The following is a 68,534-nucleotide window of genomic DNA, read 5'->3' as shown; positions in this document are numbered from 1 at the left end:
TTGCTAGTGCTGGGGTGTTTTTTCCTGAAGGAGATGGGAATCTTTAAGCAGGAGAGAGGTGTCAGTTTTGTGGCTTACAAAGATCACTGGCCACAGTGTGAAAGATGATTGAGGGGAAGGAATAAGACCGATACTTTAGGGGAATGTTGCTACTGCAAGCATACAAAAAATAAGAGCAGAGGCAAATGTGGAAAGAAGGACCACCTTGGATAGACAGATGGAAGATGGAATTGATGAATCTATGTGACAGGATGTGGGGCTGGGGGGAGGGAGAGAAGCTGAAGAAGATTTTCAGGTTTGGGGGTAACAGGTAGATACATGATGGAATTCTTTACTGAAATATGGGTTGTAGAAAGAAGATCTGTTTCCAGGGAAAAGATGTCAGTTTTGGACCTAAGGAGTTTGGATACTTGTGAGACATCTGACTGGAAATGAGAATGGAATGTTGGATACCTGAGTCTGGAGCTTAAGAGAGGAAGGACGGAGAGAGAGATCCAGGCTAATTCTGGATTTGTGAGCAGGTAGATAGCATGACCTGAGAGGTGATGGAAGAGGCAGGTGAGTGCCCAGGGTGGAAGCCCAAGAGAACAGACATATGGGAATGAGGCTCGGGGTGAAGTCCGGCCTCTGTCACGCCCTCAGGGGCTCAGGGTTCCCCACACAAATCTGGTCTGAGAGAAGACTCCACAGTCTTTAGTGGGAAGTCATCAGGTTCTGTCTGCTTCCAAAGCACTGCTTTTAGGATCTTAGTCCAGATCAGGAGTGAGCAGACTTTTCTGAAAAAGGGTAGATAGCAAATATTTTAGGCTGTGCCTGTCTCTGTCTTAACTACTTAACTCGGCCCTTACAGGGGGAAAATGATCATAGACAATCCTTAAAAGAATGGGTGTGATTGTGTTCCACAAAACTTTATTTGCAAAAATAGGAGAGGGCTGGATTTGGCTCTGGGTCATAGTTTGCTGACCCCTGGCCCAGCTTTTGCCCCATTATGTTAGAGTAGGTTGCATGGAGGTCTGTCTCGCCTATTAGTTTGTAAACTTCTTTGATGGGAAAAGCCTTGTCTTGTCTTATATTTTCTTAGGTTCCTTGGTTGATGAGCACAGTGCAGACTGTTCAAAAAGCATCTGCTTGTTAGTTAGGGTGGCAGTGTTAAAGTTGAAGAGGGTTTGGGATCACTCAGTCCATCCTCACTTGGTCATCAGCAGGTGAAGAAGCCTGCTTTGCCCTTAGATTGAGTGACAGGCCTGAGGTTGCTTCCACATAGAATTGGGACTGGAGTCCAGCTAGAAGTGCCGATGCAAGGCGAGTTAGCGACGTTTACTTTCTAATGGTAAGTGATGGCTCACGCTTTCAAGAATCAGGTTGTTGCTCTTCAGTGGCATGTATGAAATAAGAATAGTGAAAACAATAATAATAATAGTTGACTATCTATTGCACTGTTACTAAATGTCAGGGGTTATGCTGGGCTCTTCCAAAAATTAGCTCATGGAATCCTCACAACAGCCAAATGGGAATAGGCGTTACTATTATCTTCACTTAACAGAGGAGGAAACGGACGCTCAGAGAGGTTGGGTAACTTGTGTGAGCATGGAACACGGTTTGCCAGGGAGGAGTTGTACGCACCCACTCAGTGTGATCCTGGATCCCATTTTCCTAGCCGCTCACTACCTGCCCAGCCCATTTCATGAAATTGTCATGAAAGTCAAATGAAATAATGTGTGTAGAATACTTTCAAAATGGGCAGCATTATATGATTTAAGGTGAGATTAGGGTATTTATATTAATGAAAAAAAATCCTGGCTCCTGGCATTTACCAACAGCAGGAGGATGATTCTGGAGAAGGAGAGGATGATGCAGAGGTTCAGCAAGAATGCCTGCATAAATTTTCCACCCGGGATTATATCATGGAGCCCTCCATCTTTAACACTCTGAAGAGGTATGTGAGAAAGGTGTTTGTATTGGGAGGAGGCTGGGGATAATTTAGAGAAAGTTTTGTAATACACCCAGAAGGTGCTATGTAAAGCAGGAGTACTGTGAACTGAACTAAAGGCTTCAAGGGGCGGCCGCTCTGCCACTTTTTTTTTTTTTTTAAAGACAGGGTCTTGCCCTGTTGCAGTGGCACAATCACCGCTCACTGCAGCTTCAGCCTCCTGGAATCAGGCAGTTCTCCCACCTCAGCCTCACAAGGTGGCCACTGCAGACGTGTGCCATCGTGCCTGGCTTTTTTTTTTTTTTTTGGAGAGACAGGGCTCTTTATGTTGCCCAGGCTGGTCTTGAACTCCTAGGCTCAAGTGATTCTCCCACCTCTGCCTCCCAAAGTGCTGGGATTACAGGTGTGCACCACCGCACCCAGCCCCCTCTGCTGCTTTAAAAATTTTGAAACCTGATTCTCTTCCTCCTTCCTTACCTTCCTGTTGTCCATCATTCCATTCATTCTGGTGTAATTGCCGCTTTGTTACTTTCCCTAGGTATTTTCAGGCAGGAGGGTCTCCAGAGAATGTTATCCAGCTCTTATCTGAAAACTACACCGCTGTGGCCCAAACTGTGAACCTGCTGGCTGAGTGGCTCATTCAGACAGGTGCTTTGTGGGTGGCCCCTGTCCTGGCTAGTCACCCCCACGTTTTTAAAAATAGACTTTTGTGTCCTTATACCACTGATACATTGCCTTGTTTTCCTGGTTTCTGAGACTTGTGTAAGAAAGAGCTGAACTTCTTACTTATTTTTATGTTTATCTTACTCATTTGTATCTGCTTGCCTCTTATCTTTGATTCAGTAATTGAGGTTTACTGGTAGCCTGCAAACGTGATTCTCATTGAGCTGTTTTCCCTACCATGTTGTAGAATTATAGGATTATACAGTGTATGTTCAGTGTGTCATTTTCAAGACGTCTATTACAGCAAGCAGTCAATGACGGATAATTTAGGACTGGCTATGATTATGGCTTTTAGCTAATATGATCAAAGTAGAGCCTTACTGTAAATCCACGGAGCCGGGTGCAGATGACATCACTGAAGTCGTGCTGTCCGGAAGCTTGTGGACGCGCTGCTGGCCCGGTGATTAGACACCGGCGTGTCTCTTTTGGCTGCCATCTGCTCCCTCCTCACCGGGCAGGGATGTTTTCCCATCCCCCTGCCTGTCTGCTGTGGCCATTTGTCTTCATCCGTAGTGAGGCTCCGCAGAAGGTGCCGTCCTTTCCATGAAGTCAGGGGTGGACCAGACTTGTGTGTTCTGTTCTGTGCTGCTTTTTGGGTCTTATCATTGAATATCATTGATAACTACTTTTAAGAGTTCCAAAATCTTATATTTATAAGTGGTCAGAAGCAATTCTTTGATACTTGATTCACATAGAGACTTTTGACCGTTTGCTTTCTAAAGCCACACAGTGAATGGAGAGCTTGCCATTGTCTAGTTGCTTTCATTTTCTTTCAGGTGTTGAGCCAGTGCAGGTTCAGGAAACTGTGGAAAATCACTTGAAGAGTTTGCTGATCAAACATTTTGACCCCCGCAAAGCAGATTCTATTTTTACTGAAGAAGGAGAGGTGAGAAATTCTTTGTCTAGTACCAGGCCCTAGGGTCTTTTGCAAATTTCTTGTGTACAGTGGAGTGTGGCATATCATGTAAGTAATGGCAGAGTTGGGGACTAAAATCAAAGTGTGAGACAGAAGTTGCATCTAGTCAGAATTGCCCTTTAAACTCTGTACCCAGGGTCGTGACATGCTTGCACACGAGAGGCACACGGGTGCTGAGACCAAGAGAAGGAACGGCAAGTTCCCACACTTCCCCTCTCAGGCTGACTCCCGGGCACAGCCCTTGGAGTGTTGTGGTGGATTTCGTTTGATTCCTCCAAGGAGCAGTTGCCAAGACAGGGCTAGGCCTGCAGGAGATTATGGGGGAAGCAACTATGAGGGAAGGTGGGGATAGTGCTGGAGGAGGCTGGGGTAGCTGTGATGCAGTCTGACCCTTGAGGGCAAGAGAGAAGGAATGAGGGTTAGTAGGAAGAATGTTAGGCTGCAGTGTGGTTTCCGGAAAGTTCCAGCCATATCAGTGGGGAATCTTTAAGCCACAGGTGCCCATTCTGGGAGCCCAGGTCTCCTGGACAGACCTGCTTTTGAGGCCCTGCTGCATTCCATCTGTGGCTGGGAGCAGCCTTGGGGAGCTGGCCTTGGCACAAACAGGATGGCAGGTTCCGAGCACAGCCCTTGAAGCCATCCGTCACATAGGAGAGCTGAGAGAAACGTTTTTCTGGCTACTCCATGTGGTGATGGGCCAGACCACCTGTGCCATTTAAATGGCCTCTTTCTGTTTTGCTGAGGGCATACAGCTGGGGCAGCATGCGCTGCCTGGGCGTGCAAGGCAGCTCTGTGCGGGCCTTGGTGTCTCCTAGAAAGCGACTTTCAGTACCCTCTTGTGTTGAGTCCAGTCTTCTGAAAGCTGAGTGGGCATCCAGGGACCTTCCTGTCACTCAGCCAGCTGTGTGGCCGTGGCCAGCTCTGGGTCTGCCTCCCCCAGAACTAGATGCCCATGGGGACTCCATCAGCACCAATCTCCTGCAATTGTTTATACAACAGAATCTCCACTCAAGTAAAAGTGGGGCCTCCTCCTGTTTTGCTGTTTGTGTGTTTGTTGGCAGACCCCAGCATGGCTGGAACAGATGATTGCACACACCACGTGGCGGGATCTTTTTTACAAACTGGCTGAAGCCCATCCAGACTGTTTGATGCTGAACTTTACCGTTAAGGTAGGAAGAGTTCTGGAGTTAAAGAGAAAGGTGTTTGTGAATGAGGGTTATTTTTGGTTGTTGGTCTGTTTCCTTTGACAGTTCATATTTGCTTTTTTTCATAAAGGTCTTTATTGTTTTATTTTCATAAGCCTTACACTGAGAAAGAAAAGTGTAAAATTTGTATCTGTGTTTTTGGGTCAGCATTGACTGTGTTTTAGGATTTAGCAGGGACACATAGAGTTCTCTATGCTTTGAGAATAGCTTTAGGTGTGCCTGCTTGATCTTCCTCTTGCCTATGAAGAAACGATGGAGAGGTGGTCAGCCCAGGGCACACACCTAGGTGATAGCAGGGTGGGGGCGGAGTGAAGGCCTGAGACCCATGACCAGCACACACTTACTCCACCTCACCACGAACACTGATGAGCCAGCTTCCCGTGGAGGTGCGGTCACTGCATGCCACCCCTTTGACTTCTTGTTTTGTGTCCTAGCTTATTTCTGACGCAGGGTACCAGGGGGAGATCACCAGCGTGTCCACAGCATGCCAGCAGCTAGAAGTGTTCTCGAGAGTGCTCCGGACCTCTCTAGCTACAATTTTAGATGGAGGAGAAGAAAACCTTGAAAAAAATCTCCCTGAGTTTGCCGTAAGTTCTTTCTGTATGAGCCTCAGATTAGAAGGAGGCTACTTTGGGTCTTGGTTTTCAAGCATGAGCTGCTCCTTCCCGGGAGAGAATCTCCATTTCTGAGGGCACCTTCCAGGATGCTCACTCCCGGGCCTGAGCACGGTGGAGGCTTGGCTCTAGTCCGCTGTCCGTGCTGGAGGAGTGAACCCCACACCCTCTCTCCCTGCAATCTTTCAGAAGATGGTGTGCCACGGGGAGCACACGTACCTGTTTGCCCAGGCCATGATGTCCGTGCTGGCCCAGGAGGAGCAGGGGGGCTCTGCTGTGCGCAGGATCGCCCAGGAAGTGCAGCGCTTTGCCCAGGAGAAGTGAGAGGCCCTGTTTCTGCCCAACCCCTCCCTCCCTAGTGCTCCCCACGAAACCCTTCCCATGGCCCTCATTCCACAGCCAAAGCTGCTAGCTCCTTCTGTTCAACATATAGGTAGACTTCCTTTTGGCTGGGCATGATGGATCACCTAAGGTCAGGAGTTCAAGACCAGCCTGACAAACATGGAGAAACCCCGTCCCTACTAAACAAAAATACAAAATTAGCTGGGCGTGGTGGCACATGCCTGTAACCCCAGCTATTTGGGAGGCTGAGGCAGGAGAATCGCTTGAACCTGGGAGGTGGAGGTTGTGGTCAGCCAAGATTGCACCATTGCACTCCAACCTGGGCAACAAGAGCAAAACTCTGTCTCAAAAAAAACAAAAAAAAAACAAAAAAAAAAACTTCCTTTTATCCAGCAGAGCTGGAAAAGTTAGAGTTGTTTTTGGTATACTGAGAGAGCTGGCATTCTAAAGTGCTGCTCTGAGGACTGTTTTGTAAAGCACTTGATTCTTTTTCACTTTGCTAGATTTATGGACCTGGGTTTTATACTGGGATTCATAAGTAACAAATAACATCAGTCCTGAAATAGTTGTGCAGAATCTCATTGTTACAGTGTCGTCCACATCTTACTGTACAAAATGAGCTCGTATTAACTTTATTTTCTGCTACCAATAGAGTGTTCATAAGTATTTAAAGTGCATGACTCCTTTATTATAGAGCCAGCAAGCTGTATTTGAATCACTTTCCCAGTGTTGTAAATGTTATGAGTCAGTACACTCGTGAATGACAGAAAAACAGAGATCCCAACAATGTAAAGTATTCTATGTGGAAAGAAGAACAGAAAAAAGAAGCTGCCTCGTTACTAACGGTCTCTCTGGTTTTTCTCATCAAGAGGTCACGACGCCAGTCAGATCACACTAGCGTTGGGCACAGCTGCCTCCTACCCCAGGGCCTGCCAGGCTCTTGGGGCCATGCTGTCCAAAGGAGCCCTGAACCCTGCCGACATCACTGTCCTGTTCAAGATGTTCACAAGCATGGACCCTCCTCCGGTTGAACTCGTAAGTTGCTTCTCAAGAACCCCCAGTGCCAACTGGTAGGGTTACTTTGGAAAGTCTGTGCTTGTCTGATTCTCTGAAGGCTGTGAATGCAAATCCATCATTGTCCTGGTCCTTCCTCAGTCACGCTCTCAGCCTGGAGCCTGTTAGGCCCCTGCTGTGTAGGGAGCCCTGAGGGGAGGTGGGTGAGCAGTGCTCTCAGGCCTGCAGTCCCGAACTGGGCCTGTGCTTCTCCTCAGATCCGCGTTCCAGCCTTCCTGGACCTGTTCATGCAGTCACTCTTTAAACCAGGGGCTCGGATCAACCAGGACCACAAGCACAAATACATCCACATCTTGGCGTACGCGGCAAGCGTGGTTGAGACCTGGAAGAAGGTACCATCGGTTCTGGGAATTTGTGGATTTTTTAGGAGACAAATCTCCTCCTCTGCTTTCATATTATTTTGGAATTTTGGCTACAAGAAATCTTGAGCCTCTCTAGTATCAAGCATGTCTTTTCTTCTGTTTCTGCATAGAGAAAGTGCTAAACGTCTCAAGAAAATGTGTGTAACGTCTCTTAATACTCTGCAAACTGTAATTTGAAATGTGACTAAAGAAATGAAACTGATTTCCATAAGACATGGACAAACACTAGTCTCAATGCTTTTCAGTTTCTGTACACTGTGTGACTTTGAAGTTTGACAATTAAATTGACTCCCAACTTAAGGAGAAATAGGGAAAGTGATTTGCAAGGAGAGGTGGCCAATACCAGAACACCCCGACAGCAGGGATACCTGCCCCGTCAGGCTCACTAGCTTGTGTGTGTGTTTTCAGAACAAGCGAGTGAGTATCAATAAAGATGAGCTGAAGTCAACGTCGAAAGCTGTTGAAACTGTTCACAATTTGTGTTGCAACGAGAACAAAGGGGCCTCTGAACTAGTGGCAGAATTGAGCACACTTTATCAGTGTATTAGGTAAGTAAAACGAAACTTAGTTCTTCAATCAGTCCTTTGGTGAGGAGGTGGTTTGAGTTTTCATATTGAAAGCTCAAATAACAAAGGCTTCAGCGATACTTACTCATTTTATGTATTTTTTCATTTTTAAACAGTACGTAGGGAACTTTGGACAGCTTTAGCAGTGTGAGGAATTTTCAGGTGTTTATTTGCCAGAAGTCTGTTGAGCACATCCTCACAAATTAGACGAAGTAAAAGATAGCCAGAGTTACAAAAACTGATTTGAAGGGTCTATTTATAGGTCAAGTTATACCCACAAACTATTGCTTAGATAGAAATGATTTGTGATTATGCCAATTATATAAATACACGCGTCCTAGAAATAGTATGTCCTCTTAGGCATGTCTTTCCCCTAATAATTTATACTAGGGATGAAGAAAGAGTTTGCTACATAAAGGTAAACTTCAACCCAGTTCACCAAACTCACTGAGGGTTGCTCATTAATGATGTTTTCCTTTAAATAAGTGGTTTAAAGTGAGCAGAGAATTGAACTCTGCTTCTCGCACCACATGTTGAGTGGCTGCCGATCCATTCACGCTATTTACTAATAAGCAGAGCTTAGGCCGGGCACGGTGGCTCCCGCCTGGAATCCCAGCACTCTGGGAGGCCAAGGCAAGAAAATCGCTTGAACCCAGGAGTGCAAGACCAGCCCGAGCAACATGGTGGACCCTCTTTCTACAAAAAGTTAGCTACACATGGTGGCACGCACCTGTAGTCCCAGGTACTCGGGAGGCCGCAGTGAGCCATGATTGTGCCATTGCACTCCAGCCTGGGTGACAGAGTCTCAAAAAAAAAGGTTGGGGGACGTATTGAAGGGTGAATGATGGAGTCGTTTGAGTTTGTTTGTAACCATCCTTTAATGCTTTTCTAGCATATTTTGTGTTTTCAATTGTTTTTTAAAGGAAGCATTCTGCCTTAACTGTAGGTTTCCAGTGGTAGCAATGGGTGTGCTGAAGTGGGTGGATTGGACTGTATCAGAACCAAGGTACTTTCAGCTGCAGACCGACCATACCCCTGTCCACCTGGCATTGCTGGATGAGGTAAGAGGGCGGAGGGCTGTTCACAGTGTACACAGTGTCTGTCTCATGCTGTTTACGTTGGTATTAACATTGCATCTATTTAGTAAGTTTAGAGGATACTCTTTTCAAAAATAGTTATTTCAGTCCTAAGTGAGGATTTTCCTCTTAAGGACCTAGCTTCATTGACTGCAGAAATTTCTTAATCTCAGTCAAGTGTTACTGGAAGCTGATGGCCCTGGCTTAGGTGTCAGGACCTTCCTCCTCAGTGATAAGCTCTTTGGTGACTGTGACAGTGCCCGGTTTCTCTGTGTGCCGAGTGTGACCACATTGCTCAGCGAAGCTCCCTCTGGCCTGTTTGTAGATCAGCACCTGCCACCAACTCCTGCACCCCCAGGTCCTGCAGCTGCTTGTTAAGCTTTTTGAGACTGAGCACTCCCAGCTGGACGTGATGGAGCAGGTGAGCAGTGCCCGTGGGGCTCGCCAGGGGGCTGGGGAGGACCCCCTCTAACCAGCTCCCTGTCCCCCTTCTGTAGCTTGAGTTGAAGAAGACACTGCTGGACAGGATGGTTCACCTGCTGAGTCGAGGTTATGTACTTCCTGTTGTCAGTTACATCCGAAAGTGTCTGGAGAAGCTGGACACTGACATTTCACTCATTCGCTATTTTGTCACTGAGGTCAGCAATGCACCGTTGGTTTCATGTTTCATACTGTTTACACTAGCACTGCCCTTTTTGGCTTAATGTAGTTCATTTTGTACCTAACTGAGAACTGTGCTTTCTGATGTAGTGATGACAATGACAGATACTCATTTACCAAAAAGCACTTCCTGCCTGCAGCAGCTGTATTACACACTTTGCCTCCATTACCACCCTGGGCATCTTAATGTTGGAGACGGGTGGTGTCACCAGGGAAGCTGGTGGGGGCGGGGAGGGATTTTTTCCAAACTGATTGCCATTTCACCCCAATGTCGGTGGATGCCCCGCACTAGTGTGCGGAAGAAGTCACCCTGTGCTCCCCCACACAGGTGCTGGACGTCATTGCTCCTCCTTATACCTCTGACTTCGTGCAACTTTTCCTCCCCATCCTGGAGAATGACAGCATCGCAGGTACCATCAAAACGGAAGGCGAGCATGACCCTGTGACGGAGTTTATAGGTGAGGCCCAGTGCCTAGCCCTTTGTTACAATAGAAAATGTCAGCTGGGCGCAGTGGCTCATGCCTGTAATCCCAGCACTTTGGGAGGCCGAGGTGGGTGGATCACCTGAGGTTGGGAGTTCAAGACCAGCCTGACCAACATGGAGAAACCCCATCTCTACTAAACATACAAAATTAGCCAGGTGTGGTGGCACACGCCTGTAATCCCAGCTACTTGGGAGGCTGAGGCAGGAGAATTGCTTACCCTGGGAGGCGGAGGTTGCATGAGGCAAGATCGCGCCATTGCACTCTTTCCTGGGCAACAAGAGCAAAACTCCATCTCAAAAAAAAAAAGAAAAAAGAGAATGTCATGTTCTACTTCCTGTTTCTAACGCAGTCACTGTTTTCCTTGTTAAAGCTCACTGCAAATCTAACTTCATCATGGTGAACTAATTTAGAGCATCCTCCAGAGCTGAAGCAGAACATTCCAGAACCAGTTGTGGAGAAACCCTTTCAAGAAGCTGTTTTAAGAGGCTCGGGCAGTTTCTTCAAAATGGGCACCATTGGGAGGAGGTGGATGACTTCTTTACAAAGGAAAATGGTAGCAGCTTCAGTGAGAAACTGCTCTTACGAACAGTCCCTTCTCTGCTGTCAATCCAGTACTGCTCTCCAATCCTGTTTTCGGTGTTCATTTCCTTCAAGGCAGGCACTGGGCTCGCATGACGCCTCAGGACAGATCCGGCCGTCAGCCGTGGGCCGCTGGGAACTCAGACACTCGGGGAACTCCTTTCAAAGCTGACCTCAGTTTTCTCACAAGAACCCAGTTAGTTGATGTTTTATTATAATTGTCTTAATTTGCTAAGGACAAGTAATAAATTTTTAAAAAGCCTTTCTGCTGGGTTGGATTGGGTCCTGATGTGACATTGTTTTTGTGTGTGAATAAGGCACGGTCAGCCTCAGTCTTGTGTGGAGCCAGATACTTTATTCATCACTTGGGCGATTTGAAATTGCCATCTCCCTCCCTCCCTCCCCAGCCCTTGATTCCAAAGTGACATAAGAAGCGGTGATGCGTCTGAACTGTTTCACCTCTCACATGCCGTATGATTGCCCACAGTGGCCAAATACAAAAGATCAAGCCCTCTACTGAAGAAAACAGGTCCCATGGTTTGCTGGGTCACAGATCACTTCTTCACCAGGTGGTTGACTGCAATCATTGTGAGGCAGAGCCATCCTGTGTGCTGTGCAAGTGTTTTAAGTCATCCCATTTTCAACCCTCAAGAACCCCCTCAGCCAGTGCTCCGTTGTCCTTGCTGTCCGATATTGATAGCCAACCCCATGCCCACCAGCCAGCCTGGCACACAGAACCATAGGATCCCCTCTGATCATGCCTCACCATGCCTTTTCTTAAACGGCTCTTCTAGTGACATAGCCTTAAACGATGGGGTCCCCAAACGTACAGAGCTCCTCGATGGCAAGGTTGTATCTGGCGCCCTTCCCATCCTTATAGGTGCTGGTCACGATCCTCAGCCAGCCTCTCTCGCCCTGTGAGAAGTGGGATCGCGCGTCAGCCCATCTGCAGCCATCCCCAGCTCCCTCTGCTGCTCTCAGCACCCTGCCCCCTGCTTTCTGCCTCCATCCCTCAGGCCAACCTTGGAGGATCCAGACAACCCGCTCAGCTGCCCCTCAGCTTTCCCATGACCCCTGTTCTGAAATACCTTTTGTGAAATATTTCACTTGGTTAACGTTTAACATGAGGGCCTCTATGCCAAAAGTGAATTCATGTAACGAAACATGTCGACTCTAGACCGGCGACGACGCCACCTACTGCTACCCCCATTAGTAGTCACCTAGTAAAAAACACATTTCATCACCTGCACGTGAACCGCCTTTCCCCCATTTCCTAATAATGAATTTCTGTGTCTTACATTATTAATGGCTAAGACTAGGCCTGGCAGTTGATTTCTCTCTCCTGGACTTTTGGCCCAACTCGAGTATTTTTGAAAAACCTACACAGTATTTTAGGGGAGCCCAAAAACCGTGATAGGAAAAAGAATGAGCTGGTTGTAAAGGAAGAAGGTGGCAGAGCTCCTCTCCAGCAGTGCTCACAGGGACTTCCCCAGGGCACCAGGCACCATCTGGAAACAGTTTTGGTCACACTAGGATTGCGGGGAGTCACCTAGTGGGTGGAGGGGCCAGGGATGCTGCTGAACAGCCAAAGTGCACAGGATGGCGGCAGCCGTGCACGACAGAGAAGGGTCTGGCCCCAAAAGCCACTGGCGAGATGGCTGAGACAGCTGGAGCAAGGAACCCTCCGTCAAGGCCCCGGTTTTCAGCTAAAAGTCAACAGAACCATTCAAGCGAGAGGAGTACCAGGATGCTTTTTTCTAGGAATGACCTTAAGAAAATGCAAACCTCTTACCCATGGTTCACCCCATGAATTCCGGACAATCCAGTACTCAGTCCCATTGCTGATGCCCCACCCAGCCACGGAAATGACATGGTTTATGTAGGTGACATCCTGGTATTCGGCATAGATGCCTCCGGTGTAGTTAGCCAGTCTTTCTGTTGCCATTATTCCACAGCTGAGAGCAAGCAGTTAAGGAATTACCACTTTAAGTTGAGAGAATTTACCATCATTAGAAATAATCTGCTATGGCCGGGCACAGTGGCTCACACCTGTAATCCCAGCAACTTGGGAGGCCGAGGCAGGTGGATCGCTTGAGTCCAGGAGTTCAAGACCAGCCTGGGCAAGATGGCAAAACCCCCACCTCTACAAAAAATACAAAAAATACAAAAATTAGCTGGGTGTGGTGGTGTGCGCCAGTAATCCCAGCTATTCGGTGGAGGGGGCTAAGGCAGGAGGATCGCTTGAGCCTGGACGGTCAAGGCTACAGTGAGCCAAGATCACACCACTGCACTCCAGCCTGGGTGACAGAGTGAGACTTTGTTTAAAAAAATAATAATAATAAAAATTAAAAATAAAAAAAAAAAACAAACTCTGATATGACGAAAAAGTTATGTAAACCCAACTCAGATAATGTATATCCGACGGTTCTGGAGAAACTTCTGTTATTCACATAGTGAATGAAACTATGTGAAACTGCCCCCAACACACTGCCCTCAGTACAGCTTGGGGGAGCGCCCCACCCGCATTCTGCACAGCCGTCCACAGGGCAGACTTGCCATCAGCTCAGCTTTACCTCTGAGAAAACGGAAGCTCTTAGAGGGGAAATGATGTGGCTGTCTCGAGCCTACTGAATACAACCGGCCAGAAGGAAAGCGGCAAAGGACGGAAACACGTGCACCTGCATGAGCCCACACTGGCGCTGTCACCCGCGGATCTCTCCTCACCCGTGGACCTCTCCTCACCTGCAAACCTCTCCTCACCCGCAAACCTCTCCTCACCCGCGGACCTCTCCTCACCCGCGGACCTCTCCTCACCCACGGACCTCTCCTCACCCGCGGACCTCTCCTCACCCGCGGACCTCTCCTCACCCACGGACCTCTCCTCACCCGCGGACCTCTCCTCACCCGCGGACCTCTCCTCACCTGATGGGACCATTTGCATAGATTTCTGCCATCATCTTCTCCCTCCCAGAGAGGGAGCCGTAGTCTCCCACTCTCCAGAGGGTGTAGTTCCGGATGGCGTGGCAGTCTTTGAATTCATTGCATGTCCCACATTGGTTGAACTTGTCACACTCTGGGGGAGAGCAAGAAAAGTCAGCATGAGGCCGTCTCCTCATTAACCCACCGACAAAGAAGCCCGCCAAGCCCACTCTCCACGCTCCTCATGCAGCCTACCACTGAGCAGCTAAGAACAGAAATCGTCTTGCCATTGGGTGCTGCTTAATGACGCTCTTCTTTCAGCTGCTGGGGAGTTATGAAAAGCCCTTCCCCAGGCCTTGGCAGAGAATGAAAGAGCCAGGCATTAATTAGCACATAGTAGGCACCCAGGAGTTCGCCTTTTTCTGTCTAATGGCTGGAGAAGAAGGACCTTTCCACAATACTTTCTGGCTGAAAATGGAGCATAATCAAATGATTGGCACTTAATAAAATGTCTCTATTGCTGGCTGGTGAATAAAGAGGCCAATACGTTGAGTAACAACAGAAAAGCATTTTCTTCTGTGCCCACGCTGAGGATACCGAAAAAAAAAAAATTCTAGTTATTTCGACCTAAGAGGTTATCAAGAATTAGGCTTTAAAAAAATAAAATAAAATAAAGAGGGCCAGGCACCTGCAATCCCAGCACTTTGGGAGGCCAAGGCAGGAGGATGGCTTGAGGCCAGGAGTCTGAGACCAGCCTGGACAACAGAGCGAGACCCTATCTCTACAGAAAAAAAAAATTTTAATTAATTAAAAAAAAAAAGAAGAAAATAAAAAGTACAGCTCTTGGTTTGCAAGCTCAGAGTCGCTGTGTTCCCACTTTTCACTCCATCCACACAGCGGCCGTCGGCCTGCCATTCGCTGCTTTGGTGTGACCTGTCATAGTTACCAGTCTGTCCGATTCTTCCCCCAGGAACATGAGCACCTTGAGGCTCGGACACTGGTTCAATTTGTCCCTTGCACACCAAGGGCCCAGTGCCCAGTACTACGGGAAAATGGTGGATTTGTGGCCACATTTTGCTAACACTACAAAGACAAGACCATTTATCGCAATCAGTTTTTTTTTTTTTTTTTTTTTTTTTTTTTTTTTTTTTTTTTGAGACTGAGTCTCACTCTGTCACCCAGGCTGGAGTTCAGTGGTATGATCCTGGCTTACTGCAAGCTCCACCTCCTGGGTTCAAGTGATCCTCCTGCCTCAGCCTCCTAAGTAGCTGGGATTACAAGCACACGCCACCACGCTCGGCTAATTTTTGTATTTTTAGTAGGGACAGGATTTCACCAGGTTGGCCAGGCTGGTCTCGAACTCCCAGTCTCAAGTGATCCGCCCACCTCAGCCTCCCAAAGCGCTGGGATTACAGGTGTGAGCCACCGCGGTCACCAGTCACACAATCACGTTTCTGATGAGCTCCATCTGCTCCTGTCAGGCTGGGTGGGGTCGAGGGGCCTGGCCTCGGCTGGGTGAGAGCAGTTGGGGGTGGAGTGGGGTGGGCGTGGCCCTGGAGACCACCTGATACCCGCTTCCTGCTTCCAGAGCCGTCTGACCGCCCTTCCCTCTGTGCCTTCATCTGTCCCCCTTCTCAAAGGACTCAGTCAGTCCAGGAGAATTCTTTCTGGCTGAACAATAAGGCCTGAGAGGCAAGGCAAGGGAGCCCCGTTGGCAGAGGGTGGTGCCCAGAGGACCTTGTGCCACGTCAGAGTGCGCAGGGCGCTGGGGCCAGCCTATATAGCCTGGGGCAGGGGGGAAACAGCAAAGCAAGCAGCAGCCGTTGGCCTTTCCCAGCTCTCTGCTCTGACTGTGAGGGAGATCTGAGTCAGGTGGCTTAAAACTACCAATTATGGCTGGGCGCGGTGGCTCATGCCTATAATCCCAGCACTTTGGGAGGCCGAGGTGGGCGGATCACCTGAGGTCGGGAGTTTGAGACCAGCCTGACCAACATGGAGAAACCCCGTCTCTACTAAAAAATACAAAATTAGCCAGGTGTGGTGGCACATGCCTGTAATCCCAGCTACTCGGGAGGCTGAGGCAGGAGAATCACTCAAACCCGGGAGGCTGAGTTTGCAGTGAGCAGAGACCGTGCCATTGCACTCCAGCCTGGGCAACAAGAGCGAAACTCCATCTCAAAAACAAACAAAACCTACCAATTACGGGATTAGGGTCTGGGCTTTCCTTTCCTTCTGTTTCCAACGGGAGCAGCCTGAAAGGAATGCCAGCTACAGGGATTCCAGGCTAGCTTGGATCTGCTCATCCACATAGCACCCCCTTGGCCGCAGACACACCTGAATGTGGGGGACCTGGGCCCTGGGTCGCCAGAACAGGAACCAAGCCAATGCCTGCTTCCAGCTTGGGGCAGCACCTCCCCACCTGCTCTCCACCAAAGCTCCTGGAAAATGAACTCTCCCTCCACAAAGCCCCCTACACCTCTCCCCTACAAAGGCCCAAAAAGCCACCAACATGCCAGCATGTCAGAACCCAAACACCATATCCAGGCCCAGCCAAAGGGGCACAGGAGCAAGACACTTCCACAAGGCTGGAGACATGGAGACAGGAATTTTTTTTGAGACGTAGTCGTGCTCTGTCACCCAGGCTAGAGTGCAGTGGCGTGATCTTGGCTCACTGCAACCGCTGCCTCCCGGGTCAAGCGATGCTCCTGCCTCAGCTGCCTGAATAGCTGGGATTACAGGCGTGCACCACCATACCCGGCTAATTTTTGTGTTTTTAGTAGGGAAAGGATTGGCCGTGTTGGCCAGGCTGGTCTTGAACTTCTGACCTCAAGTGATCTGCCTGTCTTGGCTTCCCAAAGTGCTGAGATTACAGGTGTGAGCCACCGCGCATGGCCAAGGATGCTCTTCAGCCCACTCCTGCATCAGGCTTTTTCGCTGACCTTCTCAGCAGGGACTACGGGGTCCAGTTTTCTGGTCCCCAGCCCAAGCAGGTGCACGGTAGCAGAGGGGCTTCTGCAGGGAGAGGCTGGAGCAGGTGCTGTGAACACTGCCCCTCACGGTCAAGAGCATCAGTGCCCCTGGGGGCTGCAACCCTGCCCTCCCGCAGCTCCCCAGCCACCAGCCAATGTGAGGAGCGCGGGATTGGGCTGGGCCCCCAGCCACGAGTCCCCGTGGAAGATGGCGTAGAGGGCGGGAGGGTGAGGTGGGGGCGTGGGCAGCAGCCTACCCTGGTCCTTGGCCTGGTAGTTGTTGCAGGTCTCGTCGGGGATGCCGTGTCGGTGGGCATAGTCCCACACGGGCAGGTCATTGCCCCCTTCACAGGAGCCAGCATTAGCACAGTCGAGGACGTGCTGCACGGACAGGAGGGTGGAGGGCCACGCTCCCTTCCTCTTGATGTTGATCCGATCTGCAACAGTCAGCACCTGCCAGTCAGCACTCAGCCGCCCTCCACCCACTTCCCCAAATGGGCCTGGATGCCTGGGGTGGGATGCAGGCTCTGCCCAGCCTGGCCTGCCTTCGGCTCTGCCCAGCTGCCTGTGTCTCCCTCTCCCTGCTGACCTCTTCACGGAGGTCTCTGCTCAGACGTCGCTCTGCAGAGAGTGCCCTGGCCTTCTTTGGGCACTGTCCTGTCTGCCACACCTCCTACTACAAATGCCACGACAGCAGGGCCAGGGCCAGGCAGTCACCAGCCTCTGGCCCTGCAGACACCAGAGAAGTGCCTGCTGAATGTAGGGCTGAATGGACAGAGACTCTGCCACCCATGCCAAGTGGGCCACGCCCCAAAGCCAGCCAGGAGAAACCGTCCCTGCCCTCGTGGACAGGGGGCCAAAGCGTCAGCTCTGTAAACGAGTATAGCCCAGGGAGCTGCATGAGCCCCAGTGAGGGGCCAGATGCAGTACCAAGGGCTGGGGAAGGCCAGCAGGGACCCAGCTCTGAAGGCACGGGGGGATGCAGAGGGCTCCCAGTGGCTGGCTGACCATGCCCTCACTGCCCAGGTGCCTGGGCTCTGAATCTCAAGGTGCAGCCAAGGACAGGAGAGGTTGGTCACCAAGGGACCTGCTTCCCTTCTCATGCACAAATGCAATAAAACAGATCCTACAAAGAAACCCAGGCCCTCATTCAGGGTCATCTCACTCTCTGCCCTCCCAGGACAATGACTTCACAGCCACACACCCCTGCACCTGCCTCAGGCCTCATCTCCTGACCCTACCTCCAAGTCAGAACCCTTCTGGCAGCCTCACCTGTCCCTCCCCCAGGGCACAGTGAGCAGGGGGTTCCTCTGCCCATTGGCAGCCCCCTCTGGGCCTGCACATCCCCTCCATCTCCTGTTACCTTCCAGACTTTCCCACACTGCCCCACAGTCTGCTCTTCCACCTGGCCTCCTCCCGGTCGCCCAGCCAGGGGCCTTCTGGAACTGACCCCGCTCTGGTGACTTTGCTTCACACATCACTGAAAAGTCCCAAAGCGGACCTCCATCCTGCCGCCACCCAGCCTGCCCATGCTCTGCACCCCAAACGCTCTTCCTGGAGCAGCCAGTGGCTGGTTTGTCCCCTCCCACCCGACCAAGCCACCTTAGGTTCCATCCTGTTTCCTCCCGAGGACTTGGCTCCCTCCAGCTCTCCTCCTCCCCTCCCCCTTGTCAGCCACGCCCCCTCTAAGCAGATCTGCACACCTCAGACCTGCCTTTCTCACAACACCAGCGTGAGCCCCCGGCCCCTCCCACTCACTGTCATGGTTTTCTGCTTTACTCAATGGTTTGAGACAGTGCCCTGACCTCTACTGCCCCGCTCCTCTTCAGCCCTTTCTCTCTTGCTAATGGCCACTTCTCCATCATCCGAGCCGACCACTCTCCGGCAACAGTCAGCACAGTGGTCGCTCCATCCTTCAGGAAGTACCTCCTGCCTGGGCTTCTGGGGTTCCACTTGGCAGTGCAGGGTATCCCATGGCCTGCCCGGAGCCCTTCCCTTCTCTGCCCAACCCAACCTGGCGACAGCAGTCCTGGCCGAGGCAGAGCTCGGATGGATGAGCAGTTTCAGTTCTCGCCTCTCCGTCCACGCCTGCCTGAAGCATCTGGACCCAGCCTAACCACCTCATGAGGTGTGCACAAGCTTTTCCCATGGCCAGACTCAATCCTTCATCCCACCAGCCCCATCCGGCAATGGGCTTATTACTCACACCCAACTGTGAGCTGACACAAGTGTCCTGAATACGTTTAACGCAGACCAGGCCAAGCTAGGGTGTGCAGGAAGTTGGGTGTGTCAAATGCATTCTCCACTTACGGCGTTTTCAACTTACGATGGGGTTGTCGGGACATGACCCCACTGTTAAGTCAAGGAGCATCTGTGACCGTGCAAAGCACACAGTGCCAAGAAGAAGAATCAAATGGGGAGATAATTCAGGAAGTGGGGTGTCATATGCGTACGGTGGCTGAGGAAGACCCCGCTGAGGTGACATCCATAGGAGGGAGGGACCTCAGGGAGAGAGGAGGTGCCTGGCGGGAGAAGCTACCACCCCGCTCCACCCTCGGTAGGAGCAGGGGAGCAAGAGGGGTCCTGGGAGGGAGCCCGATGGTGAAGGCTCTTGAAGACCAGAGGGTTCTGTCTTTTATCTGAGTGCCATCCTGAGAGGGTTTCAAGCCAAAGAACATGATCTGATGGGTTTTCACAGGCTCACTGTGGCCAGAGGGGCAGAGGCCAGGAGACCAGTGAGGGCAGTTGGCAGCGGGGCGGTGTGGTTACACCTGGAGGAGGAGGTGGGCGGTGCGTGATTTCTGCATCTGCTTCAAAGGTAGAACCGACAAGACTTGTGGGTGGATTATATGAGGGACAGAAAACAGAGGAGTCGTGTGCCAGTCCAGGCTTTTGCCTGCATAGCCGGAAGGACAGCCAGGGAGGACTGGGGAAGAAATGGGCTCTCGGGTCACAGCGGTGGAAGGAGCCATCCAGACCTCAAGGTCTGAGGCTGGAGGCGTCAGGTGCCTGGGCCAGCGGGCAAGTGGGCAGGCAGAAGAAAAAGTGAGTTCAGGTGAAGAGTTGGTCCTAGGGTAGCTGACACTCAGAACTCTGAGGAGACAGCTGTGGAGAGGGGAAGGATGGGCCAGGGAGGTGCAGGCAGGGAGTGTGGTGCAGGAGAGGGAAGCATCTTGGGGAGACGTGATCAGGAGAATGCTTCACAGTGGGCCCCAGGTAGCTGTGGCAAGAACAGTGCTGGTGGAGTGGCAGAGGTGGGACTGAGGCTGGAGTGGGTTCAAGGGTAGAGAAGAGGAAGTAGAGGGACTCCAGATTTCCCCAGGGAGCCAGCAATTGGGGCGGGGTGGGACCGGGGGCTTTGTGTTCCTTTGTTCCAGGTGGGAGAGCTTATCTGAGTGGGAAGGGATGGGCTCAGCGAGGGGTCAAGCCATTTGATCCTAGGGGAGAGGAGGGAAGACAAATGGAGGACCTGCCGCCTTGGCTGGCAGATGGCCAGGGCCCCGTGGAAGTCCCCTTCTGGTGGCTTCTATTCCTCAGTGAGAGGACGCAAGGGCCTGGGTCTGGGTGCACTGAGAAGGAGGTTTCAGGAGAAAGTGGGGTGAAGCAGTCATCCGCCCAGAGAGAGAGTCCCCTGGGGAAATGCAGCAGGGCTGACCCCTGGCCAGGGTCCCACACCCACCTGAAAGCCATCTCCTTCCTACCTGCAGTCCTTCGCAGACGCACATCTTGTCACCTGACTCCCTCTCAAAGAGTTCAAGGCTTCCCACAGGCCCCTGGTGATCTTTCTATCCTCCCCTCACCCTCACCCCACCCTCAAAGCCTCTTTCACTTCCTCAGCAGGTGCCAGGCCTGGGCACTTCCCCTGGACTCTGCCTAGTCCTCTGCCTCTAGCCCTCTAGCTGGGCTGCCTGTAGCCCCACCCACACCCTGCAGCCCGCCCAAGGTCTCCCAGACCTTCCAGCTCCATCCACATCAAAGGGGACTTTGAGCGGTCAGAAGTGTGTTCCAGCCCCCGGGGGAGGTGCCACAGATGCCGCAGCTTCAGTTTGCTGGCTTCGGGGTCCAGACCCTACCCCCAGAGCGAGAACCCCTCATTCACAAGAGAGAGCCCATCAGACATCCTGGCACAAAGCCCAGGCTTCCGGGCTCAAATCTCAGCTGTCACTCACACTACGCTCAAGCCTCCCAATCTCTCTGCAAAAAGCTTGTTTCCTCATCTGCAAACTGAAAGCAATCATGGCATTGAGGAGGCGTCAGTGAGATGGAGCACACACAAGCGCGTGTCCCCCAGCTTTGGCCCACAGCGGCAGCCACACTGGAGTCGATCTTTTTCACATGGGTGTACAGCAGGCCTGGCCCATGAGGACCAACGCCAGCGAGGAGGCAGCAGCACTACAGCGCTCATGGGCCAAACTCCCAGCCCACGCAAGTCCCATCTCCAGGGGAAATCCAGGCTCCTGGACCCTGTGCTGTGACTGGAGAGGGGATAGCAGAGTCCCTCCCAAATGCTGTGGGGTGGGCCTGGGGCTGGTTTGCAGCTGTCTCTTCTCCTGCCTTCTCTCCCAAAGCAGGGCACAGCAGCCTCGTTGATAGGGTGGGCCTCAGCCTCCGCTTCCTCTTTGCTGAGAGCCTTCCTACCCCACTGCAGCCAAAAGCCTAAGATAGAAACCCACCAGGCTGGGGGTAGTGACCAGGTTAGGCCATGGGCTGTAGCCAACAAGCCTCACCCAATATTCCAAGCCCAGGACAGGTTTTCATCTGTGCTGAGAAGTAGTTTACTTCTGTGTCCTCAAATACAGCCTGGGGACTCTGATTTTGCATTTCTGTTTCTATCCCAATGGCTGAGGTCACAAGCTTTGGGGGAAGAGAGGGCACCTGGCAGTCACTTGTCACTGGGCTTCAGTCCTAGTCCTGCCTATCGCCCAAAGGCCCCAGAACGACCCAGCTTGGGTCACCTCAGCAGAGGGCAAAGGCCTGCGCCCCTCGGCCTTAGCCCCCCAGCCCAGGCTGACCTGGCCTTGAATCACAGGCCCCTGGAATCGCGGGCTGAGCTGCCTGGGCTGATAAAGAGGCAGCCGGAATGGGCTTTCCTGGCCCACAGTCAAAGGGCGGCCACTCACCCGCCATAGCGCTGGTGCTGGCGTGAGCCCAGCAGGAGCCGCAGTACTGGGGGATGTGCTGGTTCCGGGTGATGCTGGCATAGTTGACACCATTCACGTTGCGCCAGTCCCAGCTCTTGGGCAGATCCGCTGGGGACAGGTACTCATGAGGCCGGGGGTATGTGCTGAGAAGAGACCATTCCTACCCAGATCAGTGCTGGGGCCCCGGGGGGCCATGAGCCCAGGAAGCCCTGGGTAGGGCCCTCCCGCCCTTCCCAACACCTGAGGGCATGGAAGTGAGGCTACAGTCACCAGAGGTGAGCCAGGTGTGGGCCCACCTCACACTAGGAGGCCCCAGCGCTCTCAGAATGTGAAGGAGGCAGGGCACCCCCGAAAGGAGGGAATCGGGGTGCTCCCCCAGCCATGCCACGCCATGAGGGCTACCCCCAGAGGCCGAGGAGGTGGGGCTGGCCTGACTTTCTGGCCAGGTGGGGCTTGTCCAACCCCACAAACATCAGGGCTCACCCTGGATGTGGAAGAGAAGGAGCGACCCCCAAAATGAAGCGGCTGGATCTGACCTTCCAAGGCCTGGTGGCGAGGCCCCCAGGAGGCAGAGCGCGCATCTGGCCCGGGAGATGGGCCTCCCGTCCCGCCAAGGCTGCCTCCCCGCCGGCGCCCACCTGCGCCCCAGCGGAGCCAACCAGTCCCCCCGCAGAGGCCGGTAGCAGGTCTGTCCCGGGCGGAAGTAGAGGCCGCCCTGCGCCGCGCCTGTCAGCAGCACGAGCAGCAGCAGCGGTCGCCACCCTGGCCCGCGCCTCGCCATGGCCCCACGCCGGCTCCTGGGTCCTGCTCCGGATCCTGCTCCGAGTCCCAGATCCCTCGCCGGCTCCCGCTCTGGATCCCGTCCCGACCTCGGCCTCGGCCCCGCACCCGGCCGACCCCGCACTTTGGGCCCCTGCCCCGCCCGGCCCTTAAGGCTGCGGCGGCCGGGCCGGGACACTCCCCCGGGGCGGGGCTGTCCCATCGCGGCTCCTGCCCCGCCCGGTGACCCCTGTCCGCCCCGCCCGGCGCCGCGCCCCGCTCCCTCCCTGGCTCCGGGGTGCCTGAACTCGCGGGCCAGGCGCGAGGTCACCGGGCAGACCCCAGGCCGGACCCCGCCGCCGGCCGCCGCGGGCTAGTGACTGCCCTGAGCGCGGGACTGTCCAACTGGACCTCTTTGCCGGGGTTCCTGGCTTCGGGGTGGGGGGCCGCAGGCTCATGGGACCCCTTGACCCTGCGTTCCTGGGGCCCTGAGCCCTGGAGAGAGGCCCCAGCTTCACATCTGGGCTCAGGCCTCCCCTAGGAAGGCACCCGGGGATGCGGCCACCGCCCCCACAGAAGGGTGCCAGCGCCTGGCTTTCTAAACCCCTTTTCCCAAAGGCCCAGGCCCTTTCGGAGGGACGGTTCCCTTTTGCAGAGAAAGAAGGAGGGATCTTTCTAGAAGATGCCCCAAAGGAAAATTCCACTTGGCGCATGCATCAGGAGTTCTACAATGTGACTTCCAAAGATGTCTGAAAAGGTTTTCTGCTAACAAAACTCTTCTTAGTCAAATGAGGAACCAAAAGCAGAAGTGGCCCCCCAGGACGTGGTTTTGTAACTAGAGGAGGGCTCTCGCTCCCTGCGGCCCCTCTGAGTGCTTGTCATGGCCTTCGGGCCCACACCATGGCCTCCTTCTCTGGTAAGAACAGGGCCCGGCATTGTGGGCTTGGGCCTGACAGGCCCTTGCTGGGGGCCCTTGGCACAGGGCCCTCAGATGAGCTTGCCCAACTCTCTTCATACTCAGTGGCACTCACCACATTCCGAGGGTGCCACGTGGGCAAGGGGAAGTCACAGCAGCTGCCGCCTGACTTCCAGCAGCTTCCATGACCATTCCCGGAAGCACTGAGGTGGCCATGGAATCCCCCTATGACTGTCTGAGCGGAGAGCAAGGCTTGGAGAGCTGCTTCGTCAGCCCAGAAGTTTCGGTCCTTGTTCTCCAAAAAGTGGTCACTGAGGCAAAATGTGGACCCGGGGCTCTATCTACTGACATGCTTCTTATTTGTTTGGCAAGTTGCTCATGGAAACCATTAGTGTCCATCAGTCATCAGAAGGTGGGGTGGGGTGGCCATCCTGAGAGAAGCCCCCCAAGGCTGAGCTGGCGGTGGGGGTGGAAGCCAGGCCTCCCAACCTCTGGGCATAAAAGGAGTGGAAAGAGAATTGCCAATAGGGGGCTTTCTTCCCCTCATGTCAACTCTCTGGCCTCCCTGACTACAGGAGCTGGGTCCTTGTGAGGAAGAAATCCAGACACAGCTGCCCCTGCCGGGTCATCAGGTGGCATCTACCAAAGTGGCCGGTTTTTGGCCTCTTCTAAAGAAAAAGCTAAGAACTCACAAAATTTTGCGGGAAGAGACCTTGTGCCCCTCCCTCCAAGTACCCATAGACTGTTATGATCCAGGTGCTATGAAGTCCAATAGCACATTCTACAGCCTAAGGAACAAGCCTGGAGACGGGAGGGCCCCTTGTGCTTGGCCTCTGATGCCTGAGCTGTGATGTCCTGGGCCCTCATCCCTGAATCTGGGTGAAAAGGCACCCAAGGTGTAAGCTTCTCTTTCCTGTAGCATGGGGAGAGCTGGGGTGCTCTGAAGATGCTCCGAGACTCTCCCAGCAGGTCCAGCGCATGTACAAGGTATCAAGACAGGCAGGTCCAGCAAGGCAGGCACACGGACCCCTGCAGTCACATGGGGCCCCAAGTCCTGAAGTGTAATGCACAGCTGAACAAGGGCCTCTCCAGGTTCACTGTGCCCTGGGCCCCGCAAATTATGTAGCTGGGTCTGATGACAGCAGCCTCACCTGCTCCATCACAAGTCCTGTACATCACCTGCTTTCAGCCCAGAGCCTCTGGCAAATCAAACTCACAAACAAGGGGTAGGAGGAGGGGTGAGACAGTCAGGGAGGGAATAAACATTCACAGTTCTGCTCCCGACTATGCTGGCACAAGGCTTAGTTTATCTGGGGAGTTCCAAAGAGGAGACTCTCCGGATTTACCCTATTGAAAGTTGGTTAAAGGGAAGGATATTTTTAGGCTGGTAACAAAAAGGACGTCCAAATTTGACAAGTTGTGGCCCCTGGGTTTCCCTAACATAGAAGCAATTCAAGATCAGAATCCGATGGAAGAACAGGGCAGGAAGAGAGGGAGGGAGTCCATTCATTTGAAATCATCACCTCCCCTCCCCTCCCCCCGCTTCCCCTTTTTTTCTTTTTCTTTTTCTTTTTCTTTTTGTTACAGTCTCGCTCTGTTGCCTGGGTGAGTGCAATGGAGCAATCTCGGCTCACTGCAACCTCCGCCTCCTGGGTTCACGCGATTCTCCTGCCTCAGCCTCCCAAGTAGCTGGGATTACAGGCGCACACCACCACACCTGGCTAACTTTTTGTATTTTTAGTAGAGACAGGGTTTCACTATGTTGACCAGACTGGTCTTGAGCTCCTGACCTCGAGATCCTCCCGCCTCGGCCTCCCAAAGTGCTGGGATTACAGGTGTGAGCCACCGCGCCTGGCCTAAAATCATTTTCAACCCAAGAAGGAAGGAAGGGGCCTGATGAGACTTACCTCTTCAGCGCCTTCTGATGGGTCCAACACAGCAAACCAAGCAGAGACAGGGCTCCTCATCTCTGAACCTGGTCCTGGTCGAGTGGATGAATGCATGGCTGCCACACTGCTCCGAGAAGCTGGTGGGCTGTGTCACTTTGGCGGTTACTAAAATTGTGCAGCAGAGGATCCTAAATAGGTTGGGTTTTTTTGGTTTTGGGGTTTTTGTTTGTTGTTTTTGTTTTCCCCTTAACTTGATGCAAGATCTTAAACATGTTCCTTGTGGGGGCGGGGCTGGCGATGGCCACAAACCCCCCAAACTCAAATTCCAGTGCTGCTATTAGTGAAGGATGTTTAGCCGGAGGAGTTCTCTGAAGGGCACGCAGATAAAGCCGGGAGGTGTCTGGGACTGGAAAAAGAGGAGGAGCACATTGGGAACCTGATAGACAGGCCACCCCAGCCGTTTCTTGCTGGGGACTGCTTGCTGGGGGTTGAGTTTAGCCCCAGAGCTGTGTCTCTCTCTCTTCAAAGCAGACTCACCTGCAGAGCAGTCTGGGGACTCTTGGAAACTGGAAAGGTGTGTTTCCTCCTGAGTTGGCTGCAGGTGCCTGCAAGGTGGTTTTGTGGATACTGACTCATCTTCTCATCTGGGCCGGGATCCGAGGAGGCTTGGGGCAGGGCACTTGGACCTTCCTACCTCTGAGGCCCTACTTGCCTAAGCATTGCTTCTAGCAGCCCTTTATAAGCAGTTGTGTGCCACCACCTTCCAGCTTGGGGGCAGAATTGAGTAGGTAGTTAGAGCGAGGCATCTCCCCTGAAACCACTTTGCCTGGAAAGCTGGGCACCTGTCCTGGGTTTTCCTCCCTGGAGGTAACGGAGTCATTCCTGCTCCCAGTGGTGCCTGAGGACAGAGGGCTGAGCCAACGACATTCTAGAGGACTCTGCAGCCCCATTTGATCCTTTGCACAACGCTGTGGGTGGGGGTGGGGGTGGGGAGGCAGATGCTATTACTCCATTCTACTGGTGAAAAGACTGAGCCTCTGGAGATGTCAGGAAACCTACGCTCAGCATGAGGCTCCTGGGTGGCAGGTTCGAATCCAGTCCCTTTTTTTTTTTTTTTTTTTTTAACCCTATGAATTCTCCTGGAAAACACATGATCCAAGGCCACAGACACAAAAGCCTATTCATTTCTAAAAATAAGGCTGAGTTTTCTCCTCATTATGATAAAGATCAGCACTCAGGCCAGGGCTGGCCCACCTTCCCAACCTGGCGGAGGAGAACACGGATGAGTTTTAACTGACTGTGGAATGGCCTCGAAATCCTTTTTCTCCTTCTCCCTTTGTGCCATATTGTCTGGCTCCCACCCCGGCAAGCTGCAGATATTTCCTATTATTCCACATTCCTGAGTTTAGCCACATCCTGGATACCGGCATTTGTTTGGGTGGATGCCGACAATGCTCGCTAGGCTAGGCTGGTTTTGCAGGGCACAACGGTTCCCTCACTGGCTACAGGAGTTGCTCTTGATCCACTTGGTCAACGGGTCAGAGGCACTCGCTAACAGCCAGATATCTCTGCAGTGAGGGTCTTCAGATAGGGTGGGTCAGGTTTGCAATCTACCATGCCACTGTCCCCAGGCACCACCATGCGTCACATCCTGGCCTGGTTGTGTTATGGGAAAGGGGATCCCAACCCAGACCCCAAGAGAGGGTTCTTGGACCTCATGCAAGAAGGAATTCGGGGAAAGTCCATAAAGTGAAAGCAAGTTTATTAAGAAAGCAAAGGAATGAAAGAATGGCTACTTCACAGGCAGAGCAGCAGCATGGGAAGCTCAGCTTTTTATACTTACTGTTACTTCTTGAGTATACACTAAACAAGGGGTGGACTATTCATGAGTTTTTTGGAAAGGGGTGGGCAATTCCAGGAACTGAGGTTCCTCCCCTTTTTAGACCATACAGGGTAACTTCCTGACGCTGCCATGGCGTCTGTAAACTGTCATGGTGCTGGTAGGAGTTTCTCTTAGCATGCTAATGCATTATAATTAGCATATAATGAGCAGTGAGGACAACCAGAGGCCACTTTCATCGCCATCTTGGATTTGGTGGGTTTTGGCTGGCTTCTGTATCACATCCTTTTATCACAAGGTCTTTTTTTTTTTTGTCTTGTTGTTTTGTTTTGAGACAGAGTTTCGCTGTTGTTACCCAGGCTGGAGGGCAATGGCGCAATTTTGGCTCACTGCAACTTCTGCCTCCTGGGGTCAAGTGATTCTCCTGCCTTAGCCTCCCGAGTAGCTGGGATTGATTACAGGCGCCTGCTACCATGCGTGGCTCATTTTTTGGCTTTTTTTTAGTAGAGATGGGGTTTCACCATGTTGGCCAGGCTGGTCTCGAACTCCTGACCTCAGGTGTTCCACCTGCCTCAGCCTCCCAAAGTGCTGGGATTACAGGCCTGAGCCACGGCACCTGGCCTTTCAGCAAGGTCCTGGTGACCTGTACCTTGTGCCGACCTCCTATCTCTTCCTGTGACGTAGAATGCCTAATCCAGGGAATGCAGTCCAGTAGGTCTCAGCCTTATTTTACCCAGTCTATATTCAAGATGGAGTCGCTCTGGTTCAAACGCCTCTAACAGTTGCACAGTGACTGGTGGCGCACACTTGCTTAAGTGTGGATGTGGCTCGTTGGGCTGACATTGATGAGGGCAGCCTCATCAGCATCACCTTTGGGGCACGCCCTGTGCAGCACAGCATGTAACAGACACAGCCCACCCATGAACTCACCAGGAAGTCTTTCAAAGGGGCACTCAGTGACTATTTACCCGATTGAATTTGTTTGCCCTCTAAAGTTAGGCTGTCAGCAAATACTTGTTGAGCACCTAGTATGTGCAGGCTTCTGTTTTCTTCCCCGGGGATTCCGCAGTGAACAAAGTCCCTGTCTGCAAGGACTTACGTGTTCTGCATAAGGGAACATGTGGAAAAGTAAAATGCTCAGGAGGTAGGAAGTGCTTGGAAACAGTTAAAATGGGGAACAGGAGAGACTGGGGGCGGTCTCTGGAGAAGTCTGGTCTGGGACCATTCTTTTAGGTATCCAGTGAGTTGGGATTGAATAATGAGACAGCCATGGAAGGTGCTGGAAGGAGACTCAGCAGAAGACTGTCTGCAGAGGCCTGAGAATGTGAGTGCATTGGGTAAGTGTGTGATGCACTGGGGAAAGCCTGTGGGGAGGCCATGGACAGGTGGGCTCAGCCTCCAAGCTGCAGGGACCATGCGGACACTCAGGCCAGCTTCACACGGCCAGCCCACCTCTCCCCTTCCCTCCCGCTTCTGCCATCTGACAGAGGTTCTGCTGGCTTCCTTCTTCCTTCATCCCCCACCTAATTTCCCTGTCTAGCGGGTTTCCCATCCCTGCCTCATGGGGCGTGTGCATTTTGGAAGATGTGAAGGCACATATCAACCTTCCTTTTGTAAGAGGTTTGGGTTTTCTCCCGGTTGCCACTGGCTTTCCAGGAGGGCAGTGGCTGAGAGCTGATTTCTGTTTGTAAGATCCCTCTGGTGGCTGTGGGAAGGATGCTGTGAGTGGAGACAGCCGTGGGACAGGAAGGGCCCTGGAGGGGAGAGCCACAGGTGATGGATGAGGAATGCTGCTGGAGAGAAGGGGAGAGTAGATGCATCAGGACACCCACCTGGGAGCAGGGCTTGCAGGAAGCAGTTACAGAGTGAGGAGCAGGGGACGTGAGCACCCCGGGCTCCTGGAGCCTGCCTCTTGACCCCTTGAATTGTACCCCTGGATGTAGGTGTCTGAAGACCTGCAATCTATTTCTGGTTCTGCCACATTATCCTGAGACTTGAACATGTCAATTCCTCTCTGAGCCTTAGTTTCTTCTACAATGTGGTGAGAACCATCACTCAGCTCGAAGGTGGTGGTGTCATGCAGGCTACACGAGGGAGCACGTGGGAGACGGCGGCGGCAGAGAAACTGGTTAAGACCGGCAGAGTGGGAGGCTAGTGCTGCTTTCACCCTCTAAGTCCCTGGAGGGCAGGGCCCATATTTTCTACTTTTCTGAGGTCCCTCAAAACTCATACATCAGAGATTTCTTGGACAAACATTGGGCTTGAAGAAGTATATATTTTTGTTCGATTTCAGCTCCGGGTGCTGACCCATTTTATGCTTATCTCTGTTCATGCCACAGAACATCGCCTATCACTAGCTGCAACTTCAGGAGACAGGAAAGATCCAAGTGAGAAGGTTCGTGTGTCCATGTCTTCGATCTCTGCAGCAGTTCAGGGGAAGTGATGGTGGGGTGTGTGTGTGTGCACGCGCGCGTGTGTGTTTGCAGTTCAGGGGAAGTGGTGGGGTGTGTGTGTGTGCGCGCGCGTGTGTGTTTGCAGTTCAGGGGAAGTGGTGTGTGTGTGTGTGCGCGCGCGCGTGTGTTTGCAGTTCAGGGGAAGTGATGGTGGTGTGTCTGTGTGTGTGCACGCACGTGTGTGTTTGCAGTTCAGGTGTGTGTGTGTGTGCGCGCGCGCGTGTGTTTGCAGTTCAGGGGAAGTGATGGTGCGTGTGCGCGCGTGCGTGTTTTCTCTTGTACATCAGAGGCGCCGCAGCCTGCACGCGGTTCACCAGTGCACCCAGAGAGACAGCAAGGTGTTTCCAGCCTCTGGGCTTGGGGGCTGGACAGGCATGAGGAGCAGCCAGAGTCTGCCTGGTACAGGAACCATGAGCATCTCAGCTGTGGGGGAAGAAGGTTAACACTCCTGGCTCAGCGAACACCAGCAATGTCCTCCTAGTCCCTCTCCTCTTGTAGTTAGTGATTCATCCTCCTAGAACTTTCTTTTCCAGTAAGAGAACACACACCGAGGCAGGGTACAAGAAAGTGGAGCTCAGCTCCTCTGGCGGCCTGCCCACACCCGCTGAGTCACTCATAATGGCCCCTCAGATGTCATTTTCTTGCTAAGACATTTGGAATAATTTCTGGTTCTAAATCACACGCAAACAGTATAATTCAACAATCTTCCCTGAGTTATTCAGGGAACTTCAATGCACTCAGAAGTGGAAGATCGGGGCGGATGAAATCAATGAGTTCTCTGAGTGCTCTGTTTTTCTCTGAATTCTATTTCATTTGCCAAATGGAGGGTGGGGGCAGCTCCATCTGACCCCTGGGGGATAACTCCTGGGGGAAGTCTGGAAGCAGCCGATTCAGGGTTTCTGGGTGACACTGGTTTTTCTTATCTTCCTGGTTCTATTCCTGTAACAGACCCAAGTGTCATGCAGGAAAAGGCTTGCTGCCATGGAGCCTTCTGGGGACTGCTGTGACAGGCCACTGGAAGAGAGGGTTTCAAGCTCAGGGCTGGGCTGGTCCCGGCTGGGAATCTCAGTGTTGTGGGCCATGGGCGTCCTCACCACATTTGCTGGGAGGAAGCTCCTGCCCTCCGCCCTCTGGGACAATGCTTGCTGATCTCACCTGAATGCAGTCACTGCTAACCTGCCTTGGTCACAGCCCTTTGTTGTGGGGCAGAAAACAACTTTGTCACTCATCACAGTGGCCACTGTTAGTCACTTGCTGCAGTTCAGGACTGGGGGCGGTCACCTTCACCTGGCAAAACAGACCTTGGGGTCGTGCCGGCATCTCCAGGGGCACTGTTCGCCTATGTCCTGCACAGGGCCCGCTTCTACCAGTCCGAGGGCAAGGCAGACTGTATTCCCCACCTCATTGCTGGCACTAAGTTGGCACTCAGAGGAGAGCTGTTTCCTCTGGGGAGCAGGTACCTTCAGAAATAAGGACGAGAGAGTTGAGACGGGATGCACGGCTTTCCAGACCCGCTGCCTTTCGTGCCACTCTGTTCTGCCCAGACATTTTCAATTGAGACAAGCCCCGATGCCCGCGGCCATGTCAGGTCTGCCGCATGGTAGGTGCTCCGTCTGTAGGTGTGGAATGCATGGGCCTGTCTGCACCAAGAGCCGCATCTCCCCCTCCCACCCTGTGAAGCCCACTTGAAAACCACCACCGTCAGCTACATGTTAGGGGGCAGCCCTGGCAGGCCCATTCCTCACACCGACTTGTGATGCGGGAACTTTTATTTCATTTTTCATGTGAAAAAATTCAGGTTTAGGGCGAAGATGAGCCCCTGGGTGGTGGAGCTGCCACTCCGCCCCTCACCCTCTCACAGCCCAGCGTCCAAAGCTCAGCGCTTGCCTGGCCTGAATAAACATGGCCGGCGATACAGGAATCAAAGCAAACAGGGCTTCTCTCTCTTTCCTCCTTTTTGCCAACTGCCCCATTAACAGAAAAACCTTTTAAGCGCCCACCTGGAAACCTGGCTTTTTCCCCTCCCTAAGCAAACTGAGATGGCCAAGAGGAATGTGCTGCAGTGCGGAGGGTGGGCGGAGGACCCCAGCACCCTGGATCCTGCTCACATGGCAAAGAATGAACACAGGCAGATCAGAAATGCCCCTTGGGCCCAGTCCCGTGGTCCCTGCAGCGAGGCGGTTTGTGGCCAACAGGGGCTCCTTTCAGGAGCTGGGCCACAGAAGGCCGCGGCTGCCCACTGGTCACACCTTCCCATAATAGCTCACTACGGTTATTCCATCTAGTCTGTCCCCAAACATCCAGGTTTCATGGAGCAGTTTATACCTTCAGCCTAGACCACCTCTTACAGAATGGAGGAAAAAGGTGACCCTATTTAGAGAAGGACACACTTGTGAATAAACACATCACTGGCTTTAAGAACACAGCCCGCTCTGAGCATCACTGCTCAAACTTGCCCAGCTGTCGATGTGCCCTTAACAAACATTTACTGAGGCCCTGCCATGGATCAGGCACTTTGGGGACTCAAAGATGAAATGCCACGGACAGCTCCCAGGCTGGCAGGAGATAAGGCATGTGTATAAGTAATTAGCAAACAGGGCCATGTGTGGCACTGCAGGTTGAAGTGCTCTGGTCCCCAGGAGGGGAGGTGTCTCTGGCGAAGGAACCGCCTGTGGGAAGATCATGGAGCTGTCTTTGGTCTCTGGAGGAGTCTGATAGGCAGGGGCCCCTGGGTAGGGAGGGAGGCTGGGGAGAGCTGGTGGGGACAGACAGAAGGGGGAAAAGAAGGTCAAGGCATGCCGGGAGAGAAGCTGGAAGTGAGGCAAGATGGGCTGGCTAACGTCTATGGAAACAGAATGGTCTGTTCTTAATTTTAAAATGGTCTGTGTTAATTTCTGAAAAACACTGCTGAGGACCTATGAATATCCTCCTCTTGAATTTGCACATTCTTCTCTTTACCTTTGGGCAGGGAGGAGGGCTGACTGGACCGGAAGCATCTGTGAGTCATGTGACATTCAGGTTTGAGCACAAAAATGTTCCAAACTTAAGAGAAACATTGCAAGGGTACTAATCTTGTGCTAACTTTGAAAAGATTCAGCAATTGTTACCACTTTGCCCCTTTATTTAACTGCTGTCTCTCTGTTTATCACATTATTGTGGTTGTGGAACTGGTTCAGAGTAAGCTGCCAGCATCACAACGACCTTGAAGTACAGTGCTTCATAATATGGCATCTCCTGGAAACAAGGACTTCCACTTAGAACCACCGTACCATGATCAAAGTCAACAAATGGAACACTGATACTCTTTTCCAGTATACACAGTTCTTATTTGAATTTTGACAATTATCCTCACACCATCCTCTATAGGAGCCCTCTTCCCTGGTCCTGGATCCAGCCCAGGATCACGGGGTACACTGTCAGTACTCAAGGGCAGCCTGGGATCTACACACTAGACAGAGGTGAGAAGCAGTCCCAGTCCGGGCACTCTTAGGACAGAGTGTTCTCTTCTTCCCCACCTCTAGGTTTCTCTTCTAGTTTATAGCTCAGGCCCTTTGGCTGTGTATTTGAGCTCCTCTGCAAGTAAGCAGAAGCGATTTCCCCAGACACTCCATCGCTAGGAACTTTCCTGATTGTGTTCCTGACCTCACATCCTGGGCCCCACCAGGCCTGTAGAGGGAACACAAGGCTTAGGAGTCAAACCTGGGCTTGGGGCACAGGAAGCATAGGCTCCTCATGGGTCAGGCTGGGCTCCAATGCTTCAACCAAGGTCACGGGTCTGGCAAGAGGCAGGGGAGGGAAGCACCGCCAGGGCTTCTGGCTCTGAGTTCAGCAGTCTTGCCTTGAGTCCCTGTCCTGAGAGATGGTGTCCTCGAGCTGCTCCAGAGCTAGGAGTGCTCTCTTCCTAAGTAAGCCGGAGTTCCACGAGTGCAGGATCTGGCCGCATCTACCTCCTTCATTCCCTTGTCTGCAGCACCCAAGGTGAGCCCAGCATATGACAGGTCCCCTTCCATAGCCATTCAAGGAATGGGGGCAACCTCAGGGTGCCCGGCAGACACTAAAGAGGCCTTGAGAGGCAGGTGCTCACTGGGTGGTGGTTGTCCACATCCTCAGGGCTTCAGGAGACCTTGCCCTGTACCTGCCCACCTGCACCTTGAGAGCTCAACAGGCACAAGGCAGTGCCTACCAGCTCTCCCCTTCTGAGTCAGTGCTCTCATGCCTTCTCGGGGAGTCCATTCCCCATCTTCTTTGGAAGTGTCCACCTTCTCTCCTCCAGGTGGTGGGGAACTGCCATCCTCCTGGGCAAGGATATGGAGCTGGTGTTTGGCCTGGATGCCCTTGCCTGGTTGGAGGTAATAAAGCCTAGGCTGGCTTTCGACGCTGATAGAAGCTTGGTGGCAGGGGATGTACTGAGGACCAGGAGACAGAACAGCTGCTTTCAAGCTGCTGAGTACCCAGCCTGCTGCCACTTAAGTACTGCGTGTGAGGGAATGCAAATTTTTTTTTTTTTTTTTTTTGACAGAGTGTTGCTCTGTTGCCCAGCCTGGAGTGCAGTGGCGTGATCGTGGCTCACTACAACCTCTGCCTCTCAGGTTCAAGCAATTCTCCTGCTGCAGTCTCCTGAGTAGTTGGGACTACACGTGTGTGCCACCACACCTGGCTAATATTTGTATTTTTAGTAGAGATGGGGTTTCGCCATGTTGGCCAGGCTGGTCTTGAACTCTTGACTTCCGGTGATCTGCCCATCTTGGCCTCCCAAAGTGCTGGGATTACAGGAGTGAGCCACCACGCCCAACTCTAAGGGAATGCAATTGGGAGTCCATTTTGTTCTTGGAGAATTCAGGGTCTGGTAAAGGGACCCTATGGCAAATATTAAGACCCCAGACACCATGGCAGGAAAGACGGAACGACAGAGCGGGAGCTGGGAAGGCGCAGCCCAGCCCTGGCATGGACAGGGCAGTGGTCCAAGAGGCCTGCAGGACACTGCAGAGTAACTTGCAGACAGGGCGAGAAAGGGCATGTGGGGGAGGGGCGGGCAGACAGCGCCTGATGCAGGCAATCCTGGGACCTGTGAGGCCCAGCTGTGAAGCCTCCCGCCGCGTCGGGGCACGGGGCTTCTGGGGACCAAAGTCTTGAAAAGGGGCCGGGAAGTTGGACAGGGAAAGCCCTTGGAGGTGGTCTGGTTACCTGGGTGAGCTAGGAGCCAGAGTCATCACACCACAGGCATCAGGGCCAGCATGGGCACCTAGAAGCCTGCAAACAGTGCCAGCCTTCAGGCACTGAGGCGGCCTTTAATCTTGCACTCACTCTCTAGGAAATGATGGGGCAGTATTCTGTGCTGAGAGAGGAAAAACACCCCCTTCCAAAAGCATGACAGGCAGAAAGCAGAGAAGGGCCAGGACTGGCTGAGGGCGGGGAACTGGGCCTCTGGGGTGGACACACCCTTGGTCACATTGCGAGGGTAACTTAGTTGGCCAGTCCCACCACTGCAATGACCACAGTTGTGTTGGGCTCACACCAGTGAACCGAGGCTCTGGATTCTGAGAGTCTGAGGATTCCGTGAAGATCTCAGACTTGGGCTCACAGCAAGGATGCGTGAAATTGTCCATATTCAGATTGGCCAGTGTGGCAACCAGATCGGAGCCAAGGTAAGTAATGTCTGGTTACTAATCCTAGCTTTGCCACAGTCCACAGAGGCGGACAACCAAGAGAATACCCTAAGTTAGCAGGGAAGACAATGAGTCGAGTAGATTTCATGTACTTGCTAAATATCAGACAATGCCTTTGGGCTTTAAAAAAATTCTTAAAAAAAGAATTTCACACGGGAAAAGATGGAAACAATCTTTAAAGAGCTACAAGACACATTAAGGGCTTACAGTGTTAAGTTAGTTAATTTTATCCATAGACACCTAGGCACAACACATGCCAACCATTACATTATATAATATGCTTATCATCTTTTTCTTTGCCCACTCTGTTGCCCAGGCTGGAGTAGAGTGGCAGAATCATGGCTCACCACAGCCTCAACCTCCTGGGCTCAAGCTATTCTCCTGCCTCAGCCTCCTGAGTAGCTGAGATTATAGGCAGGCACCACTATGCCTGGCTAATTTTTTAATTTTTTTTGAGAGACAGGGATCTCACTTTGTTGCCCAGGCCGGTCTTGAACTCATGGGCTCAAGTGATCCTCCCGCCTCCAACTTCCAAAGTGGTGGGGTGACAGGTGTAAGCCACCGTGTGTGGCACTTTTATCATCTTTTATTTTTTTGAGATGGAGTTTTGCTCTTGTCGCCCAGGCTGGAGTGCGATGGCGTGATCTCGGCTCACTGCAACCTCCACCTCCTGGGTTCAAGTGATTCTCCTGCCTCAGCCTCCCCAGTAGTAGCTGGGATTACAGGCATGTGCCACCATGTCTGGCTAATATTGTATTTTTAGTAGAGACGGGGTTTCATCATGTTGGTCAGGTTGGTCTCGAACTCCTGACCTCAGGTGATGTGCCTGCCTTAGCCTCCCGAAGTGCTGGGATTATAGGCGTGAGTCACTGTACCTGGCTTACTTTTATCATCTTAACAATGAACTTCTCATATCTAAAAACAGTAATTTGTCTCAAAACAGCTTTTTGAAGTTTTTTGAGAAACTTTCTATACGCTGTCACTATGGTGTCTTTTCCCTCCCCTCTCATGTTTATTATAGCCCTTAAAAAAATCAATTACTGTTTGATTAGTATGCAATTGAAAATTTAAGAGATAGACCTAAAATAAAGTTTTTGTGTACAGTAACATCATTAATCAAAATACACTCCCTGGAATATAAATGAGTTTTTCTCTCCCTTGCCCCCCTGCTTAAAATTTTCTACCAAGTATGTAACTTACTTGGCCAACCCCAAGAACACAGATGCCCGAGCCCAGGATCTCCAGTCTTGATTTTAAGATGGCCAACTGCACTGAGAAAATTTACCGTGTTCTCTTTGCTATTGTGAAGTTACTTTTACTAATATGAGATGCATTAAAAGTAAGGTTTTAAAACTCTTTGCTATTGTGAAGTTACTTTTACTAATATGAGATGCATTAAAAGTAAGGTTTTAAAACACCTACATTCATCATCCATCAATGACACTTGGGTTGTTTCTGCCTTTTGGCTATTGTGAGTAATGCTGCTAGGAAACAACTAAGGCTTTTAAATGCAGGTGTTTTAAATCCGGGGCAAAGAACATTACTGCTTGAAAAGAAGTCCCCATTCCTCCATGCCTCAGGGGTAAGACATTCATAACACACAGAGAAGTGGGAGGCAGGAGCCCTGCTGCTCTGAAGCTGGAAGATAACACAGAAAGGGGCCCTCGAGAGACAGTGTTGGGTTTAGATAGGGTCTTCGCTCTCACTCTCAATTGTATTGTCTAGCGTTTAGAGTCCTGGCTGACTCATCATTTAGAGTCATAAGAACTTTAAGACACATTTAATTTGGGGTATCTTAGAACTTGAATTTATTTATTCTTCCACTCCCTGAACAGTGCTGGCAGTTTACCACGAACTAGTGCCTTGTTATTAAGACCATGGCCAGAGCAGCGCTGTCATTTACAAGATATGGTTGGAGTTTTAAACATACCCTTGGGGATTTTACTGTATGTGAATACATTTTCATTGCATTTTAATATGTGCTTTTCAGGGTGATCAGAAGGAGTCTTCCCAGTAACTGCTTCCATATTAAGAGCTTGGCACGTATCTATATTAATAAGTACTGTGTATGAGATTGGAAGTGCTTTATGTTTCAAATAGTTACTAGAGGACAACAATGTGTAATTTTGAGTTATGTGTATACCTGATCATCAAAAATGCACATTCCTGGCCGGGCGCAGTGGCTCATGCCTGTAATCCTAGCACTTTGGGAGGCCGAGGAAGGTGGATCACCTGAGGTCAGGAGTTTGAGACCAGCCTGGCCAACATGGCAAAACCCCGTCTCTACTAAAAATGCAAAAATTAGCTGGGCATGGTGGTAGACGCCTGTAATCCCAGCTACTTGAGAGGCTGAGGCAGGAGAGTTGCTTGAACCCAGGAGGTGGAAGTTGCCTGAGCCAAGATTGTGCCACTGCACTCCAGCCTAGGTGACAAGAGTGAAACTCGTCTCAAAAAAAAAAAAAAAAAAAAAAAGGCCAGGCATGGTGGCTCATGCCTGTAATCCCAGTACTTTGGAAGGCCAAGGTGGGCAGATCACGAGGTCAAGAGATAGAGACCATCCTGGCCAACATGGTGAAACCCCGTGTCTACTAAAAATACAAATATTAGCTGGGCATGGTGGCGCATGCCTGTAGTCCCAGCTACTCAGGAGGCTGAGGCAGGAGAATTGCTTGAACCCAGGAGGTGGAGGTTGCAGTGAGCCAGGATCACGCCACTGTATTCCAGCCTGGTAACAGAGCAAGACTCTGTCTTAAAAAAAAAAAAAAAAAAAAAAAGTGCTAATTACTTAAAATCATGCACACAGGTCCAAGTTATGGGTTGCTTGAAAACGTTCATGAAAATAAATCCCCAAAGTGAAATGAGATATTATTGTGAAATCAGATAAGAATTGTTTATTTTCCTATAATAGAATCTATACTTTACTAGCTTGGAGCATTATAAGGAGAAATTAAGAGCTATATTGACATTAAATTCTAAACGACAGCTTTAATATATATAATGGCCTGAACTTAATAGGAAGAAAATCCAATTTAGTATTCTGTGTTTGACATTTTATTTAAGGAGTTCAGGTGGGGAGAAAAGGCAGTCTTCATATTACTTCATATTGCTTAGTAGAGGCAAAAAGTGAATGATGCCATGGTTATTTATGAAAAGGTCCAAAAAGAATGTCTTGGGGAGGGTCAGGCAACCCCAGGGAAACAGGCCTGGGGGTGCTAACTTTCTCTCTGGTTAACACAGCCTTTTTCTGGGTCCGTTTACTCTGACCTTCCTCCTGCTTTCAGTTCTGGGAGATGATTGGTGAGGAGCACGGGATCGACTTGGCTGGGAGCGACCGCGGGGCCTCGGCCTTGCAGCTGGAGAGAATCAGCGTGTACTACAATGAAGCCTACGGTAGGACTGGCAGGGCTCTGGGAGCAGTGGTCCCGCAACTGGGAACATAAGTAGAGGAAGGGCAGAGGCCCAGGAGATGGAAATGTCAAAGCAGTGATGTCTAGGTTCAGGGAGGCGACAGGCAGGGCAGCAGCAGAATCCCAGAGTGGTAGGTCCCCAACCCTTGGTCAAGAGGCAGGACTGGGAAAGGAGCTGCTGGATGGGGCACACACCTTAACACAAGCAGGTCAAGTACTCACTTCCCTTTGTGGCTTCACAGATGAAACCAGAATCATTTCCAGTGCGAAGGAAGAGAATCTCTGTCACTGGCAATACCACAGGGCAGACGATGGAAATTGTTTCTTGGGTATTCTATAGATTTGTGGTATTGTTGTTGGGGTAAAAAATATGTTAGATACTCAAATCTCAACCTACCAAGGGCCCCTTTCTAGAATATCCATGATTTTTTTGGACCAGTATCACAAAGTTCTCTTTTGATAAAACATTAACTTCTAGAAAAACAAGTAGGCTGACTTTTTCCTATTTTTCTACACAGGTAGGAAATATGTGCCCCGAGCAGTCTTGGTGGACCTAGAACCTGGGACGATGGACAGCATTCGATCTAGCAAATTAGGAGCCCTCTTTCAACCTGACAGTTTTGTCCATGGTAGGTTTTTCCAGAAGGTTCCACCAGGAGCAGGGGGGATGCCTTACTGGTGCCCTTCTCTTTTCACTTTTCTTCCCCTGCTGGTTACTCTTTTTGGTCACAGGTAACTCTGGAGCTGGCAACAACTGGGCCAAAGGCCATTACACGGAGGGAGCCGAGCTGATTGAGAACGTCCTGGAGGTAGTGAGGCACGAGAGTGAGAGCTGTGACTGCCTGCAGGGCTTCCAGATTGTCCACTCCCTGGGCGGGGGCACAGGCTCCGGGATGGGCACTCTGCTCATGAACAAGATTAGAGAGGAGTACCCGGACCGGATCATGAATTCCTTCAGTGTCATGCCTTCTCCCAAGGTGTCGGACACGGTGGTGGAGCCCTACAATGCAGTTCTGTCCATCCACCAGCTGATTGAGAATGCAGATGCCTGCTTCTGCATTGACAATGAGGCCCTCTATGACATTTGCTTCCGTACCCTGAAGCTGACGACACCCACCTACGGAGATCTCAACCACCTGGTGTCCTTGACCATGAGTGGCATAACCACCTCCCTCCGGTTCCCGGGTCAGCTCAACGCAGACCTGCGCAAGCTGGCGGTGAACATGGTTCCCTTCCCCCGCCTGCACTTCTTTATACCTGGCTTTGCCCCACTCACAGCCCAGGGCAGCCAGCAGTACCGAGCCCTCTCCGTGGCCGAGCTCACCCAGCAGATGTTTGACGCCCGCAATACCATGGCTGCCTGTGACCCCCGCCGTGGCCGCTACCTCACAGTGGCCTGCATTTTCCGGGGCAAGATGTCCACCAAGGAAGTGGACCAGCAACTGCTCTCCGTGCAGACCAGGAACAGCAGCTGTTTTGTGGAGTGGATTCCCAACAACGTCAAGGTGGCCGTCTGTGACATCCCACCCCGGGGGCTGAGCATGGCTGCCACCTTCATTGGCAACAACACGGCCATCCAAGAGATCTTTAACAGGGTCTCTGAGCATTTCTCAGCCATGTTCAAGAGGAAAGCTTTTGTGCACTGGTACACCAGCGAAGGGATGGACATAAACGAATTTGGGGAAGCTGAAAGTAACATCCATGATTTGGTATCCGAGTACCAACAATTTCAAGATGCCAAAGCAGGTCTAGAGGAAGATGAAGAGGTCATGGAGGAGGCAGAAATGAAGCCAGAAGATAAGGGACATTAACGGTGAGAGAAGCTGTGCCGTGGAGTCGCTTACAGAACAGTTTCTCATTAGACGAGTGTTTCTCCTGCAGCACTCCAAAACCTATTCTGCACTGCAGCACAGTGAATGATACGCACTCATCATTAGCTTCGACACAGGGACTGCGGGAGACAGGTGGGGAACAGCTGACAGGCATTAGGGTCTTTGCTGACATTTACTAACCTTGAAGAGTTTGACATTCAATGCATACTTATTAGCTTAAAAAAATAGCAAATTTATTGTAAAGTGCTCCCTTTGTTTCAAAGTGTTCACTGAGTATTTTATTACATGCCCTGTGCCAGGCACCCAGACTACACATGTGGATTTGCAGGAAGCCACTGGAGTTGGTGTTAACATTTTTAAACTTTAGCAGCACTGATAAGCACCCTGGAATCCTCACTTGGTATCCGAGGGTTACTAAGACTCTTCCCTTAGGTTCTTTCCTTTGAGCAAACACTGCCTGCCACCATTCTGCCTTCCTGTGCCTGCCAGCCTCCAGAAGAGCCAGGTGCCTGACTAGTACATGGGGAGCTACAGAGCCAAGGTCAATGTGAGTCAACATCCACTAGAAATATCCATGTTGTGTAGACCTGTGCGCACACATGCTAACTGGAAAAGAGGAAAAAAAAAAAAGCCACAGTCCTCTCCACAAAAACACCTGGTCCAAACATGAAAAACAAAAAAACAAGCAAAACTAAAGAACTGCAGTCCTCTGATCTTTATTTCTGAAGAGCTAGCCTTTAACATACACGTTTATACAGTTTAAATTTCTTACTACTGTTGGATCCCAGTAATTCATTAATAATCATCCTTGGTTTTCCTTTTAGAGGCTATTTTGAAATGCTCTTTTCACTTTCATTCAGCCATCACCCCCCAAAATGCTCTGCAGCCTCTCTGCTCTGAGAAACGGCACACCATCCGCTCGGCAACCATTCAAATGCAGGAATTAAGCAGCAATGGCTGCAGTGTCCTTCTCAGTTACGGAGGACATCGTCTCATTAGGGAACTTTTACAGTTCAAATTAATTTGCAGAAGTTGCCATAAATGTCTGCATAATGACACAGCTTTAACCACTACATGATTTTAATCTGCTCATATTACAACAGGACCAAATACACAAGAGCGTAATCAAATCATCCGTAACTTCTTAATTACAGTTTACCTATTTCTGACATGCAGCATTGCCATCTCTTCCAGCACCATCAGGGTTTTAATGGCCCTCTAGAATTACCACTGAGATACACTATTTGATCCATGGATAACTGGTAATGGGAAAATGCTCCGACCCTCAATGCAGTAAATATTTACTTGCCGGCAACTGGGTTCTCATCTCTTGATTTGCTTTTGTAATTGGCAATAATAAAATAGCAGGTGGATGGATGACAGTTGCTCATTCTGAGAAACTTCACTCTTTTCACGTATGCATCATGAGGAAATACTAAAATACATACCAAGAGAAAAATACCTTGCCATCGGATCATCAACAAGTCTTCTACTTACAAACTTCAAAAAACACAATACAACAATGTTTTAAATGCTTTCTACTTGTGGTTCAAGAAATACTAGATTTAGTAAGAAACTCCACCTATACACTTTGTTTGAAGTTAGTAACTTTCTGAGATGCTAAAGACTTACAGCCTGCGATTATACAAGGATTTACACATGCTTCCTCTGGTGCTTGACTTCTAAAATCTAAAAAGGCAATGAAATAGGTATAAGGAGAGAGGGATTTAAACCTTTTAAAAAACTTTTGCTGACTTATATTACTGTAAAGATTTGTTTGCTCAATAGTAATCATTAAAGTACAAAATAATTCAATTTTAAATGGCAAAATTGCTTTATTTCAGACTAAATAAATTCCTTTTCTTGAAGCCTAACCACCCAGACTGAGTAGTTAAAAATATTTAGAAATGCATCTCACCATCCTACTCTTTCGTATGGTAGAAATAGATTTAAAAACACAAAACACAAACTAGAAACCTAAGAAATCTGTCCCTTTTGATTTTGAAGAGCTTATTCCTTTAGCAGTATGGTTGCTACGGCGACCTTGGTCTCTCAGAGACCGAGGTCTCTGAGCACAATCACCGAATTTTAGAGCTTATCCAATTCCTTCACTTTACTCACAAGGACTACGTGAACTAAGAGATTAACTGACAACCTCAAACATCTTCCAACTAGTTAGTGGGATACTCATTAAGTTGGTCTGATTGGGGTCACCTCATCATTGGGCACAGTCATCCTGCCAGTTACTCAGCACAGCTGGAGAAAGGAAGTTTATTTCATTATACTACTGGTTCAGGATATCTACTAATCACAGAGAAAAGAGCCTCTAAGAATCTCTGCTGGACAGTAAACTTGTCTTTTACTCAGTTACTTCACTCCTTTCCATATCACAAGCCCTGTCCCTAAGTCTCACCTCTACCATCCGCCTCCTTAATAATATACCATCTATATACCAATAATCTACCAATCTACTACCAATCTACTATACCATCTATATACCAATAATACCCCATCTGCCTCCTTAATAAATGACTTATCTCTAATTACCTGACTGGAAATAATTTAGCCTCTTTGCCTATTAGTTACTTTATTTGTCCTGTGTCAAAAAGGCCTGACAGCCTTTTGATTCATTTATTCCTGTTCTCTGTAATGGAGGATGCTTCCTAGTACCTTAATCTTGGGGACCACAGCACTGAACTGAGGTGCCCTAACTTGCAAGCAGGAGGATGACAGCTCCGAGGTGAAGGACCCCAAGGGCTCCTAACCCGCTGTTGTCCAGAGGCACCCTCTCTCACTCAATCGGCTCTGCCTCCCTGCTCGCTCTGTGCTGAGAATTCAGTAAAACCTACAGGTCAAGTGTTGGGACAATAAGTCATTCCCAGAAGCCGAGAACAAAGACGTTCTATGTGGCTTGGCCTCGGCATGGCTGACAGTGGCCCTGATAAATTATTGTGAGCTTTAAGTACCATGTGAAAACTGGTCCTAGAATGGTGTTTCAAAATTTCCAGTTCAAATTTATTTCTCCATTCTCCAAAAACAGTTAAAATTAGGCAATTAACTTTTCAATGGTGTTTTACTTGCCCAAGCGCTTCCAAGTTTCAAAGAAAGGTAACGACATAACTTGCAACAATTTTCCATCCCTAAATAATGAATGAATGAATCACTATGGAAATATCAAGAAACTGATGTTGTGGTCACCGTGTCTCAGACCTATAGTCAAAACTCCTAGATTTTAACTTCAGTTTGGCTATCAACTCAATGAGCAAGTTATTAAATAGTTTCCAACATTTCCTAAGAGAAATGCTACCACAATATATTCATTTACAAAACAATGTGAAAAACATTTTGTGCTTAAATTCTGTAATTGTTCTTATCTATAGGTTTTAAGTGCACAATACAAAACGAGTACAATTTAGTGTTTCTTCTTCTAATCAATGCTTTTAGTATTTAATAATTATTTCCATGTAGGTTACTGATGACCATGTCATTATTCTGACATGGCAACAATTCAAACATAAGGGACTACAAAGCCTCAATGACAGCAGATAATTTTGATCACCAATTAATGTCATGAAACAACTATTTTGAGAGATTTTCAAAATCCTTTCTGAATCCCTGTGGTCACTATATATTAAATCTGCCTTCCCCTGCTTTTAAGAAACCCTGGTTCACATGGCCATTATCACGCAACTGTGCAGAGTTCCTTTAAAGAAAATGAAAAAGTCTGACAAACTAAAAATCAAGAGTAACAGTGAACCATACTTCAATTTATTGACATTGTCAATTTATGAACAAGACAGGAATTTTTTTTTTCCCCATGAAATGAGATCCTTTTCAATCTGCCATAACATGTGCCCACACATCTTCACCTTGGAAATGTAGCATTTCGAGCTTTAGTCAGGGTCTAGGAGGAAAAAGAAAATGCAACAGTTGCTGGCTAGTTCTTGGTTTTCTTAAAAACTCAACATGAATATAAGAAATAACTTCCTTATAGTGAACTGTATAACCGTGGCTATCATTCACACTGCCTTGGCTCAGATGTAAACAAGCACTGGTTCAAGTACACAGGTTTAGTCAAGCAGGCATTTCTCCGCTGACTAAAAGTAAACACTCTCCCAGCAATAAAGAAACTACTTTGCCTTTAAAAGACACTAACATCTCCTTGTGCTAATGAGGTGGGGTCAGTAACCCCGAAGGGCATAACAGAGAGGGGCTAATGCTTTAAGGGGATCGACACTACTTCCTGACCCCCAGGACTTTGCAAAATCTCAGCGTTAGATGCAGTCTGGTGGCTCTGAGCCGAGTGAGGCCAACTGATTTTCTGTTAGCTTACTGTTAAAACAAAACAATCCAACATAAAACCAGGTCTCATTACTCAGAATTATAAGATTAGACAGAGAGCCCCTAGAAAAAGGGCTAAATTCAAAACACTGCATCTCCAGACTTCTAATAAAATATTTACTAATTCAAAATGAAAATGAAAAGTTAGGGGAGACAGTTTCAATAAGTAAAATTGCTCATAACCACAAGCTGCCAAAGAATTAATATTTATCACATTTCTGTGCTATTATGGGTCTGAAGCTTTTTAAAAGCAAAACTAGAAAAATTAAACCTGAAAAACATCTCTGATAATTTGCCTTGCCTACTTTTGAAATAACAATGTCAAGAAAGTACTTTTGAGATCAAACCATTTTTATAATTTGGAACACAAAAGTCTACACTTATCAACTGTACAGAACTTTTTATTTCATGTGAATGTAACTTTACATCACCAACATCTTTGAAAAAGTAAAATGAACCAAACCCTCTGAAAACATAATAAATTAGCAAAACAGTATTCACTGCAGGTTCTTGCATATTTTATTGCTTGATGCAACAGCAGGACCCTTGCCTGTACTTGTAGTTATGATGTTCGGGAAGTAGTGGTTTGTGAGAATATTAGTAGATGTGGGGGAAATAAAAATGTAAAGAACTGTAGTTTTTTATGCTCTTAAACTATTATGTAACTCCAATAGCAATTATAAAAGTGGGGAGTTCATCCTCCAAGTTACTTGATTTGTGCAGACAAATGAAACAGGTTTAACTAAAATAAGATGGCTCTCTACCTAAGCATTGCTAAATGAACTGAAAATCAATGTGCCAATTACTTCTGCTTGTCGGGCCCAAAAAGACTTTCTTTTTATTAGGCCATGGGACTTCTATAACCTGCATGCTTTAAATTATATTATCCTAATAACTTCCAAACACACTGACTAAAAAAATGAATAGAACCCAAAATTAAAATTATTTTGATTTTTACGGTGCTCTAAAAACTTAAGATGCAACTGTTCTTCTAAATACATCAGTAACTTACAGATTATTCCTTCTTTACTTTCACAATTTTGACGCTGCTGCCAGAAGCCTTCTCAGCATTTGCTTTGAATTCTGTCTTCAGTGCATCTCTGACTGCTTTTGCACAGATCTGGGAGTATCGGATGTAGCTGGGAGAAAATGAGAGAAGGTATATAGTTAATTATCAATATTCCAGCCAGACCAACTGTTACTACTGTGCTTTCGCTTTTCTTCCTGTACTTTTTATTTTGGTTTGGTAGTACCTTATTGCAGAACTGGTTTTAAAAATATGACTAATGCCAAAAACAATCTATACAAAGAAAAAGAACACTAGAAAAATATGTACCAAAGTATTAATTGGTGTTTGGACAGATGATCTTTGATTTTTCTTCTTTGTACTGTGTTTTCTCTTTAGTGTATAGTAATTCAAAATAAAAGATGCATAAATGTTTTTAAAAATCCCACAGCACAGAAAAAAAAAACCCTGAAATGTTTAGCGACTATAACAAGAATGCATCATCAATTCTCTCCTCAATTTCTCTCCTTAAAACTTTTATTACTCTTGGAAAATGAGGTATACATAATTAAGAGAAAACTATTTTGAATTACAACAATTCTTTCTAAATTATTTAAACTCTTTTCTGAGAAAAATGAATTCTGTCTTACAAGTCTGCCACTGAAAATACCTCCTAATCAAGATTTCTAAATTACACTGAAAAGTGCTTTGAGAACATCAATTCTAGCAAAATTGTAAAACCTGCTTCCTGTTTGGTAGATGGACTCCCATCAACGTTGTAGTTTCCAAAAGATGTCAGATCACCTTTCCCACTTTTGAAAAACAGGAAGTGGGGAGGGGTGCAATTTTCTCATGTTTTAGAATTTATTTTGGGGACTCTGAGGTATGAGTTCCAATGCCTGCTTCCATTCTTACTAACTGGTGACCTTCAGGCTGTTCAACCTTTTCAGCATGTTTATTCACCTGAAAAAACAATAGAATAAAAGGATAATACCTGTCCTGCTGATAGCTGGGAGGAGGAAAAACAAGTGCGAAAAGGTATGGATCACAGGGTAGGTTGCCTAATAAATGGTATCTACTACCTTCCATCCTTCCAATTCTACAAGACTTCGCTTGCTTGACCTCAGCAAGTTGGGAAGCTCCGTTGTAGTGTAGTCACATGTACCCACAAAATGTAAAGTGCTACACCATCTAGTCAACTAACAAGGTGTGTCACCGGGAGCAAGGTACTTCTGCTCACTCAGGTGCACGCGTAAAAAAAATTACATGTGACACCTAGACCAATGGTTTGCGGCTCCACTATTGAAACACCATGTCCTCAAGTGGGTTCCATATTTGAGCTTTCCAGGAGCCACCTCTCACCTTTGTGCGGAGCTCTGAATAGTTTACCAGTGGCTTTCACCCCTTTTACACGGAAACCTGAGATCAACAGGAATTAATAGTTTAAAAAAAAAATGTGTAAAGTTGTAAAAGGCTCCATCTCGATGCTGGATTAAAAGTCAAAGCGGCTAACACCTGTCACGTGGAGAGAAATCTCCTGTTTACTGAGGTGGATGTGACTGTACTACTTTCACCACCTGGCTCCAGCACCATTCTAGAAGAAAAAGGTTTGCTGAGTAAGAGCTGGCCTCTCTCTCTCGAAACCTCCCATTCACAAAGGTGTCCACGGGCACTGTGCGGGTGCTGGGCCGCACCTGTGGGAAGCGAGGCAGTACACAGACGCACTCCCACGCGAGGCCGAGGCCTCGCCTGCCTGAGCGCTTTGCCCACAGCGACGCCATCTTGGCGGCGACGCCCGAGGTTCGGCCGAACCCCGGTCACGCGTGGGGCCACTGCTCCGTGTCCTGTATGACCTCTGGGCACGGGGATGCGCGCGGGCCGGGCTCGCGGGGCCCTTCCCTCTGGAGGCCTGGGCCTACCTGAGTCCAGCCTGTCGCCAGTAGGCCACCATGCTGTAGCGAAAGTGGAGCGCGTCGGACCGAATCGCTAAGACGCCGACAATGTCGGCTCAGCCGGGCGGTTCAGCCGCAGGAAGAGCAGACCACAGAAGCGGAAGGGGCGGGGCGTGCGGACCTGCCAATCGCCGCCTCCTACCCGGCCCCGCCCCTGCGCACGGCCCCTGCTGCCCTGCCGCGGAAGCCCCCCGGCGCCGGGAGCCAATGGGCGCGCGCGATCTGGACTGCGGGTGCCAATCCCCGGGCGGGTCGGCCGGCCGCGCCCACCTATTGGCTCCAAGAGCGCCCGGGGAGTGTGTCCCGGAGCTTCCGTATTGCCCCGGCGGGGGCGACAGGGGCAAGAAGGCAAGAAGGCCGGGGCAGCTCCGCTTGCTGAGGGCCGCGGAGTCGCGTACTTTCGGGAAGCGAAGACGCGAGGCGGCGCGGGCACGGCGGCCCCGAGAGCCTGGCTTTGCACGCGCTTCAGGGAAACGGCGCCGCCGGCTCTTTTATATCTGTGGGCAGACAAGCGTGTCCTGAGAGCTGAGATTTAGAAAGGCTCTTAGGGCACCCCCTTTCTCGGAGTGACACTAAACCCTGGAAACCCAGTGGAGATTGGCGTTTTCTGTAGTTCTAGGACCTGCTTCCGATGTGCGACATGAGGGAGGGTAAGGCAACAGTTGCCACTGTTGCCCGTAATGGATGGGAAGAAAAATGTGTGGAAAACTCACTGGAGGCACAGGGGAGCTGCCACGGGGCCGGGAAAATGCTCATCTCAGTGCCTGTGATAGAAGCTCTAACCCAACGCAGTGAAGGCTCACAGTCTAGGAATTAAAGTGTTTCTGTCATAAAGAAAAGAAGCCTTTGCCCTTCACCTTTAATTAATAAAAAGAAATTATAATCAGGAAAAACATCACTTAAAAGAAAGTTTTTATTAACAAAAGTTTTTCTTAATCCACATATCAACTTTAGTGTTAAATAGTCCAAGGGTTTCATTTATGAACACTTATTCCAGTTTAGTTCTCTTAAATTCATTTGCTTGTTGTGCATTTATGTTTAACTGCACTGGAAAATGAAAAATTTATAGAGTTTTATCATTAGGTCAGAGTTTAAAAAAAATCAAAGGATAAGGATTTAAAAATCTCTATCATTAGGTCATTACACCTTTTTCAGAACAAGGATAATTTGCAGAAATTATACAAAGCAGATTTTCATCAAGTATCAATTATTTAGCGATATTTTATTTAGCTGAAATGTTATTTCACTTGTAAAAACTATCTCTGGTTACAAAAAAATAATCAGAAACCTTATTAAATTTAACCTGCTTTTACAAATGTCCTAAGAAGTCTTAAGCTAAACAATGTTTAAGTAGGAAAACGATAATTTAAAAATAGTTTGTTATACTATTTCTGTGGTTTATGTACATATATTAACTGGTCTCTTTGATAGAAAACATGACTAGAAGTTTATCACACTAAGCACTGTAAAATAAAGGCAAGAGCTAATCATCTTCTAACAAAAATACTCTATGCAACAATTGCAAATGTCAAAGCTATTATTTAGTGGTTAATTGCCTGCTACAATATATAAAACAAAGTACATTTACTAGATTGTTTTTCAGTTTGCAACTGCCCTCCTGACATCCCAAATAAGGAATTCCCATAAGTAAAACCTGCAGTGCAATTCACGTAGTGGTTAGTTTCAGGCCAAGCCTCCCCCTACCATTATCCTTGTTCTTCCCCACCACCCCCAAATCCTGCAGTGGCACCATATTATTAAAAACAGTAAGTACCTGGGGTTTATGCCTCAGAGCAAGACATCATTTGAGTAATTTCAAATTACTCAAATGTAAAATGCTCCTTCATGTAAAAAAGATGTTTTGTGGTCACAATTACTTCAAAAAGTAATTATATTCAAATAACCTGACATATGCCTTAGCAATTACAAAACCATGATTTTGACACATGGCAATTTTTAAGTTAGGCAAATGTGAAATGCTAAAAGATGTGAACAGCTGTTCTTCTGTTTAAGTTAGAGCGCTGCAAAACTCAGGTAATTACTTTATTTTTTTCGGTTAACATAACCAGCCCACGACACAGCATACTAAATCACAAAGTACAAATCCAAGGAAGTTAATACCTTTACTAAGTCACAAAACTTTGGCAAATCAATACAGTACTCTTTTAAAAATGAAACCATACTTTTGTTGGAGTCATGTTACTTCAGTGATAATTTTTCACTACAAAAATATTTAAGTACCAAATCAAAACACTGGTTTTTAATGGTGGTTTATAGCAGAGTAAGGTATTTTACACAAAAAATATTTTACAACTACACAATTTCTCCTTTTAAGTGAGCTCCCTTGTGCAAGCTGTTGAAGTGTACAGCAGCAGGGCAATGGGTGTCTATAGGAGGTGGCTCTGCTCTGTTCTGGGGTTGGTCCAAAGTCAGGTGGAGTTCCAATGTATGAAAAGCTTGAAAATTCTACCTTAAGGAGACTGAATATCAATACCAGTTTCCAAGAAGTTCTTGTTCAGTTTTCACAGAAATATTGGAACCCTCAAAATCAAGATAGTAATTTCAAACAACATTAATTTCAGATGATCCCTTTTATTTAGAGGCCCTGCATCTGTTTAGATCAAGTCACATAGCCTTACACCTTCTTATAAAAAAACAAAAAACAAAACCCCAAAATATAGTTGTATTTTTTAAATAACAAATAAATATATAGTCAGCTTGGAGAGACCTGGAGTACCCGATGTTGTCTACCAGCTGTCATGATCACTTCTCTGCAAACGCTGCTGCCGCCATTGGAGTCCTTATGGTTCCTCTTGCTGAGGCTGTCAGTTCTTCAATCTCAGCATTTAATTTATGTATTACCCATTCCATTGCTTCTCGGCCCTTAAACAAAAATCCAATACATTTATTGTTACTGAGTGAGAGCAAAGGCATATATCGAACTAATGACACACCAGGAAGTAACAAGGAGTATGACAAGTTTAACTCAATCTCAGGATGACAGATGTTTTTGTCCTGGCTTTTTCTTTTCTAATGTTATTTAGCAAACATCAAATGCCTTGAGCAACTGGCTTGATCCATAAACTGACTTTTATTTTGTATGCAAAAGATGTTCTCAAATGAATCTACAATGACAGAATGTCTTGTTTGTTTCATGATTATAGTGGTCCCCTTTTTAGGGGGACAAGAAGGTCAAATTCCTTTTCTTTATATTGTAAACCAAAATCCTGTACAAGGGATCTGGTCCTCAACTCCCTCCTCACCCCTTCTCTCCTAGTGTTCTATGCAGTTCCTTGAAAAACAGAGCACTCCCCACTTCCTGTTCCAGGGCCTTTGCACACGCAGCTCCTCCACCTAGAACACTTTTCTTGGCATACCGCTCGCAATCCACCTGCCCCCATTTGGCGCTCAGCAGAAACATCAGTTACTGAACACTCATTAAGCACTCTCATACCTTTCTGTACCTTTTCTTTCCTAATGAAATGCTGTGTGATTAATTTCACCTGCCTCTTAGTTCCACGAGGGCAGGAACCACATTTATTTTGCTCCCTGCTGTATCCCCTGTCTAGCCTAGCACTCTGCATGGCACAGAGAAGGCATCCATGAGTATCTCCTGATAACTACATTAACCATGTGTTATGCAACAGTGCATTAGGCATCTTTCTCTAAACTTACTGTTTTAGATCATGCATTCTCAATAAGCAAAAATTGGTTCTTGGGGGGGATGGAAAAAATTTCCCTCTTTTATGTATAAAGTCCACACATATGTATATGTTACATAACTTAATGGAGGTGGCAATTAGGGAAAATATGTCTCAAATGAGTTGGGGGGAGACAATAGTGAAAAAGGTTGAGAAACAGTGCTTTAAATGACACACAGCTACACATCATTGAGTACTTCCTGAGTGCTGGGCCCCAGGCTACACACTTTCCATATGTTATCTCATTTACTCCATGCAAACCCTGTAAAATGGGTAATCTCCACTTCAAAAACAGGAAACGGAGGCATAGAAAGGTTAACTTAATTGCCCAAGGTTAAAAGGCTAAAAGTTAGAGCTTGGATGTGAACCCAGAGCCTTGGTAAGTAACTGTCCAATGTGCTGCAGTTTCCTATGGTAGAACTGGCAAGGGTTGGCTTACAAGGACACATGTGCAGTCAGCACCCCATTCCATTCCCACGAAACGAACCAGGGATAATAACCAAGAAGCAGCCTCACTTACTTTACTAGCGTTTGAGGATATCGTACTTGCCATCAGTCCTTCAAGGTAACTGCTGAGGCTAACGCCTTTCACAGTGATTATGGCTTCTTGAGTCAAAACAGTTCTGGAGCAAAACATATTCATACAGATTCAGATGATCCAGCTTTCATTTTCAAAAAACTTGATAAAAAAAACTTAAACACCCTTTACAATGCATTTGTTAAAATATTTTTTACTCACTTGTCTGGATCCTGAGGATGTGGTTTGTATATAAGTCTCTCATCTACTGAAACCATGTTTGTAAATGAAATCTACAGAATGAAAAAAAAAAAAAAAAGGTCAAATCATTTTGGAACTGAAGATTCAAAATGTTGCCAAAATCAACACACAAGCCAAAATCTTACTAAACATATAAAACAACAAACAAACTGCTGCTATTACTGCATAAACTATTCACTGTCTACTTTTTATTTAAAAAGTAAAGTTGAGGAAATAAAGTATAATAATGATAATACACATAATCCCAAACTCATTTTATTGAGTGCCATCCCCTTAGAGATAGGCAGGATCATGAGAGCAGGAAGTTTGGAAGCGACACCCAGGGCCAAGTCAGGCCAGCACATAAGCAGGGATTCTCTGAACCACACCATGAACATGCACTCACTTCTATGGCAACTAGGAGAGAGACAAAGAACTCAGCCAGATAGTTAGAAATGAAACAAAAGGAAGCCAAGACTTACATTAGTAGATTTAAGTTCCATTGTTTTCTCTACAGGATCAACTACAGAATGTTCTTGCACATATGTTTTCGTTCTTGCTGCACCAATAAGCTAAGTAAAACATTCAGAATTAGGAATCAGAGGAGGAAGAATTTCTTACCAAGTGTACCAATATTTTATTTGAAGGAAAAAATGTGTTACAATATTTTGAACCAAAAATCTGCTTCCTAAAAACGAGAGGAAACAAAGGTCAGAAAGGAGGCCTACTCACATATCATGGATGAGAGGAGACTGCCAGACACAAAAACTTTTCCCAGGGGCAATTAGAAACCAGCCCACCGAGAATGTCTGCAGCGTGAGGCACCACCCTGAATCTGCCGCAGTGCGACAGTGGAGCGCTGAGGCTGAAATATGGAAATCAGGTTTGGGGCAACATGGCAGCTAGAAAAAGGAGAACTCAAAGGCATCTATCAGCATCGTCCTAGAACAGCCCAAGGGAGGGGGCACCTCAGCTTCATTCTTCAGACAGAAAAACAGCTTTCTCACGATGGAGGATCACACATCAGTGTCCACTGTCACTCCCTGTGCTATGACCCTAAGCCCACCTCCAGCTCTGCTCATTTCTGTGTCTGCACTATGGTTTGCATAAAGGAGGCAGTAAGTACATTCCTATTGAAAACATGTACTTTAGTTTTCTTGGTGAACCTACTCTCCATAAAGAGACCCTCTAAAGAAACCTGGATCCACTTATTACACCAGTTTTCTCACATTATGGTAAACTGGCATTCTAGTTTCTTCCTGGTAAAATCTGCTCACTAAAGCCTGTTCATTCTTAAGGGAACAGAATTTTCTAAATGTACAGGAAGGAATTCCAGACCTTGGAACAAATGTGGCAATAACAAGTCCGAGAACATACTCCTTAAGGTACATAACCCACCACTGACCACAGAACTGTCACCTAACAATTATGACCAGACCATTACTGCCAAATCTTAGTATTGGTCTCAAGTTGCTGGCAAAAGCAGAAAAAGCAGAATATAACTCCTTTCAGATTACACAGCATTAGCTGGCTTCCTTAAGAAAATTTTATCGGGTGCCTTCATGAAGACTGTAATAATATTTCCAATTCATTATACACTCATAATTCAAGTTTATTATAATACAACTTGAACGGATGCAAAAAAATGACATTCAGAATAGGCTCCCACAACCTATTTGAAAGTATAATGCGGTTTAGAAAACTTCTCAACAGCAGTCCCATTTCTCCAGGAATAAAGACACACTTACAGACTTCACAATGGAAGGCAGTCCCCACTCTGTGCTGAGAAGTCTGTGGCTGTGCAACTTTCCAGAGGGATCTATATGTCTGTCCAACACATCAACTCCAACCACACTTGGGTTCATAGGGTTTGGGTATTTCTGCATTGCAGCTGTTGTAACAGTTTCCCATGGGTGGCTGCCGATGTGAACCAAAAAACAAAACAAAACAATCAAACATTTAAAAATATGCATATGAGTTAAACAATTTTTATAATCTATCAAATCATTCATTCCAACGTAAGTTTAATGAGTTTATCTAGGAAAAAATTACCTTCTGAAACACTGATGATTATGGGAACCTGATCTACATTTTTAACAGGCTTCAGTATTTTTCCACAATACAGGCTATGTAATAAAACTCCTATCTATAAAGATCAAAGCAGCCTACAAAGCATTACGGTATAGTTTCTCAAACCATCTTTCCTGCCTATCATTATCCACTTTCACATGTAAATTGTTTCTAGGAAGAACCAGTGATTCATGAAAATGTATTTAAAAATTATGTTCTGACACAAATAGCCAAAAGTATGATTATGCCACTTATTATTTTTTCTGACCCCAATTCTATCAGTTTATAAGGAAGTAAAAAAAGTAAAAGAATGTATGAGCACTATAAATTCTTACAGGGATCACAAAAAGATCCAAAGCATTGATTTCATTATTGAACTTTCCCTTCATTTTAATGTAATAAATAACAGTGGCTTCTCCAGTCAATCTTTATCTATTGTTTTTCTCAAAGGAGTGATTCTGATTTCTGTTTTGAAAAGGTCACTCAATGTAACAAAATGTCCTTAAGGCGCACTCCTAATATACTATTTTCTAATATTCTCTTTTAATATAATAAGCGTTTGCTTATCACCTAGTATTGAAGTGATAATATCACATCACTTGGTAACTTGCAGGATCTTTATTTTCTTGAAAAAGCACATGTGTTTGGGTGATTCAAAATGTGACGCACCTTTGTTCACGTCACAACTTCTGTGAATAAGACACTTGTACAAAAATGTCATTTTCTCCTGCCTCAGCCTCCCGAGTAGCTGGGACTACAGGCGCCCACCGCCACGCCTGGCTAAAAAAATACCATTTTCAAAAGGACCCCTTATTAAGTACGATCAGTATTAAAGGTGATTTAGTCCACCTGCAGTCTGATTCTAATGCCTTCTATACTACTTATCTGTGCTCTCATCTTCATTTAAAGGAAAAAGACAAGATCTGGGGATGATGTTTCAAGCTGCAATGACTGATAAGCCACACAGCATTACTTTCTATTTTTCTAAAAGTGAAACAAGTAGACATTATTCCAACTTTTTAGAGAACTCAGATTGACAACTATATCTTGTCAACAAAAGGAAAATCTCAACTCCATTGATTTCCCAGAACCCTGGATAACCAGTGACATCATTTTTAATGTTTTCATTATAATATTCTTTTCTCTACAATATTGTACCAATGAACCTCATTCTGTCTTTAGTCTCCAGCCTTATCCAGCAATCAATGCAGGTATATAAGCAGCGTTGCTTCATCAATCTGAAGAGTCCCCACAAATAGAAGCACATAGGCCAAGCACTCTGATTCTTACCAAGGCAACTCTCTAAAATGAAAATCAGATGAACCCTCCCCAGGTCTCCATCCAGTCATATACCATGGTTAACTGGCTTCCATGCCCTTATCTCTTCCTCCAACCCTCTCTAAAAAATTAATAATCGCATGACTTCAGGGTGGTTATGCATTATTTGTAATTTAGTCCATCTCTCCTTTCTGAACCAACTTGAAACCACTGATGTTGACTTAGCTTGGCTCAAGATTGCTTTATGAACCATAACCAGTTCAAACATTACAAACAATACTTACTATGATTAGGAATGTTCCAGCAATTAATCTGAGCTGTATTAACATAATTACGTGGGAAAGATCTCACAATGGAAGACATTCAAAGACCACACCAAAGTACAATCAGGACCTGGTTATGGCTCACTGACCTGTCCAACTTCTTCACCTTTGAAACGAGGTGAGGACATTATCAACTCCACTGGGGCAGCATCGATGTCTTGATTTACTTATTAAAATGTAATCAATCCAAAGAACAGTGCCTGACACATACTGGGCATCTCTGTATGTTGAAGGAATCAATGAATGACTTCACTTGGATACCAACTACAGGCCTCAGAAGAAAAGTGTTGGAAAATCAAAGACAGATAAGATGTAGAATGATGGCCGGGCGTGGTGGCTCACGCCTGTAATCCCAGCACTTTGGGAGCCAAGGTGGGCAGATCACAAGGTTAGGAGATTGAGACCATCCTGACTAACACAGTGAAACCCCATCTCTACTAAAAATGCAAAAAATTAGCCGGGCGTGGTGGCGGGCGCCTGTAGTCCCAGCTACTTGGGAGGCTGAGGCAGGAGAATGGCGTGAACCCCAGACGCGGAGCTTGCAGTGAGCTGAGATCGCGCCTCTGCACTCCAGCCTGGGCGACTGAGCAAGAATCCCTCTCAAAAAAAAAAAAAAAAGATGTAGAATGATGACTTAGATATTGTTAGAGAGTAACATCCTAAAGATCAGAAACAACACTCAGATTTGTGAGGGGAGATGATGACTTCAATTTCAGATAGGTTGAGTTTGAAGGGCCTATGGGACAGGAGGGTAGCGATGCCTAACAGGCACCTGAAAATGAAAAGCGAAGCTCGAGAGAGGCTGGAGCTCAAAGTACAGACCCTGGGTGCCATAAATGTATACCTATCATTTGGGACTTTGACCAAACAGCTCAGATTATGTGGGGAGAAAGCACGGATCAAGGTGCTTCTCCCAGGACAAAAAAAAAAGGCTGTGACAAAAAGAAAAAAAAAAAAAAAGCAATTAATACCACAGGTGAAATCCAACACAGGAAGGCCAACAGAATCTTACTGAACATTTACACTGAATGGGAAAAGACAGGGAAGTACTGAAGACAAAGGCAGAAAGAGTGTACAGGGAAGGATGAGCCAGGAAGAAAAGTTAGGGAAGATATGGGAGAAGAAAGTTCTAGGGATACTCAGTGCTAAGAACTTCTGAAGCATGCAAACCTAGAAGAGGACTGAAACTAAACATCCTCAGAGCTGAAATGGATTAGTGATGAATGTGACCAGGTTAATGAACATCTCAATGACTACAAATCTTGGGTCTTTTTCCTCCCAGAAAGACTGTAAACAGTAGGGAGAAAAGAAAGCTTCCTTCTGATTCCAATATTCTATACTTTGCAGGATACAGCAGGCCCTAGGATGTGTCCCACTAAGTACAAATGCTGACAACGTGTTAAAAGTTGCCTTCAGAGCCTGGGCACAGTGGCCCACACCTGTAATCCCGGCACTTTGGGAGGCCGAGGCGGGTGGATCACTTGAGGTCAGGAGTTCGAGACCAACCTGATGAACATGGTGAAACTCCATCTCTACTAAAAATACAAAAATTAGCCGGACGTGGTGGTGGGAGCCTGTAATCCCAGCTACTTGGGAGGCCAAGGCAGGAGAATCGTTTGAACACTGGAGACGGAGGTTGCAGTGAGCCAAGATCACACCACTGCACTCCAGCCTGGGCAACAGAGAGAGACTCTGTCTCAAAAAAGAAATAAAAAGTAACAGATGCCTTCAGAGACACTTTTAAAAACATAAATGGCTTTGTAGTATATTTATTTACAAGGTTGTACTAATTAAAACGGTGTGGCAACAACATTAAGATCAGCGGAACAGAGCAAGTAACTCGGGAAAAAAGGGATTTCGCTGCTTAAATTTGTGGCTGTTTTGTAAATGGAATCAGGGACCTGGAAGAGAATTTAACTCTCCACATCCAACTGGTTCAAGGCCTATTTTCGTTAGTAAACATTTCACATTATCCAAAAAGATGTTCCTGAACGTGGCCTCAAAGGGATCTAACACGGGTGGTCCCTGACGACCGTCCTTTTCCATCTCTCAGATAAAAATGGGTAACCCAGGGTCACACGCTTATTGCAGCCAGAGCTAGACCTTGAATTCCAAATCCAAGGCTCTGCTGCGTAGATGAACGAGTTGTGAAAAGGTTTCACATCCTGGTGGCCAGAGTTCACCCGAAATTCACATTCGGAGGTAGAAACTCCACCCAAAAGGCGGCCAGGGAAAGTACACTCTGGAGAAAACCAACACTTCCCTTTTGGGATCCTCGGGTCCACGTCCCAAAGGGGTTTCGCAGGGCGGGATGTGGCAACCCTGAGTGCTGTCAAGGGCCTCGTGCTCCGCGACGCCCCCAGGACCTCAGGAGGCCGCCGGCCCGAGGCTACCTCATGGTAGAGGACAGCCTGGAAGTGGCCCCCGTCACCCTCCCGGTCGCCGGTCTGCCTGGGTCTGGAGGTCGGAGCCGTCCCCTCGGCTAGGGAGCCTCGGGGTCGTGACCTTGGCCTGCCCTCCATGTCGCCAGGGCCCGCAGACTTCTGGGTTCGCTCCCCTTGCTAGGCCCGACGCCTAGAAGCCTCCTGCGGGCCGCCTCTGCCTCGCCTCGACTCCAGGGCCAGCGTGCCCGCCCTCCACGGAGCCGCCCCCGCTCCCCAAACTTACTCAAAGACGTGCTCCGAAGTCCAGATCTTCATGATGCCGGCACCCTGAGCGATGTCCGGGTAGCGCCAGGGGACAACGAGGCACAGAGGCTACACCGGCCCCTGCCCCGCCCCCAGCACTCCAGCCGGCGGCGCAGTGCGCAGGCGCTGTCGGGCCCGACGCGAGGGACGTCCCGACGCGCGGCCCTACGCCCTATCCCGGCCCGGGTTTTGCCCCAGCCTTGCGCGCAGCGCAAGGAAACCCCACCCCTTAGCGCCGGCGCGTGGCGCCGGCGCAGTGCCGCAGACGGCAGCTTCGGGGGCCGGCGCGGGCGCTGTGCTGCGCAGGCGCGGCGGTTGGGGCGGGAGCCTTGACCTCTGGGCAGAGTTGGGTCAGGTCCAGGAGGTGCCTGGGCGCCCGCCTGGCCTTCCTTGTCCTTCTGGCCCAGCATATCCTCGCCTGGCATTTCGAGGCGTGTGGACGCATGCGGTCAGCCTGCTGACATGGATGTTCCTTGTGGTGGTCACTTGTGCAGAATTTCCTGGTGCCCCATAGAAGAGTTCCTGCCACCTCCTGGGTCAGCCCCGGCTGTTGTCCCAAATCCACCAGCCAGCCAGCCGACCAGCTGTGCCCGTCCCACCTGCCCTCCAGGAGCTTGCAGCCCTCGGAGGGGATAAATAAGGCGGGACGCGGAGAAGCTAACATCAGACATGCCCATGAATAATACCCCAACGAGGGGTAAAGTCCGGAAGCACGGTGCCAGGGGTCGGGTGGAAAAGCTTCCTGGCCGGGCACACCTTGCCCTAGGTGCATAGGATGGATCTGAGTTGAGATGTGCCTCCCGGAGAGAGTTCCCTCGTCACCGTTTCTCACCTCGTTGCTGTGCTTCATCACAATATCATGTTGCATTTTCTATAGCACTTACCCCTCTGACGTCATCTTGTTAATTTACTTGTTATAATTCCCAATCGAACTGAATACTTGAAGGCAAGAATCTTGCCGGTCTTGCTCAAAAATAATTCTCAGTGTCTCATATAGTCACGGCTAAATGATTATTTATTGAAAAATGAAAAAAATCAATAGCTATTTGTGGGATGAATGAATTAATGGAGTCATCTAGTTTATTCGTTGTAACTTCCGCTAGACTGTAAGCCCCTGAGGGCGAGGCTCTTGCCAGACTTGTTCAATGATTTCCCCCTTCCTACATGACAATTATTTGTTGCATCAATGGATGAAAGAATGACTAAGAAGTGCTAGGCCAGGAGGAGGTGGCATGTGGTTTCATTCAGAGATGAGCCTTGTCCAGGGGACAAACTGCCTGGTTTACCTCTCAGAATACGACTTCCCACCCTGCTCTCCCCCACTCTCCACAGCCGTCTACCTCCTAACAGAACAATTTGCCATTTTAAATGAAGGTTATGGAGGAAAATCTTTACATCTAGTTACTTAGAAGCTAGTTAGAAGGACCACCTCATTCTCGTTCTTAGCTTGTTTGATTGCTAAAAACAAATAAAAAGCCAGGTTAATTTAGAAGGGAGGATAATTTTTCAAAATAGCTAAGTCCTTTATACAGGAAAACAAAAATTATATTAGACAGGAAGGAAATAATATGGTTGGGTAGTTGCTAAGTGCAATTTGTGGCACCTGCGATTTTCTTTTTTTAAACCTACAGTACTTAAGAGTGATTTCTTGGGGAGGTAATGTTTTAAGGGCTGCTGAGAGTACCTCAGCCTTGACTAAGATGCAAAGTTAACGACGCTGGGTGTTAAAAACACTGGTTCAGGAACCATCAGCACAGAACAGCCTGTCCCTGCTATTCCTGGAGTTCCATGAGGCTGTTCACCATTCAGCATTCCTGTTCTGTTTAATTTAGAGAACATTATTCTGCCCTCAAGTTCAAAATTTCTGTGTTTTAGTCATGAAAATTAAATGACACCTATCTCCTCTGCCCGCAACACACACACTACATCAGTCTAATTTTACTTACTAGATCTAGAGTGATAGGATGGGGCATGGAAAGATGGAGATCCAGGACCCAAGTGTCTTCTCTGTGTGTCTCCTCATGGTGGGAATAATACCACCTCTTACTTGGATTTGGAGGGCAAGACTTTCATAACGATTATCTCTCGGAGACTCTCTTAGGAGACACAGAGGAAGCAAATTAATGGTTTTTAGATACCTAAGCCCTGTATTACTTGTCAGTGCCTCTCACAGAAACAGAGAAGTCATTAACAACAGGTCATTAATTTGATTTGAAATTAACTAGGTGACTAGTAGTTATGGCCCTTGCCCCAGGGATGACACATATCTCCACACCCTTCCTGTTGGGATCTCCTGTTGGGATCTTGCTGAGCTCCGTGTCTGGGACGAGAATGAAGATGTGACTCTTACCCACAAGGAACTTTACAACTGGCCAGGAACCAAAACCAAAACACACGTCGAGAATCAACTAGAGGATATTTATTTATTTATTCATTTATTTTTTAGACAGAGTCTCACTCTGTCACCCAGGCCCAGGCTGGAGTGCAATGGCATGATCTTGGCTCACTGCAACCTCTGCCTCCTAGGTTCAAGTGATTCTCCTGCCTCAGCCTCTGGAGTAGCTGGGATTACAGGCGCATGCCGCCACACCCAGCTGATTTTTGTATTTTTAGTAGAGATGGGGTTTCACTATGTTGACCAGGCTGGTCTTGAACTCCTGACCTCAAGTGATCTGCCTGCCTCGGCCTCCCAAAGTGCTGGGATTATAGGCATGAGCCACCATGCCTGGCAAGAATCAACTGGAGGATATTTAAAGGGAGGGTTGGGTGTTCACAGCCAAGAGACCCAGAACTTTGAAGTGCATCCTCTGGGTCCTTATGGAAGGTGGTGGGCAGAAGAGGATTGGCTAAGAGGCTGGGATCAGGGATTGGCATAGCAAGAGACAGATGGCCGTACTGACATGAGCGGCCCCACATTAGCCGGTTCCAGAGACAGGCCTGGCAGGAGAAGCACTCCATCGTTGGCTGGGCCTCAGCTACTGTTATTTCCAAATTCCCCTCAGTCGCACACCATCTTTACAGTTGTTGCCCTATCTTCATTCCACCTGTCCCATTGTTCTCAGACCAAATCGAGAGTCGGGCTGCTTATTCTCAAGGCCCAATAACAAAATTCAGATGAACTGGGAGAGAACCGGTTACAGGGAGAAGGCCTGGAAATTATCACCAGACCAACTCAAAATTACAAAGTTTTCCAGAGCTTATATATCTTCCAAGCTGTATGTCTACGTGTAAGCGTATATCTTCCAAGCTGTATGTCTACGTGTAAGCGTATATCTTCCAAGCTGTATGTCTATGTGTAAGTGTATATCTTCCAAGCTGTATGTCTATGTGTAAGTGTGTATCTTCCAAGCTGTATGTCTATGTGTAAGTGTGCACTCATCTAAAGACGTAAGTGATTAACTTCTTCTAATCTATAACTAAGATCTGAGTCCTGAAGACTTTCCTCTGGAGCCTCAGCAAATTTACTTAATCTAAATGGGTCCAGGTGCTGGGATGATTACCCTTATCATGTCTCCTGCTAAATCATGGAGGTTTGGGGAGTTCCTTCAGACCCCCAGTAAACTTGTCTGTGGAGGCCTGGGGAGTTTCTTCAGACCCCTAGTAAAACTTGTTTAATCCTAAGCAGGTTCTGTTAAGAATTCCTTTGCCATCTTGTCATACTTCAAGGCCCAGGAAAGGCCTAGGCAAAACTTGGTAGGCTTTTGTGACATTCCAGCCCTTGTATAAGGACACTGGCTCTTTTGGCTTTTCACATTTAACCACTCAGTCAGCATGGAAACAGTTGTTATGGAGGCCTGCATTAGTGAGGCCTGGCCTGCCACACCATTACTACTTGATTTTTTTATATCACTGTGGTCTAAGAAGAAACGTACTTGGTCTTTGTTCCCAGTTCTTGTCACAGAGCTCCTAAAACCCTTGGGATTTCCTGAATGATAGGGATGCCTTTGATTATTCAAAACAAGCTCCTTTTGATACCATCTCCAAGTAGATGGTGTCGGAATTGTAATGGCTGCTAGAGAATTGTGTGGTTGGTGGAGAGAACCCCTACACATCCGATGTCGGAGTGTATCTGTGTTGACAGTCCAGTAGTAGGAAAAATAGTGTGTTTTTGTCAGAATCAGTTTCCTTACAAATACACTTGAAAGGAAACTTTATATAACTTTTTTCAATAGAAAACCAGTATTTTTACCCTGATAAATGCTAAATACATGACTCTTAAAATAAGGCAGTGAGCCCCATGGGCTTCCTAACACCTTCTCATCTCCTCCCAAAGTGGGCATGTCTCACTTTGGTGCTGACTTCCAAACTTCCCAGGTGCTTTTTGGACTCTCATCCATTCTCCTCAAACTCCAAGCCACCTTTTCCTCCGAATCTCTCAGCAGTGACCTTTATCTCTAAATTCACTGTGAACTCCTTCAACTGTCGTCTTCTCTTTGTATTCTCATGAATCCTTTCTGCATATCTCCTTAACTCTGAGAATTTTTCTCTCTTTCCTTCCCTCCCTCCCTTCTTCCCTCCCTCCTTCTCTTCCTTCTTTCCTTTCTTCCTCTCTTGTTCTCTTTCTTTCTTTCTTCCTTTCTTTCAACAGAGTCTTGCTCTGTCTCCCAGGCTGGAGTGCAGTGGCCTGATCTTGGCTCACTGCAACCTCCTCCTCCTAGGTGCAAACAATTCCCCTGCCTCAGCCTCTTGAGTAGCTGAGATTACAGGCGTGCACCACCACACCAGCTAATTTTGTATTTCTAGTGGAGGTGGGGTTTCACCATGTTGGCCAGGCTGGTCTCGAACTCCTGACCTCAACTGATCCACCTACCTTGGCCTCCCAAAGTGCTAGGATTACAGGCATGAGCCACCATGCCTGGCCTTGTTTTTACATTTTTATTTTAGAGACAGAGCTTCGCTCTGTTGCCCAGGCTGGAGTGCAGTAGCATGTTTACGGCTTACTGCAGCTTTGACCTCCTGGGCTAAATTGATCCTCCTGCCTCAGCCTCCCGAGTAGCTGGGACTACAGATGCATGCCACCATGCCTGGCCAAGATAATGTGTCCCTTCTCCTTTCCAGTCTTTTCGTCTGTGCTCCCTTCATTTAGTCATTGTACAAATAACCACTGATCATCTATTCTAGGTCATCCCCATCACACTACAGCAGCAGGTGACAATTTCCCCAGGGACAATATTCCCCAGGGGACATTGGCACTGTCTGGAGACATGCTCGGTTGTCCCAACTGGTGGTGAGGGTGCCACTGGCATCTGTGAGTAGAGGCCAAGGATGCTGCTAAACATCCTACAATGCACAAGATGGCAAGTGATTCCCCGCCCCAACAAAGAGGGATCTGGCCCCAAATGTTGACAATGTCAGTGTTGAAACCCTGAGGTTCATCTAACAGGCTCTTATCTCTGTCCCAGTCTACCTGTCTGGCTTTGATGTTTTGTCCTTCCATTCTCCAACTCAGCTGAACCCACAGCCACATAAATCTCTCCCTATCCTTACAGGTCATGCACTTCCACACCCTTGAACTTTGCATATGGTGTTATCTCCACCCAGAATGCAGTTTCCTCTGACTTGCCCTGGAGAGTCTTACTCATATCTTGATATTCTGTGCAAATACTCTGCTCTCCAAGTGCCTCGCAGATACGCCTCTCCCCACTAGCAGAGCACAGTGCCTTGTTTCGGCTTCTGTGCTCCCGTTTGCATTTGATATAGCCCTCGTTATGACACATCACTGTGGAAGTGTTGTGTGTGTGTCCACGCTGTAATTTAAAGTACAAAGTGATGACTTCTGTGTTGGAAGGATGGGGGTGGGAGCATGGCTCCTTATCAACCTCTTCGTGGTTTCAGTCCTTACTATAAATGTGGCCACACAGTGAAGCAAGAATCATCATAACAAGAAAATATTTGCCACTGAACCAAATCTGTACCTATGAACTTGGTGCCTTATGAAAGCACCAGCATAGATCCTCATCTCTTGAGCCTATGTGTTTGCTGGTTAGTCTCTCACTGATTGTCCAAGGCTAAAAATGTACCACAAGTGGTTGGAAAGTGAAACCAAAACTCTTGGAGAAGATGCAGAATTCCATCAAGTTGATGAGAATGATATTCAAGGATTCCTTCATTATACACTAACCCACGATAGATGACTTTGTGTAGAATTAAAGCAGCTAACAGTTGAGCAGAGGAAATTGGCAAGGGATGGTTCACAAAGAAAATGATATGAATGGCTAAAAGCTGGAAAAGACTCTTGGGAAAAATATTTGAGTCCTTGAATATTTCTGCAAAGATGTCCATCTCTGCAATTGAGTTGTGAAATTCAAACATATTTTGTAGTGTTATTTTCCAGTTTGGTGAGGAAAATCATTGCAGAAACCAGCACTTGCTTCATTCTATGTGATAACAATTTGATAGAGTTATAATTTTAATCTAACATATGTGTATATATCTATCTCATATAAATATCTATCATTATATATATCACTAAATATATGCATATGGATATGTGTGTGTATATATATATAAACTTACTATCATAATTTAATTTAATTTAATTTATTTATTTTTGAGACAGAGTCTCACTCTGTTGCCCAGGCTGGAGGGCAGTGGTGCAATGTGGGTTCACTGCAACCTCTGCCTCCTGGGTTCAAGCAATTCTCCTGTCTCAGCCTCTCAAGTAGCTGGGATTACAGGCACCCACCACCACACCTGGCTAATTTTTGTATTTTTAGTAGAGATGGGGTTTCACTGTGTTGGCCAGGCTGGTTTTGAACTCCTGACCTCATGTGATCCACCTGCCTTGGCCTCCCAAAGTGCTGGGATGACAGGCGTGAGCCACCATGCCCGGCTATTATGCAGGGCATTTTTTATTTGCAGTCACCAGACAGAGACCTGCTGCTTGCTGACCATGGCCAACCCCACGCGTCCACTGCATGCCTTTCACATCATGAAGGGGGAAGGGGAACAATCCTCTCTCATGTGCCAAGATTCATCCTCTTTGTGAACCACATAATTAGGTTTACAGAAGGGGACAGAGCCTAGCTCTTGTCAGGGAGCTTGGCGGTTTTCATCACCTTGCTGAGTATTGTTTAAGCCCAGGAGGTTGAGGCTGCAGTGAGCCATGATTACACCATTGTAGCCTTGGAGACAGAGTGAGACCCGGTTTCAAAAAAAAGAAAAGGAAGGGAGAGCAGGACGATTATTCCAGTTTTACAGATGCAAAATGGAGGCGAAGAGACGCTAGTGCCTCTCCCATCCAATTCCTAGCCTTATTCTCTCATCACTAGATCATGGTATGGGGTGTTAAAGGTGATACCACATCAATATACAGCTTAGGCAATGGGCTTCCCTTGGCTCCCAGGTTCAGACTGCAACAAACAAAGCACAGCTGTTCATCCAAGTGGGACCTGCCAGGTTACCCCTGTTCATTCCGGAAGAAGGTGAGTGTATCACAATGTTCCGAACATAAGTGGATGTGTAATAGATACTTGCTGGATTCTATTCCTGGAATTTGGGATGGAGTCAGCGTTTTGCTTTTTCATGGTCTTTCTGAGAAGTCCATTCTGCAGAAGTGTGACATTTTATGTACATTTTAAAAATTACATTAAATCAAGCAGAAAAGGGTGGAAGAGTAGAAGGAAAGTCAGTTGTTTGTCTGACTTTTATAAAATTATAACTCTTGTAGGGACGGAGCTGGCCCTTTTAAAAAACATTTATTGTTTCAGCATCAGGACTCTGAACCCCCAGTGCAGAAGGATAGCATGATACCCTGGAGTAGAGTGAGGAGCCTAACATTGTAGGTGGAAGGTATTGAGTATGGCCCCAAGAGTAATATATTCAGTGGGTCTCTTCTGAAGCTCCAAGGGTCAACAAGTACCAGACAACAGGTGCCTGTGGGCCAGGAAGTAATCCCCCTTCTACTCACCTGGGAGGTCATTGCTTGTCCTGTTGTCATGCACTCAAACTAGTTGACTCTGTCATTTCAATGAACGAAAGACTAAGCCAGATTATTGGCATCCAAGATGGAAACCCGGACATGGGATGGCTAGCCTCTCTAGCCATGTGCAGGCACAGCATTTGCACAACTGAGTCACGTTGGATAACTCTTTTTTTTTTTGAGACAGAGTCTCGCTCTTGTCACCCAGGCTGGAGTGCAGTGGTGCGATCTGGGTTCACTGCAACCTCCATCTCCCAGGTTCAAGCAATTCTCCTGCCTCAGCCTCCCGAGTAGCTGGAAATTACAGGCACCCACCACCACGACAGGTTACTTTTTGTAGTTTTTTAGTAGAGACAGGGTTTCATCATGTTGGCCAGGCTGGTCTCGAACTCCTGACCTCAGGTGATCCGCCTGCCTCAGCCTCCCAAAGTGCTGGGATTACAGACATGAGCCACCGCGTCTGGCCCATGTTGAATAACTTTTAGGAAGAGATGATAGAGATTTCAGCTTCTGTTCTCATTGTATTTTCATTCTTGTATCCTCCTCCCAAACAAACTAAAACAAAGAAATGTGTCCTTTCCAGCTTTATGCATGCATGTCCTCTGAGAAAAGGCAGTCCTCTTCATATTTAGATGCTCCAAAATGACATCAAAAATTTTCCGAAAGGTTTTTTTTTCCCCACCAAGTGTAAAGTAAACTGAAGCATTCTAGACTATGAGGCAAACCAAGCACGATCGAAGGGTCTGCAAGAATCTCAGGTTGTGATGTTCTCAGTTCTGGTAAGAAACAGCACATGGACAGAAAGAGGCAAACAGATGGTCTGTCTCATTCACAGGTATATCCACAATGCCAGGCACATAGTAACAGCTCAATAAGCATCTGTTGAGTGAATAAAGGCATCAACAGAAAGCAAGCCAAGTCCTAGTGTTAGGTAACACCATGCCTTATTTATCATCAATGGGGGTCAACAATATATAGTCTGCACAGTTTATGAGCCCTGACATTTACCAGAATTTGCATCTTGTGAGGCATAACATGAAGGTCCCAATCCAGTAAGAACATAAGGGTATAGGGAGAGAATCAGCAGGTGCCCAAATCTGGGCAGTGCCCCTGCCAGCTCTATGGCTCCCAGAGCCATGTCTGGGGAGACCAGGGGACCTAGAAGCAGCAGTTGTTCCCCAGCTGGCTGTGCAGAGCAGGTCTGGAGGGAGGCAGGTGCCCGCAGCCCGAACTGCCTTCATTTGAGACAACAGCTGTTTGCTTGGGCCTTAGGCTGAGGAAAAAAATGCTAAGCCATATGTCGTTAGTCAGTGCATGGTCCTATTAGAAAAAGTGCCCAAATGATTGATTAGAAAGCAACCAGGCAGCCCTTGCATATTGCTTTACTTGTGTGCCGCAAGTTTATTTAATGTCAAAATGTACCAAAATCCACCCTGCTCCTTCCACTTCCATTTTTCATCACAGAAATATTTGCCAAATGCGTGCACTGAAACCACTGGGGAAGAGAGGAAAGTAGGACATTTTCTTAAGAGGAGGGACTGCAAAGTGAGGCAGAAGTTCGAACAGAAAACACCCCCTTTTGTGGATTGTGTGTGATGTTAAACAATGACGAAAATGTTTCTGAGTACTTGCAGGCTGATAGATCATAAAGGAATCTTAAATTCACATAGACCTTTTTTCCAAACACTTCAGACACCTACCAGATGGGGAAACAGAGGCACTAGAACGCATATGTTGATAGTCTTTGGAATCCAGTGAGTTAAGACCATAATCTACATCTCTAGTCTTTTTCCTTTGCTCACTTCTCTGTTCAGAGTAATAATGTAGAAAAAGCCTACCTTAAGAAGCAGTTTCAACGGTTTCTCATTTCTTCAAATGTATTGAATACAATTCCAAACAAGCTTCAGTCCTCAAATAGCTTTAGTCATTTACATCAGCCAACTGGTACTTCAGCAAAAATACATTCAGGTATTTACATTTTTAACAAGATTAATCAGCACATAGCATTGGTTATATATTTATTAAAATTCTACTTTGGGTAATTGTGATTTATTGGAAAAATTAATATCAAAATCTAAAATGTTAATCAAACTTAACTGAAAAATGCAAAAATCAGCACCTTTCTTTCAAACCAGCAGTGATAATGTAGAAACAATAATAGAAAAACTCTATCAA

General features: G+C 48.0%; 5 protein-coding genes across 14 annotated transcripts in view; 2 read left to right on the top strand and 3 right to left on the bottom strand.

Annotated features, from left to right (window-relative positions):
* NELFCD (negative elongation factor complex member C/D) overlaps positions 1-10,812 on the top strand; it is a 13,766-nt gene extending 2,954 nt beyond the window's left edge. Inside the window, exons 2-15 of one of the 2 annotated variants that reach the window (XM_025398066.1) lie at positions 1,821-1,936; positions 2,469-2,578; positions 3,430-3,539; positions 4,631-4,738; positions 5,209-5,361; positions 5,578-5,708; positions 6,600-6,765; positions 7,002-7,136; positions 7,575-7,714; positions 8,679-8,793; positions 9,134-9,229; positions 9,306-9,446; positions 9,797-9,926; positions 10,324-10,812. In XM_025398066.1, coding sequence (XP_025253851.1) covers positions 1,821-1,936; positions 2,469-2,578; positions 3,430-3,539; positions 4,631-4,738; positions 5,209-5,361; positions 5,578-5,708; positions 6,600-6,765; positions 7,002-7,136; positions 7,575-7,714; positions 8,679-8,793; positions 9,134-9,229; positions 9,306-9,446; positions 9,797-9,926; positions 10,324-10,358 — 1,686 coding nt within the window. In that variant the 3' untranslated portion in view covers positions 10,359-10,812. Of the gene's footprint in view, positions 1-1,820; positions 1,937-2,468; positions 2,579-3,429; positions 3,540-4,630; positions 4,739-5,208; positions 5,362-5,577; positions 5,709-6,599; positions 6,766-7,001; positions 7,137-7,574; positions 7,715-8,678; positions 8,794-9,133; positions 9,230-9,305; positions 9,447-9,796; positions 10,246-10,323 lie in introns of those variants that run through there. The other variant, XM_025398065.1, reaches the window with a different exon arrangement.
* A 53-nt stretch (positions 10,813-10,865) lies between these two features.
* Positions 10,866-22,517, bottom strand: CTSZ (cathepsin Z). Its single transcript, XM_025398067.1, has 6 exons — positions 22,200-22,517; positions 21,541-21,704; positions 16,678-16,857; positions 13,455-13,605; positions 12,325-12,487; positions 10,866-11,447 (listed from the first exon to the last, which is right to left on the bottom strand). The coding sequence occupies exons 1-6, from the start codon at positions 22,340-22,342 to the stop codon at positions 11,337-11,339; spliced, it is 912 nt and encodes a 303-aa protein (XP_025253852.1). The 5' UTR covers positions 22,343-22,517; the 3' UTR covers positions 10,866-11,336.
* A 12,284-nt stretch (positions 22,518-34,801) lies between these two features.
* TUBB1 (tubulin beta 1 class VI) lies at positions 34,802-40,584 on the top strand. Of its 8 annotated transcripts, none has more exons than XM_025398484.1 (5): positions 34,802-35,063; positions 38,366-38,474; positions 39,010-39,120; positions 39,224-39,316; positions 39,923-40,584. In XM_025398484.1, the coding sequence occupies exons 1-5, from the start codon at positions 35,007-35,009 to the stop codon at positions 40,300-40,302; spliced, it is 750 nt and encodes a 249-aa protein (XP_025254269.1). In that variant the 5' UTR covers positions 34,802-35,006; the 3' UTR covers positions 40,303-40,584. The 8 variants fall into 8 exon arrangements, with proteins under 8 accessions (XP_025254269.1, XP_025254267.1, XP_025254262.1 ...); XM_025398482.1 differs by having other exon boundaries at positions 39,224-39,351; positions 39,595-40,584; XM_025398478.1 differs by having other exon boundaries at positions 35,007-35,063; positions 39,224-39,249; positions 39,322-40,584.
* Positions 40,585-44,062: 3,478 nt separating this feature from the next.
* ATP5F1E (ATP synthase F1 subunit epsilon) lies at positions 44,063-47,732 on the bottom strand. The gene is made up of 3 exons (XM_025398488.1): positions 47,590-47,732; positions 45,677-45,803; positions 44,063-44,227 (listed from the first exon to the last, which is right to left on the bottom strand). Exons 1-2 carry the CDS (start codon positions 47,619-47,621, stop codon positions 45,680-45,682), a joined length of 156 nt encoding a protein of 51 aa, XP_025254273.1. The 5' UTR covers positions 47,622-47,732; the 3' UTR covers positions 44,063-44,227; positions 45,677-45,679.
* A 785-nt stretch (positions 47,733-48,517) lies between these two features.
* Positions 48,518-58,629, bottom strand: PRELID3B (PRELI domain containing 3B). 2 transcript variants are annotated; one of them, XM_025398485.1, is made up of 6 exons: positions 58,419-58,629; positions 53,829-53,997; positions 52,563-52,652; positions 52,063-52,133; positions 51,844-51,946; positions 48,518-50,505 (listed from the first exon to the last, which is right to left on the bottom strand). In XM_025398485.1, exons 1-6 carry the CDS (start codon positions 58,448-58,450, stop codon positions 50,386-50,388), a joined length of 585 nt encoding a protein of 194 aa, XP_025254270.1. In that variant the 5' UTR covers positions 58,451-58,629; the 3' UTR covers positions 48,518-50,385. The 2 variants fall into 2 exon arrangements, with proteins under 2 accessions (XP_025254270.1, XP_025254272.1); XM_025398487.1 differs by lacking the exon at positions 52,563-52,652 and having other exon boundaries at positions 58,419-58,566.
* Between the last annotated feature and the right edge of the window lie 9,905 nt (positions 58,630-68,534).

Source organism: Theropithecus gelada, chromosome 10 (assembly GCF_003255815.1).
Source record: "Theropithecus gelada isolate Dixy chromosome 10, Tgel_1.0, whole genome shotgun sequence".
NCBI lineage: Eukaryota > Metazoa > Chordata > Mammalia > Primates > Cercopithecidae > Theropithecus > Theropithecus gelada.
Note: the sequence above shows the minus strand (reverse complement) of the source record. Positions and strands in the feature narration are given on the sequence as shown.

Bases quoted from the DNA above. Each gene is read 5' to 3' on its own strand.
- TUBB1 (XM_025398477.1), top strand. From the start codon at position 35,007: ATGCGTGAAATTGTCCATATTCAGATTGGCCAGTGTGGCAACCAGATC. The intron at 38,475-39,009 runs GTAGGACTGGCA...TTTTCTACACAG, and splicing joins GTACTACAATGAAGCCTACG to GTAGGAAATATGTGCCCCGA. The intron at 39,121-39,223 runs GTAGGTTTTTCC...TTTTGGTCACAG, and splicing joins ACCTGACAGTTTTGTCCATG to GTAACTCTGGAGCTGGCAAC.
- ATP5F1E (XM_025398488.1), bottom strand. From the start codon at position 47,621: ATGGTGGCCTACTGGCGACAGGCTGGACTCAG. The intron at 45,804-47,589 runs GTAGGCCCAGGC...ATTTTCTCCCAG, and splicing joins TGGCGACAGGCTGGACTCAG to CTACATCCGATACTCCCAGA.
- CTSZ (XM_025398067.1), bottom strand. From the start codon at position 22,342: ATGGCGAGGCGCGGGCCAGGGTGGCGACCGCTGCTGCTGCTCGTGCTG. The intron at 12,488-13,454 runs GTGAGGAGAGGT...GCTTGCTCTCAG, and splicing joins TATGCAAATGGTCCCATCAG to CTGTGGAATAATGGCAACAG. The intron at 11,448-12,324 runs GTAAGAGGTTTG...CACTTCTCACAG, and splicing joins ATTCATGGGGTGAACCATGG to GGCGAGAGAGGCTGGCTGAG.
- PRELID3B (XM_025398485.1), bottom strand. From the start codon at position 58,450: ATGAAGATCTGGACTTCGGAGCACGTCTTTGA. The intron at 52,653-53,828 runs GTAAGTGTGTCT...TGTTTTACTTAG, and splicing joins TGCCTTCCATTGTGAAGTCT to CTTATTGGTGCAGCAAGAAC. The intron at 52,134-52,562 runs GTAAGTCTTGGC...TTCATTCTGTAG, and splicing joins TGGAACTTAAATCTACTAAT to ATTTCATTTACAAACATGGT.